This window comes from Schistocerca cancellata, chromosome 3, assembly GCF_023864275.1.
Source record: "Schistocerca cancellata isolate TAMUIC-IGC-003103 chromosome 3, iqSchCanc2.1, whole genome shotgun sequence".
NCBI lineage: Eukaryota > Metazoa > Arthropoda > Insecta > Orthoptera > Acrididae > Schistocerca > Schistocerca cancellata.
In genome coordinates this window covers 180,445,249-180,517,337 of record NC_064628.1, presented here as the reverse complement: position 1 = coordinate 180,517,337, position 72,089 = coordinate 180,445,249, and positions in this window count along the sequence as shown.

Genomic DNA, 72,089 nt, shown 5'->3' with positions numbered 1-72,089 from the left:
AGTTACTAGCGAAGAAGTAATAAATGTAAGTCTTGCGGGATGTCGCAGGTTTTCACGCATCTCAGTGTTCATGGCGTCTTAACTCCTTTCACTGGTCTATGTGAATACTTTCTGTGTTGCATATGCAGCTAGTAGTAGATATTTTATAAATCAAAACGTCATGACTCATCTGTCAGATTTACTGCAGGGTCGAAAATATAGTAAACTCTAAACTTTTTCTTTTATCGCGTTCGTGGGGCTTGGCAGAGAGAAAAACTTTCGTGAAGGTCTTAAATTTTGTGTAAAGTTTGTTGCATGTTCCTAAGTCCTCTCACTCCTCATTGCTGGGTGAATAAATCTGGCTATTCGAGCGTCATAGGCCATACTAATATTTTCACTCGCAACCTCTCCTCCTTGACAGTTATCTGGTACTTACTCACACAACGATTGTTTCCAGACAGTAAGTGATAAGCGTATAAAGTTTGGTTGAAATCGGTCCAGTGGTTTAAGAGAAGATGTGGAACATACATACATACGCGTATAATTACATCTATTTTTCTAATTTCCGTCGATTCAGTCAATCGTCATGTTTCAGCCAGTCGAAATACTAATTTGATACTAATTACAGTAATGGTATTAGTAATTGTAAGGATCAAGCTATTTTGTTGTATTTATTAACCATATTTATTTTCATTGGGAATATGTGCGTGTGTAATATTAGATTTTGTTTGATAGGTGATGTTTGGAAAGCCAGATTCCCGCGATGAGACACGGGCAGGCTTGTGAGCCCCCATAAACAAGGGGAGGCGTAACAGTTCTGGCCATCCAGCCCAGTTTATTGTTCTGTCCAGCACCCGTCTGGCTGCCACTTCAAACTTTTTGTATGAGCTGTAGAAATGCAATGCACAATGCACGAGACCATTTAAAACGAAATGGCTAACTGTGGAGACGTGCCCGTAGCAAATAAACGGCCACTTTCAACTGGGGCCAGGAAAGCCAAAGTAGTTTCTAGTTCTTATTATGCCGAGTCCGGTGACTTCTGGAAGGCAGGTTGGTTGGGAGAACTATTTGAACAGACTCTTATCTCTCTGCGAGATGTACAAAGAGCCCAGCCATTCAGCCTATGAAAGCAAGTTGTGTCCACCTGACGACAAGCCCTTGGATTTCCCCCATTCACCCTCCCGCCAGTGCAGACTGCTAGAAAGGAGCTTTACGGACACGCATAAAAATTTCTGTTGAGAGTGGAAGTTTTGGAGTCTCATTTCAAATGCTGAAAATATGAAGACAGCATATTCGTGGTTTTTAGTCTAAAACCAATATAAGTGACGTAGATCACGGACCAGAATGTTCTCGAAACAGCATAGGCGAGAAACGGCTGGTATGAGAACGATTTTTACACAGTTCTTTGGTGGTGAATCAAAAGCAACTTCAGAATTATACCACTGGACAGCACTGTGCGGAAAATATTTTTCATTAATGAATGATATTCTTTGTCGCAGATTGGACGAAGAGCAGGGAGAGTCTAGTTGTTTCTCAGGTTTGGAGCAGTACACTTCGACCCCAAACTTAGAGCAGACTTTCTGTTGGCGACACAGAAGAACGCAATGCAGCAGCAAGCAGAACTCCATCTTCTTAAGGCGGACTGAGAATTGTCTGATGAGCTACACTGACAGTCATTTGTCCCCCACCGCTCTTTTCCAGTACCTGGCCAAATCAGTTAATGCTATTACATCTAAATAACCTTTTACTGTGGGCTCAGTTTAATCTTTTGATATGATACTCATTGGCTTAAGCACACTGAATATGATGTCGGTTAGACTAACAGTGAGAGAGCACCTCAAGGTCCTGCTGCTAATAAAGCGAGTACACTGTTGCGAGCTGAGTGGATGATCTGAATCAGAGGTCAGGCGGATCTGTGATAGTGTAGGCTGCAGATTCCTTGACTCCCGCCATCGGGTGGTGAGTTTCCGGGTCTGGCTTAATAGGTCAGGAACCCACTACGCACAGGAAGTGGCTACATGGATAGCGGAGTCTGTGTGGAAGCGACTGGGCGGTTTTTCAGGTTAGAGGGTCTCAGAAAACCACAGAAAGTGCGTCCGTCTAAAAGGGAACAGCTAAAACACAGTAAAGTAATTGTAGCAACAATCGGTACTGTAGTTGTAAATTCTCGTAACTGTGCTGCGAAATAAACAGAGCTCCAAGCCCTAATAGAAAACACTGAAGCTCAAATATTTACAGGTACGGAAGGCTGGCTAAAGCCGGAAAGAAGTTCACCGACATTTTTCAAACGACGTATCAGTGTTCAGAAATGATTGCTTAAATACAGTTGGTGGTGGGGTATTTATCGCTGTCAGAAGTAGTTTCTCTTGTAGTGAAATTGAAGTAGATAGTTCCTGCGAAATAGTATGGGCAGAGGTTATACTTGACAGTCGGACTAAACTATTAATTGGAGCGTTTTACAGACCTCCCTACTCAAAGGATTACTTAGTGAACAGTTCAAAGAAAACTTGGCTCACATTTAAAATATGTACCACACTCATACAATTTAAGTCGATGGTGACTTCAATCTAACCCCGATATTCTGGAAAAATTATACGTTTAAAGACGGCGGCAGGCATAGAATGTCATCCGAAATTGTATTGAATGCTTTCTCAGAAAATTATTTTCAACATTTAGTTCATGAGCCCACTCGAAGGGTAAATGTTTCCGAAAGCATACTTGACCTCTTAGCAGCAAATAATCCTGGCCAAATACGGAGTATCATGACTGATACAGGGATTAGCGACCACAAGGCAGTATCTACTAGGCTGAATACCGTAACAACCACAACCATCAAAAAGAAACACAAAGTACATCTATTTGAAAAAGCTGGTAAAAATTCTCTTAACACATTTTTAAGAGACAGTCTGGACTCCTTCCGATCTGATCATGTAAGCGTAGAAAAGATGTGGAATGATTTCAAAGAGATAGTATTGACGTGAATTGAAAGATATATACGACATAAAATAAAAAGTGATGGCACTGATAACCCATGTTACACGAAACGGGTCAGATCGCTGTTCCAGAAGCAAGGAGAAAAGCACGCCTAATTTAAAAGAACGCAAAATTCCCCAGATTGGCAAAGTTTTGGATAAGTTCAAACATAGGACGTGCTTCAGTGCGAGATGCTTTAATAATTTCCACAATAAAACTCTGTCTCAGAATCTGGCAGAAAACCAAAAGAGATTCTGGTCATGCATAGGGCACACCAGTGGCAAAACGCAATCATTACCTTCACTGCACGATAACAACGGTGAAGTCGCTGATGACAGTGCCACTAAGGCAAAGTTATTAAACACGGTTTTCCGAAACTTCTTCACCAAAGAAGACGAAGTAAAAATTCCTGAATTCCAATCAAGAACAACTGCCAAATGAGAAACATAGAAGTAGATATCCTCGGTGCAGCAAAGCAGCTTAAATCACTTAATAAAGGCAAGGTCTTCGGTCAAGATTGTATACCAGTCACGTTCCTCTCAGAGTATAGTGATATATTAGCTCCGTATTTATCAATTATATACCGCTCGCTCATAGAAAGATCTGTACTTCAGGACTGGAAAATTGCTCAAGTCACACCTATATCCAAAAATTTAAATAGGAGTAATCCACTGACTTTCAGGCCCATATCACTAACGTCGATCTGCAATAGAGTTTTGGAACATATACTGTGTTCGAACATCATTAATTACCTCCAGAAAAACGATTTATTGACACATAGTCAGCAAGTATTAAGAAAATATCGTTCTTGTGAAACACAACTAGCTCTTTATATTCATGAAGTAATGTGTCATATGGACATTTTTAGATTTCCAGAAACTTTCGACACCGTTCCTCACAAGCGTGCCTATGGAGTATCGCCTCAGTTATGCGACTGGATTCTTGATTTCCTGTCAGAAAGATCACAGTTCATAGTAATAGACGGAAATTCATCTAGTAAAAGAGAAGTAATATACGGCGTTCCCCAAGGTACTGCTACAGGCCCTATATTGTTCCTGATCTATATTAACGACATGGGAGACAATCTGAGTAGCCCTCATGGATTTTTTGCAGATGGTGCTGACGTTAAAGGTCTTCTAAAGTCATCGGATGACCAAGGCGAACTGCAAAATGATTTATGTAAGATATGTGTGTGTCGCAAAAAGCGGTAATTGACCCTGAATAAAGAAAAGTAAGAAGTTGTTCACATGAGTACTAAAATAAATACGCTAAATTTCGATTACGCGATAAGTCATACAAAACACAAAGCTGTAAATTCAACTAAATACTGAAAGGCGTCTACTGGGGCACTCTTGTATGTGGCACTAGAATAAGACAAGAATATTAATAAATTAAAATGAAACTATTATACTACAAACGATTAATGTCTCTGACAGGCTCGATAACGCAGATCGCTGACTGTGCGCGACCGCAGAGCCAAATATACTGCTTTGTTGGAGTAAGAGGGCGCTGGGAGCACAGTTGTAAGTAGCTGACTGCGAGGGAAGACAATGGAGTAGGCAGTTTCTGTGGTGTGCTGTGTGAAGCCTCCAAGAGTTAGATTAATGTAGGTATGTCAGTATTGTTCAACATGGAAACAGAAGTCTTCAGGCAAATAAGGTAAACATTTAAATAATTATGAATTCTGTTTTTGCCAGCGTGTTAGTGTAGATGAGTTGGCTGGTAATTTGTAATTGTTGAGTAACCCCAGAATGTAGGTAAACTGTTTTGAGAAAATGACCAGTTAAATATTTCATTTTTGTAGTGCTTTTAAGATTTGTTAACAGACTTATGTGTAATTTGATGATTCGCATTTATGTTGGATTAATGAAGTTAGATAATACTTGCTGTTTACATCTCATTTTTTGCTCTTTCAATACGCAACACGACAATTCGATCTATGTAGCCATCCCACAGATCAGACCTTCATTCAACGTAATCGTAAAGTTCAATATTACATTTTTTTTAAAGAACGTAGGGAGAATATTGCAGGTCGGTTCTCTTCCCGTAAGCTAAAGCCTTGCACAATTTTCCGTTTTCATACGGGTGTACCGGAAAATAACAGCTGAAAGAGACAACACTTATTTTCACATGTGTCCAGCGGATCACACCCCTTGGGTGGTCTGACTGCTGCAAACTGTGACTCAAACCTTTTTTTATATATAATAAGAATTTTTATCCTTTGGTACACAGACTCTATACATCTTGTGTTTATTTATTTCTGATGCTATTTTGCTTTTACTTATACCATGACCGAGCGAGGTGGCGCAGTGGTTAGCACACTGGACTCGCATTCGGGAGGACGACGGTTCAATCCCGCGTCCGGCCATCCTGGTGTAGGTTTTCCGTGATTTCCCTAAATCGCTCCAGGCAAATGCCGGGATGGTTCCTTTCAAAGGGCACGGCCGACTTCCTTCCCCGTCCTTCCCTAATCCGATGAGACCGATGACCTCGCTGTCTGGTCTCCTTCGCCAAACCAACCAACCAACTTATACCATGAAATGTGCCACTTTTTAAACTATGCTACTCCACTTTGCCATTATTGCACACCCTAGGCAAGACAATATTACTACTGACATTTATGCTATTGTCTGATGAATTACTATAACATTTTTTTAGGTTAGTCACTCTTTGTATTTTATAATGCTGACATGTTTCATTTATGCACAGCCTTGTGCACTAATTTTGCTATAAATCTCTTCCAATTGATGACGACAGTAGTTGACTTACTTTCACCTATGTATATTTAAGAAATCAATGAACCTTGCAACTCATGTCCATTACAAGTACTCACCCGTTATGTATATTTTTCAGAACCAATGTACCAAAACCTAATTGTATTCAAACGAGTCATTATGGTCATAAACAGAAGCACATGGAAGTGCAGGAAATGCGGTACATAGAAAGCATGACATAAGCAACTTATACGGAACTAAACACCGCTGACACTTCTCACATTGTTTCCTGGCAGGCCTTTATAAACATTTTTCTCTTAGTATACTAGGTAAATTAGGAAGATTGCTTGTAAAGATTTAGGATTAAGGATATTTCTTCTCTGCATTTCAGGTTAGATATAAGAGCACTACTGGGATATTTAATGAGTGTTTATGCCCTGAACTGCACCAAAATCTGGAATAATGACGGAATGTTGATATTTAATGAGTGTTCACGCCATGAGCTGCAATCCAGTAATGTGGATTATACTGAGATTTTGTTGATTTTTCTATAATGGTAATCTATGATGTTAATACTTATTTTGTGTATTTTGTGTCCTTTCTAGGAAAATCTGTCTAGCCTTGTGCCACATAAATGGAGGTGTTTGTGGGAGACTGTCAAAGAAGCTTTACACCTAAAAACATTTTTTTCGCTATTTTTTAAGATTGTTTATGATGCTGCCTTCTTATGTTAGCATACATGATTGCCCTTTTTTTCCAGGTTAATAATCACATTTAAAGATTCCACTATTTCTGCTGTTCACCCTCATCTTTGTATATTTATCTCTTGATTTCCTGTGTTATGTTACGTTTATCTGGTCACTAAGGTATATTCGTCTTAGTATTCCGTCTTTATGCTTGCATATAGGGATACTAACTATAGCTTCCCAATATATTTATTCTTTAATGAAATTTGTCATTAAAAATATATCACTTTTTCAAACCAACAGCTCAATTCATGGAATCAATACTAGAAATAAGAATAATCTTCACAAGGATTTAAAGTCACTTAGTCTTGTACAAAAAGGTGTGCATTATTCAGGAACACACATTTTCAATAACTTGCCAGCAGCCATAAAAAGCTTAACAACCAATGTAATTCAGTTTAAGAGAAGCCTAAAGGATTTATTGGTGGCCAACTCCTTCTACTCCATTGATGAATTTCTTAGTAAAACCAACTGATTTGTATATAAGTACAACATAATTTCTGCACAATTTCAGTGCAGTAATGTGTTCACTGAAAATTTGTGTGTCTGTGTGTGTGTGTGGGGTTGTGTGTAAGTATAATCTAACTTCTGCACCATTTCAGTGCAGTAATGTGTTCATTGTAAATAAGTATTTCAGTAGTTGTATTACATGTTTATTACCTTATAAATAAATAAAAAACTTTTTTATTTTAAATTCAGTGCATTAGTATTTGTAAAATGACTCTTAGTGTTCATTAAAATATGACGATCATTCCACTTGGGACCTGTGGAATGGTACATTAGCTTATTTGTTTTAGTTGTAAATATTTGTCATGTATTGTTGTTTTTCTGACATGTTCCACATCCTGGAGGACCTCCTCACTACGGATCAATTGGAATGAAAGTAAATCTAATCTAATCTAATATACTATAATAAAATTCTTTCTTTGCTTTGGGCATAGCAGTTCCTGACTCAAGACGAATGACGATTGACTGTTAATCATTTTCTTTACAGATAAAGTGCACTGCCCTTATCAAGCATTCCCATATCCTTCCCTGTAGATATGCACATTGTTAGAGAGACAAGTCATTTAATAGACAGTTTTATGAAGCCCCGAGGGTGCTTCACAACATATAACTATTTTGTCTTTACTTTATGATTCAATTTGTCCAACATGTACTCGTAGAGGCGATACAGTGCAATAGTTTTAAATAACATTGCTACTTAACAATTTCGTTCTTGTAGAAAGCCATTCTGAGTTAGCTTTGATATTCATGTTATGTAAAACTTGGCCACCTTGACAAAGAAAGATGTTTTCTGTCACTTAAGCAACTAAAATCAGCATTTATTTCTTATAAGAAGAGGGCTACTGTGAGCCTCAAAGAACATTTTTGTCATCTTTTAGATATTAAAGACACCAATTATTTCTTTGTAAAACATGTCCACTTTGAGCCACAAATGTGATGTCTGTAACATTTTATAGCTACTAAGGTCGGCATTTATGTATGTAGAAAGGCCTCTTGGCGCCTCTGAGTGAATTCTTCTACTCAGTTGTTTCAGTTATTAAGATTTGCATGTATTCTAAGTACAAGGCAACCTGGAGCCGTCAATGCTTGAGTGTCCTGTTAAGTTTTCTTACGTAATTATAGCACAACATTGCATATACAAGGCCACTGAGAGCCACAGTATAACATTACGAACCAGTGACATTGTCTGTCATATTAGGTTATTCTGTGTGTAATTGGCAGCCTGATGCCACACTTACTGCTGTTGTCTTATTCAGAGCTCACATTCAGTTCTGCCTATTCACTCTGATACAAAGCATTGTTGCTTCATACAGTCAGTAATTTCACTAGCGTACTGTACTTTTTCTAATCATATAGATTTCCCCATGTTGACATAGGTAGAAATGGTAATATTCCACTACCTTACCTTTGCTGCTTCTTTGTACGTTCCATTTTCCAATCTCCTACCTCTGTTCATGATGTTGGAGCAATTTACTACTGGTATTCATGTATCAGTATATACGTTGTTTAGACCTCAGAAGAATCTCTACTGTGAAGAGCAGTGATGATGATGATCATCACGTTACTGATATTATGGTAATCTCCAACTATAGTTATTGGAAATCTGTTGACGAGTACCTCTTGTATCTCTGCACATGACTGAGGAAAATACTACGGAGTACAAATGTATTGGTACACTGAATGTAATCCACATTAGTCACTACTAAGTTGTTGAACCTGCACAAAACATAAAGAAATAGACTTTATGATGCAGTCACTTCAATGTTCTCATAGGCTTCAGCCATGACTCTTCCATTACCTTGTCCAATCCTATAGTAATATCTTGACGATTAGGATTGTATACTGATTCTGCTTTACATGATTTATTTGTCAGCAACCTTGTTTACAAGACAATTACCTCACATTGTAACCAGTGCATCCGAGCACTATCAATTCTTTCAAGTTTAATGACGTTGTAGAGTTAGATAAAATTACTACACATTTGTTGTACAAGGTACTTCCAAAGATGTGCCAAATTTGTTAAAACTTTCTGGAGAGTTGTGGGCGTCTACTGGGGCACTCTTGTAAGTGTCACAGGAATAAGATAAGAATATTAATAAATTAAAATGAAACTATTATACTACAAACGATTAATGTCTCTGATAGGCTCGGTAACGCAGATCGCTGACAGTGCGCGACCGCAGAGCCAAAGATACTGCTTTGTTGGAGTAAGAGAGCGCTGGGAGCACAGTTGTAAGTAGCTGACTGCGAGGGAAGACAATGGAGTAGGCAGTTTCTGTGGTGTGCTGTGTGAAGCTTCCAAGAGTTAGATTAATGTAGGTATGTCAGTATTGTTCAACATGGAAACAGAAGTCTTCAGGCAAATAAGGTAAACATTTTAATAATTATGAATTCTGTTTTTGCCAGCGCGTTAGTGTAGATGAGTTGGCTGGTAATTTGTAATTGTTGAGTAACCCCAGAATGTAGGTAAACTGTTTTGAGAAAAAGACCAGTTAAATATTTCATTTTTGTAATGCTTTTAAGATTTGTTAACAGATTTATGTGTAATTTGATGATTCGCATTTATGTTGGATTAATGAAGTTAGATAATACTTGCTGTTTAAATCTAATTTTTTGTGAATCCATTGTGAGTAATGTAGCTTCAGTTGTCAGATGTTTTTGAAAAGACAAACTTGACTTGCAAAATAATTATGCTGAAAAATATGAGTGTTAGTAATTTGCCATAATCAGTACCGCCTTCCAGTCCAGGTCATATATTTTTTAAAGAAGTTGAATTTTCTAAAATTTTCTCGTTTGTCAGCCAAACGAATTTCACGTGCATTTCAAATTGCACACTTCTGAGCTTGCGGTTACCTTATTCATATGTTTTTATAAGCGACGAGAACATATCGCGTTACTCCGCTGCTACTTTACGGGTACTACAATTTAATTTATTTGTTGTGTGGACAAGGCCTTAGGATTCAAAGCTTAAGTGGCTGGATGTATTTTGCAGTGACTGTATTTATATGTTGTAGTGGGAGTTGCATTACCCAATCAATTCGTGTAAAGTTTTGCATACCATCTGCACTTACTACACCCAGCTCTACAATTCGAGGTCTGTATCCATTCCACCGATGAGACATTCATTTAACGTAGACGTACAGTTTATTATTTCATTCACATTAATAAAGAATGTTACAATACTTAGGGATTATAATTAAAAAAATCATCTAAATTGGAACGATAACATAGATAATGTTGTTGATAAAGCAAACCGAAGACTGCGATTCATTGGCAGATCACTGAGAAGGTGCAACTGGTCTACTAAAGAGACTGCTTACTCCACTCCTGTCCGCCCTTTTCTGAAGTATTGCTGTGCTGTGTGGGATCCGCATCAGGTGGGGCTGACGGCTGACGGATGACATCGAAAAGTTTCAAAGAAAGGAAACTCGTTTTGTACTATCGTGAAATAGGGAAGATGCAATCATTAAAACAAAGGCATTTTTTGTTGCGACTGGATCTGCTCATGCAATTTCAGTCACCAGTTTTCTCCTTCGATTGCGAAAACTTTCTATTGGCAGCCACCTACATAGGGAGAAATGATCTTCACGATGAAATAAGAGAAATCAGGACTCGCCAAGAATAATTTAAGTGCTCGTTTTTCCCGAGCGCCGTTCGAGAGTGTAACCGAAGAGAGACAGCTTGAAGGAGGTTCGTTGAACCCTTTGCCAGGCACTTTATTATGAATAGGAGTGTAATCACGGTGATGCAGACGCAGATGATTAGAGTAAACGTTGGATTCACTTTGGCCTGGATTTTAATTTAGTAGTCAAATAATTTTATTTTATTATAATATTTTATTCATTTTAATCATTTGGACTTACTGCTCTTGTATTTGCAGCCTTTGTAGGTAAAATTATTTAATATCAGTTCCACCAGTTGTCCAAAACACTGTTTATTCATGAGACCCACATGTTTCAGCACTTCTGTACTGTCATCAGTGAGTTTTTATTAAATAAATCTGTGAAATATGAACATATGTTAAGTGATAATGAAACTATGTTATAAGTAAATTTTATTGTGCCACGATATTTCGCACATATATTTCCAGTTGTGTAGGGTTTGCTTTTGTAGATTCTCTTTCTTTTGTGTTGTCATCATTAAGAAGCGAGCACAAATACATTGTTTCTAAGGAACACTGTTGATTCGCCAAAATTCCGTGTAAACTATGATACTGTGTGTCCTACCCGAGTTGGCATTCACTTGTTCTCAAGTGAGTTGGTCTCGGAATTTGAATCTTGTTCTCTCTCGCGTCCCTCCCCCCACCCCCCTCTCTCTCCCCCTTTCTGGGTGTGCGAGTGTGTGTGTGTGTATGTGTGTGTGTGTGTGTGTGTGTGTGTGTGTGTGTTATTGTGTCAAATAATGTGCATTAGCGTAGGGTAGTCAATTCATTTATAGCTTGTTTTACTTCTTCTATTGCGTTATGTATGGGGAAGATTTCCTCTGTTGTTAGTTTACGGTATAAGCTATGGATGAATTTTAGTACGTTAAAGTCCATTTCTATTGTAGTTGGATAACGGTTGTCGGCTATTATGTGGTGAGCATATGTGCTATTGGAGCCATTCCTTGGAAGCTCTGAGGTGTTCTGAATACTTTTTTTTTTCAGTTACTTCAAGTTTTTCCTATGAATTCTGACTAGCACGTTTTTTTTTTTTCCTTTATTGTAATTTAAACACCTATACAGGTGGGCTGGCAGCAGCATGGTTCGCTGCTCTTCAGCCTTTAGTTGAACAATAAACATGATAGAGAGGTGACATACAAAAAAGACGGCGGGCAAAAACATGGAGATACAAAAAAACAAGAGACAAGAAGCCGTTCACGTTGGACGAAAAAACACTGACACTTGGAAACATGGCGCACAAAACACGGAGAACGGCGACGGCACATGTGAACAGTTGAGTCGGGACTGTACGAAACACAGAACGATGCACACACACTAAACACTGGTGGCGATGGCCTCCGGCGCGCGAATGTTCACTGAGCGTGTACGAGTCCGGGGACCTGCCAAGAGGGGGGGTGGAGGAGGAGGAGGGGGAGATGGGAGAGGGGAGAGCAGAGATGCCACGGGCAAAGGAGAGAGGGGGAGGGAGGAAGGGGGAGGGGAAGGGGGAGGGGAAGCCCGGAGGAGAGGGTAGGAGGGAGGGGGAAAGGAAAGAGAAGGGAAGGGAAAGGGGGGGAGGGAGGGTGCCGAAAGGAAAGGACACAGGAGGGGGGGAAGGATCAAAGTTGATAGGAGGGGTAGATGCAGGGGAGGAGGACATCATCAGGGAGGGGGAGCTGGCGGAAGCCACCTTGGGAGAGGGTATGGAGGGTGGAGAGATGGAGACCAGGTGGGACATGGGAGTACAGGCGCGGCAGCGGGCGGGGGTGGGAGAGGAGACTAGCACGTGTTGCTTGTGAATTCATATATGACTGATTAGTTGAATTAATCTGTGGGTGTGTATTCCGTTGTCTGCCCTGTATCCCATGTGAAGTCATTGTTTCTTTAGAATCTTGCCTATTCTGTAAACTATTTTATTATTCTAGGTGAGGGACCGTGGTAAAATTTTTCTATTTTGAAAAACGTTTCGCAGCGCGTGGTGTAAAGCAGTCGCCCTCCGTTTCTGGCGGTGGCGCCGCTGTGCTCAATCGCAGTTGTGGTGTCTCCCCCTGGTGGGAAAGGGGAATAGTTGCCTATTCACGCGCATTTAAGGGGCGCTATGAGCTCGGCAGGAGGTAAGTCTGTCAGTCTGGGCGAGTCTGGTCAGTTGGTCAGCCAAGTTAGTCTGGGTCTGTCTTTCGTCCGCATTGTTGAGGCGGTTAATGTCTGTCTGTCGTCAGTAGTGCTAGTATGTGTTAGGTCGCCAGTCTGCTCGAGTTTGTTCAGCCAATGGTCATTGGCGGTTGGACCGATCGGTTGGTCGGTCGCGCACTGGGACACAAGATGACTTGTCCACCTGGAGCGTCAGCGTATGTGAGGTCACCACGTGAGTCCAGTGGCCGCGCCGTATAGCGAGGCGTAGTTGCTTCGCGGCCGACATGAGAGCGACAGGAGTCAACCCACGACATCGGTCTGGCCGGCGCGAGCTGCGACGCAGTGAGACGGGAGATCGGCGCTTCTACCTGAGTCCGTTGAAGCGGCTGGCAGCGGTCGGTTCGGGAGAGCGTTTTGGGGATGCTGCGCCAGGTCTTCGCCAGACATTGCAGTTTATTAGAAGTTAAGTGACTGGAGATATGTTGTTTCATTTACTTGTTAAATTCTACTTGTTCTTGGTCAGTCTCTCGCCCCCAGCTTGCTCGTCTGTCTCCGTCCGCATTTGTTAGGCAGTTAGTGTCTGTCTGTCTGTCAGAATGGCTCTGAGCACTATAGGACTTAACTTCTGAGGTCATCAGTCCACTAGAACTTAGAACTATTTGAACCTAACGAACCTAAGGAAATCACACACATCCATGCCCGAGGCAGGATTCGAACCTGCGACCGTAGCGTCTGTCTGTCGGTCTGCCATACGTTAACAGCTGTCTCTGTTATGTTTGTCGGATTCGGTGTTAACGAATTTATAGAATTAAGGTGTAAAGGCCGAATTCCTGAAATATGTATTTATCTTTGCTATCATCTTGCGAGGCGGTGTATGTGTAATGCAAATTGCAGATTTTATGTAAGTCAGTATTTCATGGCTTTTATCTAAATAGTCATTTTGATAAAGTTGCCACCCTTCCACGGTAAGAGCCCTTTTAAAAACAAATTGCACTTTCAGTGGCAAATAAAATTTTTGTGTGTTTGTACCATTTCCATCTCTCTTAAGGGGTGCATAGTTAACGTGTTTGTGTGAGTTGTTAAAATTTTTAGATTAAAGTAATCTGGTGGGTTGCAGATTTGCACCAGTGTAGTCTTTCAGAGGTTGTTGTGAGAGGTCGTGACTACGGCCGTGTTGAAAGGGAGCGGCAAGCTTCTCAGCCTGAAAGCCCATACTGTCAATATTGTTCCTTCTGCTTCCAAATAAAATTGTAACATGATATTTCGAGGGTGCTTTTCTGCTTATCAATTTTAAATCTGTTTTGAAAAAGCTTTTATGAATAAAAATTCCCATTTGTTAAAGGTAATTTCATTTTCATCAGTTACTCCGTGGCAACTAGTTCCACGCTTACCTAGTGTGTTTAAATGTGTTAATGTTCTTGATGAATCACTACAAAATAACGTAAATTCTTTAAGAAAAGATTTTGAAAGTAAATTCACGGTTCAGCGAGCTTTGTGCATGAGTTGTTCCTGTGATGTAAAAAAATGGTTCGAATGGCTCTGAGCACTATGGGACTTAATATCTATGGTCATCAGTCTCCTAGAACTTAGAACTACTTAAACCTAACTAACCTAAGGACATCACACACATCCATGCCCGAGGCAGGATTCGAACCTGCGACCGTAGCAGTCGCGCGGCTCCGGACTGAGCGCCTAGAACCGCTAGACCACCGCGGCCGGCCTCCTGTGATGTATCTGGCAGGTGTTCATTGTCTGTGTGCGTTTCTAAATTGGTAAAGGCTAATACCCATCACTCAGTTATCAGGTCCACTGTGCGACAGTCATTATTTAATAGCTGAGAGGCGATCTTGACACAAAAGCTCTCAAAGAGGTATGCAAGCAGGCTCAGTTAGCTTTTAGCAAACCGTATACTAAAAGTGTCTTGGAGTGGGCCAGTGGCGTATTATCAAATCACAATTAGGATAATATTTCCCTTTTTCAGTGTAAGAAAGTAGTTTGAACCTACAGTTCTATAGGGTATACACAGCCTTGTGCTATTCATTTATAATTATGAAGAGTGAAGTGGTGCCGATTTCTGAGAGAGCAGTTTGGCTGGGAATTGTGAAAACGTAACCTTGTAATCAACTGTAATTATATTTTATTAACGGTATGAAGCATACAATTACCAGAGAGCATTTATAAGACTAAATAAACCAGGAGTCTGAGCTGAATTTCCAATCCATTTATCACAAATATCCAGGAAAACAATCTGACGCACCATAAAAGTATACGATCGTGGAATCTTAACGTAATATAGACATATCATCGTACATGAATGTTTAGCCAAACTGAGATTAACTCGGTCTAAACTTCATAAACAGCTACTAGGCATTAGGTAAATCAAGAACGACACACTGTGATCTGCAAACGTACATAGAGTATCAAGGTACACTCTTTGACATAAAACTCGACCGGCGGCCAGCCGCTTCAGAGGCTAAGTCCGCGCCGATCGCGACATGGGACAAAAGAACTGGCCAACTCGCTAATTCTCTAAGTCCGGTTATCTGCACAATCTGGCAACACTGTAGACTGCGGCACTTCCTGGAGGAAAACTTGTCCCAAGATAGAGAGACTCTAGGCTAATTACGCCTGTGGTCTAGCGGTAGCGTGCGTTGTTTCTGTTCATAATGTCAGTGGATCGATAGCAGCTGGCATAAAATATTTTTACAGCCTCTTCTGTCTGAATGCTGAAGACGTGAATAATGGTAGCGCAGATTCAATCTATTTCGCTTTGTGACACACCGATATCAAAATTTTATCTAGTAACGATTTTGCGGCAGATTTCCTGCAGACTGTCCTCTGGACGCCGTATGCGGCAAAGCTCCGGGATCCATTTGCTGGCTACTGGCAGCGGCCGTGGCGACAGCAGCGGCGCTGCACTCCCCCGTTCTTTATCGAAAGCGCCTGCTACCGCTCATCGCTTTTGATGATTTAAAACGCTTTATTATTAAATGTTGCTCCACAGAAAATTTCTACAATTTCCATTCACGCTCAAAAGCAAAGGTGACAGACGCCCTGATTAGTAGGCGGGTAATCGGCAAGAGCTGAGTATGGCCCGAAATTAATTTTATAGACTGGGACGAAATTAAACCACCTCACTACATTCGATGAATTTATAAATGCTTCATACCTCGTTTCTTTTCCTTTCAAACTTAATTATTTGTGCAACTTTTGGTCAATGTTTGGATGTTTTCGTCAAGCCAGAGTGAGCGTCTGTGGTGTAAAGTGTATTACAGTTCTTGTTTCATTCCTTATGGTAAGTCTATGCGATAAACTGTGTGACTACCTTGCAATGCATGCTCTGTAGCAGTGCAGGCACACTGCACATTTGGAGTTCCATGTATGGGTTCATGAAGTATTTATTGTTGATCGGAAGTGATAGTTAAGGTCATCAGATTTAAACCAGAAAAATTTGTCGTTTTGAAGGTTTCAGAGAACGGAAAGGAATTGCTAACGCCGGTGTTAGAAAACGTCTACAGTTAAATGCTATTGCAAAAATTTAGATGGGAACTATATTAATGAACATGTGCACTTCATAAACAACCTTCCGACATGTTAGACCTATATGACGAACAAAGCTCAAATTTATATCGTTGACAGTCGGTTTGAATCTTTTCAGGACCTATTTTACAGTGAAGCACCTTGGAATTTGCAAAGCAGAAATCCATGATATTAACTTAATTTACTAAGTCGAAATCGGACGAAGATTGATGTTTAAAGGCATTCTTCAGATTTCGCATAAGAAATTTTTACTAGCAGTTTGCAACTCCATTAATTAAAATGGAAAATAAAAGGTTGTAGTCAGCGGCTTCTACCGTGATTCGAACTTATAGTACAAGCACTGCAACGCACAAGGGAACCTCTGAGCTAACGACACACTGGCGGCCAGAGGCGGACTATAGTCACTGCGATGTTGCCTGAGCCTCAAAACGCAACCTTAAACACACAAACAGAGGAGGTGGAGATTACTGTTTTAACGTCCCGTCGACAACGATGTCATTAGAGACGGAGCACAAGCTCGGATTAGGGAAGGATGGGGGAGGAAATCGGCCGTGCCCTTCCTAAGGAACCATCCCGGCATTTTCCTGAAGCGATTTAGGGAAATCATTGAAAACCTAAATCAGGATGGCCGGGCGCGGGATTGCACCGTCGTCCTCCCGAATGCACACACAAACAGGTGTTACTTATGTGAAGAACGCCGTTCTTGGAGTCCAGAAATTAAATATACTTTCTAATTGTGTCATCTTGCAGTGGATTATATCGTACGAGTCTTCGATGTGGAAAACGAATGTCAAGTGAATTTAGCGAGGTAACGCCGACCTACACCCGGAAGTAAATGCACTATCAGAGTGTTGACAAATACTTGCTACGACGCTGCCATTTCTCGGCTCTCTGACGAGGCAGCTCTTCAGCGAAATGCTTGCCGTGATTCTCCGATACGGTTCTTCAGAGTGGAGACGCGCACGCACGTTTGGTTTTTATGCGGCGTTCTCCCCTGATGGTTTCTGACGTCGCCTTGTGGGCTATGTATACATATGAGACATTCAATTATCATTAATCCAGAATGATACAAGTTTCAGCTTCCGGCGTGGAAGAAGGCTGTTGACGCCGACATTATATCATTTCAACGTAGGGAAAGCAAAACGGATCATTCAATGTTTCTCATTCAACATAAAGCATGTGAGATAAATTTCCGTAACGTTCATAATCATCTAAAAATACAAACGAAGTAAAAATACACCGAAAGCTTATTCGAATTGAATATAATGTAAGATACCAAACGCTTTGCACCTCGATGTCGAATTTGTCCACTTGCAATCGTTTGCAGCATGCACATAGAATGTCATGATTACCACGAGAATGAAGAAATATGTTGGTAAGGATGGAAGCAAGAAGAGACGCAGTCAACAAATATTCTATTCCTCATGGCATTCATTTCATTTGACACGTAAGAAGAGGTAAAGCGGGAATTTACTTTCGTTAACACGAAAGATATGCCGCACATATTGATAACGAGGAAGTCTGCGTCTTCATACGTTTCCTCCTTGAAATCTGTATGCTCTATTATATACTAAGTAGCCCGATCATTGTTTCAGTAATGTTACCCTCTTGTTTGACCCCGTAACGATGAACAGATTCCAAATGCATGTCTCTGCGTGAAAGTAGCTGTTCGAACCCTTCCTGGGTTGTTTTTTGTGTTTTATTGCTTGGAATTCCTGAAGCAGACCACTGTGCCTTCCCCCCTCGTGGGTTAGGTCTCAAAACTAAACCGCTTTGTATCCAATGGCATAATTTATTCATACAGCATCAGCATAAGACTCTTGCGAGTGAGAGAATGACAATAACAATCGTAACAAGAACAAGCAAATAATGAATGATGTTTATTCCAACGCAGAACGAGAACGGCTTTAAATATAAAAATCTATATCTATATCCATATCTATTGATCTTTGAGTTGGCACAATGCAAATATATTCTTAGCATTTAGTTACTGAATTTAGTTCTGGATGTTTGCAGAGAAAAGGAAAAGTCGGTACTTCTCGCTAGTATAATATAATGTGAACCAGCAACTACCCTTTCCTTAGAACACGACTCAAGCAGGTCCTCAAGTAGGCACTGCTGCATTCTGTTCCCTGACATTGCTCTGATGACGGTTAATGCAGATAGTTCCGATTATGAAATACAAAACGTATTGCAGGTTAGTTCCTAGGATAGTAACATTAAATTTGCGTTGTAGACGGCACATGAACGTGACGACTATCCATATTACTCATCAATATAAAAAGACAATATTTTGGGAATTTAGCAGGATTACTCAAAATGAATTCTGAAATTGGGTGACTGACGGCACAGGTGCTAAACGTCGTCAAGAGTATGCGATGTCCTAATCGCATTACGAATATGAAGATCGTCTTCGACAGCTTGCAACTTTCACATTGCTATCTCCACCCTACTCCAGACAGCTCTCGGTGGAGTTGCACTACGTTGCCGATGTTATGGAAGGCCTTTAAACCGACAACAGACCACATATTGAAAAATACAAGCGAATTCTCTTGCAGCGTAAGCTTATTGTAACTAATCTAAAAATTATTGGAGAGGAACATTGTCCTATTCAAAAAAAGTAAAATGTTAAACACTGTTGACGTCAAACGGACATTATCTATGTCCTGTCTTGTGTCCTACTCATCTATAATATCAAGTGTACTATGAAAATGATTATATATAATGGATTATAAGGTAATGCATTGATACCAGATGGTGGGGGCCGGCCGATGTGGCCGTGCGGTTCTAGGCGCTTCAGTCTGGAACCGCGTGACCGCTACGGTCGCAGGTTCGAATCCTGCCTCGGGCATGGATGTGTGTGATGTCCTTAGGTTAGTTAGGTTTAAGTAGTTCTAAGTACTAGGGGACTGATGACCTTAGAAGTTAAGTCCCATAGTGCTCAGAGCCATTTGAACCATTTGAACTATTTAACACAAAATGACATTAAAAATTTAAGTTATTCACGAGCAGCTAGTTGAGAATATGTATGAACATTAAATGACACGACGAACCGTCTTGTTCTGCATATGGATTCAAACCCAGCTCATGCAGACTAAGCAAAGATTTCGTGACTGACGGAAACTAACAGTCATTCCTGATTAGGCATACAGAGAGTGATATACCTCGATTTTAGACAGTATCAGTTAGCAAATATCAACTTTAAATTGCATAACGCAAACATTTTTAACAGACGCGAATTCCTACCCAGCATCTATTGTCCCTGTTAACGAACTACGAGAGATGTTAAATATTGCTTCTTCACAAGTAACTTACTTGAAATGCCGTGAGGTAAAGCTGTGTGTTGGACACGGATTCGAACCCGGAACCTAATCGGATTGCTATCGAAGCACAGTAAAATGTGACATATCGGAATTTCGCGGCAGTAACTAGATGTTTTAACTGAAATGACGAGACGAAACATTAATTTTTTCTTTCCCAGGACTCCAACCCGGCACCTATCGATGTTATATTCTAGAGAAAACTAACGTTAAATATGGGTTTGTTGCACCAACAGTGACATGTGAGCATGTTTGAACTGAAATAATATGACGAAGAGTTCAGCGCTCACTGGGAATAGAGCCCCACACATATCGTTGTTGACTACACACAAAGAGACGTCAGCTACCGAATTTTTCTCCACCAGCTGCTCAGAATAGCATCTTGAACTTACAGTCATCTCGCAAATAGTTCTGTGTCTCACTGGGAGTTAAAAACGTCGGATATCGTTAGTGTTGACAGCGAATGAAAATACATTAAAAATCAAAATTATTATCCACCAGCAGATAGGTGTTCTCATGCTAGAGCTTGATAATACATAATTAAATCTTTAGTGCCGGGCCAGGATTCGATCCCATTCACGCATAATATGTGAAGGTGTTGAGGAATCTGCAGTTTTGAACAAACAACAAATTGTAGCCGAGCTGTATTGCCACGAAGGGATCAAATTCCGCGTTAAGGGCGGTCTGAGTTGCATTCCCAGTTCAGAACCAATTTTATCGACATACAGAAGCTCAAATAAAAGATGGAATAAGTGTCCTGTGACCATACATAGCGTTTGTGTCGTCACTTGAAATAAATAACTAGTATAAGAAAGGTTACTGGTGAGAGTTTCTACATGTCGCCACTCCAGACTTTATTGTGGTTCAACCTACCGTCTACTTGGTAAAGAAGGAATATCATCTTTAATGTGAATTTTCAGACCACGCAGCCATTATATCTCCTTCACTTGGTGTAGCCAGGAGAGAATGGAATCTGTCTCTCCCTATCTAAAATCATTGACAGAAGTGGGAATCGAACCCAGACCATAGGTATAACAACCTACCATCCGTCCAACAGACCACGAAATCCTCTTCTCTGCGAGTCATTTTTCTATCGTAACGCAGTTGCGCCACACTGGCTGAGAATTCTGACACACAGGCTCCCTGTAGTAATTTGCAGCATGTTCAGTAAATTCATTTACTTGGTTGACCGAATCACCATGAACTAGCTGCCTTGGCTACCCAGTGCATACATTCGACTATTTTGTAATCACAGAAATAAAATCACGTTACTGCCACCTACACACAACTGCCAACATTGTAGGATGCAGAAGTTTAAATAGGAAGTGTTCCTTTCCACTTGAGCTATTCTATTGCGCTATCTGTTACTAGAAAACGTCGTTCAGTCCAAAAGAAAAGCTGTAACTGTTTGTCTCTCAGAAGTCAAGACCTGGCCATATGCATAATCTCACAGTGCTGTCGAATCCAAAAGTTCTGCAGGAATAGTTGCCGAGCTCTGGAGCTGTTGTAGCTACGTGTCAGCTTGTAGCATAGATAAGATGTCGCGAGTTCGAATACATTCAGTGCTACGTTTTTTAAAACGCAATTCTGCTCTCTGCTGAAGTTATCAATCTAATGGAACTTTGAACATAATTCCCTTCACTTCTCAACCCAAAGTAGTCGCATGTGGAAAAAGGACTAACTACTGTGACATTTTGTTCTATTCAGGTTTAATAGACAGCAGGCAGCAGATGCATCTCGAAGATGTGCAGGGAGAGCGCATCGTGCCATAATATGTCAGAAAAGTATTTTCTACATTAGCCGTCGTGTGGTAGTGATATTTTATTCTTCTTCAAACTTAGATTGACAGCTTTAACTCAGAACAAATTTTCTACATGCATGTAATCAATAAACTGCATGTGCATTGTGAGACTGTCATAGGTAACAGCAGAGAATTCGCATATATCGTTGATGATTAATTTCTCTCTCATGTTTACTATTGTTTTAACAACACTAAAGGAAACCTTACGAAAATTGTGCACTGTATTATAAGAAATGAAATAAAACTAATCATGATAACCTTACGACGAAAGAATCTGTACACAAGCATGCCTCTATCGACACGAATTAGTAAAATACTACTCACTTAGATTTTGATTGCGTCTGTGTTTAATTGGTATGCTGTGTCATACTCAAGAGGTATGCAAATGTGGCATTTCATAAATATAGTTACGTATTCCTAGAAACCCAAAATTCGCTTGTCAGCAGCGGAAAGAGGCGTTACCTGTTGTGCAGCATTGTAAGTTTTTCAACATTGCACTATGAGCTGAAAGCATTTTCTTGCGATTTCCTTATTGATGTTTGATCTGACTGCTTGTAGCTCTTTCACAGAAGGGATAAAAACGTTTCAGTCAGTGAGACTGGAACTGTAACAGACGCTGTTTCACAGGTCAGCACGTTACCACAGAGCTGGCGAGGAGGTATGGGTCTCAGCTTCCTATTACGACGGCAATAGTAACTAGAACTCCTAAACCGCTATTTAAAGGTCGAGATTAGTTGCGATTTCCACCTGCAACGACTTTCCTGGGCTGAAAACCGTAAATTTTCAATCTTTTGTAACCCTTCAAGCTATAATAACTCAGATTATTCAATGGAAATGACAGGTAAAATCAAGTGAACTTTGAGGCTTAATTCCGTGCACACCAGGAAGAAATCTTTCATTAAAATGACACGTTCCACATCATTACGAAATGTCGTATTCATGATCTATGGAACAAGAGTTAATCTAATGTAATCTAATCTAATCACATCATATTGATGATTAGCTATGAAGAGTCATGAATTACCGAAAGTTTTGCCAATACCAGTCACCAAATCTAAACTTGAAAATAAAAGACGACAATTTTTTGTAATAAACCGTGACTCCTATAAAGACCCTTTCATCCCTGTTATCTAACCACGAAAGATGTCTGATATACCTCCATTCTGAAGTAACAAAGTGTGCATGCATTTAAAGATGAAGTGCATGATGTGAAGTTCTGTGACGGAGATACGAACCCAACACGTAATCCGATTGTTAACTAAGAAAAATCAAATGTTACGTATCGGTTTTTCTTACGAGCCGCTAGGTGTCTGAATCTAAAATGAGGATACAAACCTTTGTGCCTAAGCGACAATCGAACTGCACACCTACCGTGCATCCACGAATATAGCTTAAGTACCAGTTGCTTACTCGTGAACAGTAAGATGTGTGCGTGTTTGACCAGAAATAACGACACCTGTTGCGATTGTTGGCAACACATGAACAGACATTGAAATTGCGCGTTAATTTTCACTAGCAGGTGGGTGTGCACTTGATAAAGCTAGAAATGAAATTATGAATATTTTTGTACTGGATCAGGTTTCAGACCCACATACTTACCTTTGGAGGAGACCTAGAGAAGATTGCAGTCTTGGGAAAAGGAGCGAAATGACTGAACTATACTGTTCCGAGACATTCAGATCCTCGAAAGAGGAGATACGAATTCGAATCACAGTCCAGCACCAAATTTTTAAACGTCTCTAGTTCAATCAAGTACAAGTAAAATAAGAGCCCTGTCCCTTTAAATGGCTATCGGTTCATCAAATAAAATAAAATTTTCTAATGTAAGTAAGCTTACTGGCGACTGTATTTCTTTTTACCATGACTTCCGCTGTGTCATTTCCCAACGTAAACCGGCTCTGCCCAGTTGGTAATGAAGGAACGTGATGTTTAATGCGGATTCTGGATTATAACGTCTTTCTCTTGAGGTTACCAGAGGTAAAATAAATCTGTTTGTGTCTCTTAAAAGTAAATGCCTGAACCCACGCATTGCACCTGTGATAGCTCGTTCCACCAGACCATTGTGGCCACATTACCCAGCCCCAGGAGTGTGCTGTAACGGATGATGTGCTTAGCTTACAAAATTAATCACGGTGGAAAAAATGCGAGTCTATTAAGGCATCATAGGCTGGATGTGTAGCCATTTTGATTTTTCACAAATTCAGCAAATTTCTTAGTTCGAGAAAATCCACTGAAGTGTGAAGTTGCCGGATAATTCCATTATTACTGTTATTATCATTTTATTCATACCGCTGATGGAACACGACCGTTGTCTTGAGGTAAAACGCGAGACCAGCTAATATGACGTCTGGCGACCGAAAGCACATATCGACGACATTTTTATCGCCCCTTTGCTCTCGGTGCTGCAGCTATGAGTGTAATTCAAGCGAATCTACAATATCATATTAGCTGGTCTCGCGTTTATCCTCAAGACTACGGTCGTAGTCAAGAGTAATGTACTAAGACTGGAGTCAAGACTTCCTCTGGGAAGTGCCGCAGTCTACATGTTGCTAGATCGAGCATATTGCCAGACATAGAATTCTGAGAGGAGCATGACTGTATTGTCCACCGTACGTGAACGACTCGGCGGTCAATTTTTTGGTCTGAGACTGTATCTACAACACATATTGCACGCTTAAGACCCAGAAGAATTAAAAAAAAAGTAGTTTATGAGAGCAACGTTAACCATAGCGTTCGAAGTATTCATAGTATTGTCTACGTGTGTGTAAACGCCTTCCAATGACCACTCAAGAAAGACAAGGATACACAGTCTAGCTTCAGTATTATAAGTACGCCTCAGTTTGTGGATGAACTCAGACTTAGGTTGATAATAATTTTGAAAATATAGCAGCACTGTACCCATTGGTTTTAAACTCGTTTTCAACCAATGATTCCCACAGCTACAGGGATACTACTTGTGATACCTCTTAGACAAAATACTTAAGCAGTGTTATCAGACGAAAAGATCAACCTGACACAAACTGTGGGAAGTTTGTTTTACAACCTTCGTACCTGGATATTCAGCTTTTTCCTATTTGAGATATCTGTGAACGTTGCTGCTTAAGACGATTTAAGCAGAAACTAAATTCCCTCAGCTTCGACAATGTTTATAGAAATCGTCTTATCGGCACTAAATCGTGGTTTTTGAATTGTTTACCGGCCGTACTCTTCCGTATTTTGCCGGTTGGAAGGCGAAAGCTTACTGACAAATTTCACACAGAAATAACTGTTACAGTGTACTTATGGAGCCAAATGAGTCAATTGCGTATTTTCTGGTGAGAAAGAGCACTGGCAAACAGTCTTCGCTACATTAGGTTATTTAAACTGCTGTCACTCTGAGCTAGAATTTATGGTCAGCGACTAAGTGTAAGGTCAACGTTTCGGATGCGAGTTTTACGACTGTGAAATACTTTTATACATTATAGAAGCGAATATTAAATTGCACTAATACTGCGAAAATTTTGTACTTGGACAGCTTAGAATGAAAATACTTCTGTTTATTGCAAAGGGAAACAATAGATTTTCTAAAACACTGTCTGTCATACAATACTTGAAACAGGTCATGTCGACCAAATCATGTGGAAGAACTAACAGCAACGTATATCGGAAGGCAGTAAGATCTCTTGCCTTTTGGTTTGTCAGTACTCGATAGCCATTTCTAGGCGAAAGTAAATGAAGAAAGGCAGTACGTTTTTGTTACCAAGAAACGTCTTCAATTACTTTACTTTTAATGTAATCTACGAGTAATTGTTGGTGTTTGATATTAACATGAAAAGGATTCCGTAGACAGGGAAAGAACATGTTCTTGGGAAACTACTTCTATAGTGACCAAAAGGCACTAAATGATGTTCAAGCACTTGTGTTACAGCAGCAGTATGAATAAAATATTAATAATAACAGTAATAATCGAATTATCCGGCAACTTCACACTTCACAGTGGATTTTCTCGAACTAAGAAATTTGCTGAATTTGTGAAAAATCAAAATGGCTTCACATCCAGCCTATGATGCCTAGAAGAGTCCTTACATCCTGCTGACATGAGAATAGCATAATCTCTGCGTCAGAAGCTTGCTTCTACTTGACCATTTAATAGACTCGCATTTTTTCCACCGTGACTAATTTTGTAAGCTAAGCACATCATCCGTTACGGCACACTCCTGGGGCTGGGTAATGTGGCCACAATGGTCTGGTGGAACGAGCTATCACAGGTGCAATGCGTGGGTTCAGGCATTTACTTTTAAGAGGCACAAACAGATTTATTTTACCTCTGGTAACCTCAAGAGAAGACGTTATAATCCAGAATCCGCATTAAACATCACGTTCCTTCATTACCAACTGGGCAGAGCCGGTTTACGTTGGGAAATGACACAGCGGAAGTCATGGTAAAAAGAAATACAGTCGCCAGTAAGCTTACTTACATTAGAAAATTTTATTTTATTTGATGAACCGATAGCCATTTAAAGGGACAGGGCTCTTATTTTACTTGTACTTGATTGAACTAGAGACGTTTAAAAATTTGGTGCTGGACTGTGATTCGAATTCGTATCTCCTCTTTCGAGGATCTGAATGTCTCGGAACAGTATAGTACAGTCATTTCCCTCCTTTTCCCAAGACTGCAATCTTCTCTAGGTCTCCTCCAAAGGTAAGTATGTGGGTCTGAAACCTGATCCAGTACAAAAATATTCATAATTTCATTTCTAGCTTTATCAAGTGCACACCCACCTGCTAGTGAAAATTAACGCGCAATTTCAATGTCTGTTCATGTGTTGCCAACAATCGCAACAGGTGTCGTTATTTCTGGTCAAACACGCACACATCTTACTGTTCACGAGTAAGCAACTGGTACTTAAGCTATATTCGTGGATGCACGGTAGGTGTGCAGTTCGATTGTCGCTTAGGCACAAAGGTTTGTATCCTCATTTTAGATTCAGACACCTAGCGGCTCGTAAGAAAAACCGATACGTAACATTTGATTTTTCTTAGTTAACAATCGGATTACGTGTTGGGTTCGTATCTCCGTCACAGAACTTCACATCATGCACTTCATCTTTAAATGCATGCACACTTTGTTACTTCAGAATGGAGGTATATCAGACATCTTTCGTGGTTAGATAACAGGGATGAAAGGGTCTTTATAGGAGTCACGGTTTATTACAAAAAATTGTCGTCTTTTATTTTCAAGTTTAGATTTGGTGACTGGTATTGGCAAAACTTTCGGTAATTCATGACTCTTCATGGCTAATCATCAATATGATGTGATTAGATTAGATTACATTAGATTAACTCTTGTTCCATAGATCATGAATACGACATTTCGTAATGATGTGGAACGTGTCATTTTAATGAAAGATTTCTTTAAATACCATGATTCAATTTCTTTACAACAATTTTTTACACTCTCTCTCATTGCTTTTTATTTCTCTCTCTCTCTCTCTCTCTCTCTCTCTCTCTCTCTCTCTCTCTCACACACACAGACACACACACACACAGACACACAGACATACACACACACAGACACATTCTTTTTTATTTTTATTTGTATGTTGTGCTCGACTATCGGCGAGGCACGAAAACGCCTGTGAATGACTTTCTTAGTTTTGAGTGCACTTACGAAAGAAATATAAAAACAACAATGAGAGTTACTGATTTATGATGCTCAGTTTGCAGTCAGTTCTGAGTATTATTAGTAACTACTCTCCAGTCCCTAAACCTAGTTACAGAAAGCGAATCAGACGCATTACGTATTCCAGGCCGTAGCAGCCGCGACTTGGAGACACCAGCTATAGTCACTTCCCAGACCGCTGTAGGATCACATCGGTTCGTCTTCTTCCTGCTGGTACTGTAACTGAGATTTGGCAACAAGGCAACGTATGTTTGGCAACTCTGTGATCGACGAGTTACTTCCTGGTGTGCACGGAATTAAGCCTCAAAGTTCACTTGATTTTACCTGTCATTTCCATTGAATAATCTGAGTTATTATAGCTTGAAGGGTTACAAAAGATTGAAAATTTACGGTTTTCAGCCCAGGAAAGTCGTTGCAGGTGGAAATCGCAACTAATCTCGACCTTTAAATAGCGGTTTAGGAGTTCTAGTTACTATTGCCGTCGTAATAGGAAGCTGAGACCCATACCTCCTCGCCAGCTCTGTGGTAACGTGCTGACCTGTGAAACAGCGTCTGTTACAGTTCCAGTCTCACTGACTGAAACGTTTTTATCCCTTCTGTGAAAGAGCTACAAGCAGTCAGATCAAACATCAATAAGGAAATCGCAAGAAAATGCTTTCAGCTCATAGTGCAATGTTGAAAAACTTACAATGCTGCACAACAGGTAACGCCTCTTTCCGCTGCTGACAAGCGAATTTTGGGTTTCTAGGAATACGTAACTATATTTATGAAATGCCACATTTGCATACCTCTTGAGTATGACACAGCATACCAATTAAACACAGACGCAATCAAAATCTAAGTGAGTAGTATTTTACTAATTCGTGTCGATAGAGGCATGCTTGTGTACAGATTCTTTCGTCGTAAGGTTATCATGATTAGTTTTATTTCATTTCTTATAATACAGTGCACAATTTTCGTAAGGTTTCCTTTAGTGTTGTTAAAACAATAGTAAACATGAGAGAGAAATTAATCATCAACGATATATGCGAATTCTCTGCTGTTACCTATGACAGTCTCACAATGCACATGCAGTTTATTGATTACATGCATGTAGAAAATTTGTTCTGAGTTAAAGCTGTCAATCTAAGTTTGAAGAAGAATAAAATATCACTACCACACGACGGCTAATGTAGAAAATACTTTTCTGACATATTATGGCACGATGCGCTCTCCCTGCACATCTTCGAGATGCATCTGCTGCCTGCTGTCTATTAAACCTGAATAGAACAAAATGTCACAGTAGTTAGTCCTTTTTCCACATGCGACTACTTTGGGTTGAGAAGTGAAGGGAATTATGTTCAAAGTTCCATTAGATTGATAACTTCAGCAGAGAGCAGAATTGCGTTTTAAAAAACGTAGCACTGAATGTATTCGAACTCGCGACATCTTATCTATGCTACAAGCTGACACGTAGCTACAACAGCTCCAGAGCTCGGCAACTATTCCTGCAGAACTTTTGGATTCGACAGCACTGTGAGATTATGCATATGGCCAGGTCTTGACTTCTGAGAGACAAACAGTTACAGCTTTTCTTTTGGACTGAACGACGTTTTCTAGTAACAGATAGCGCAATAGAATAGCTCAAGTGGAAAGGAACACTTCCTATTTAAACTTCTGCATCCTACAATGTTGGCAGTTGTGTGTAGGTGGCAGTAACGTGATTTTATTTCTGTGATTACAAAATAGTCGAATGTATGCACTGGGTAGCCAAGGCAGCTAGTTCATGGTGATTCGGTCAACCAAGTAAATGAATTTACTGAACATGCTGCAAATTACTACAGGGAGCCTGTGTGTCAGAATTCTCAGCCAGTGTGGCGCAACTGCGTTACGATAGAAAAATGACTCGCAGAGAAGAGGATTTCGTGGTCTGTTGGACGGATGGTAGGTTGTTATACCTATGGTCTGGGTTCGATTCCCACTTCTGTCAATGATTTTAGATAGGGAGAGACAGATTCCATTCTCTCCTGGCTACACCAAGTGAAGGAGATATAATGGCTGCGTGGTCTGAAAATTCACATTAAAGATGATATTCCTTCTTTACCAAGTAGACGGTAGGTTGAACCACAATAAAGTCTGGAGTGGCGACATGTAGAAACTCTCACCAATAACCTTTCTTATACTAGTTATTTATTTCAAGTGACGACACAAACGCTATGTATGGTCACAGGACACTTATTCCATCTTTTATTTGAGCTTCTGTATGTCGATAAAATTGGTTCTGAACTGGGAATGCAACTCAGACCGCCCTTAACGCGGAATTTGATCCCTTCGTGGCAATACAGCTCGGCTACAATTTGTTGTTTGTTCAAAACTGCAGATTCCTCAACACCTTCACATATTATGCGTGAATGGGATCGAATCCTGGCCCGGCACTAAAGATTTAATTATGTATTATCAAGCTCTAGCATGAGAACACCTATCTGCTGGTGGATAATAATTTTGATTTTTAATGTATTTTCATTCGCTGTCAACACTAACGATATCCGACGTTTTTAACTCCCAGTGAGACACAGAACTATTTGCGAGATGACTGTAAGTTCAAGATGCTATTCTGAGCAGCTGGTGGAGAAAAATTCGGTAGCTGACGTCTCTTTGTGTGTAGTCAACAACGATATGTGTGGGGCTCTATTCCCAGTGAGCGCTGAACTCTTCGTCATATTATTTCAGTTCAAACATGCTCACATGTCACTGTTGGTGCAACAAACCCATATTTAACGTTAGTTTTCTCTAGAATATAACATCGATAGGTGCCGGGTTGGAGTCCTGGGAAAGAAAAAATTAATGTTTCGTCTCGTCATTTCAGTTAAAACATCTAGTTACTGCCGCGAAATTCCGATATGTCACATTTTACTGTGCTTCGATAGCAATCCGATTAGGTTCCGGGTTCGAATCCGTGTCCAACACACAGCTTTACCTCACGGCATTTCAAGTAAGTTACTTGTGAAGAAGCAATATTTAACATCTCTCGTAGTTCGTTAACAGGGACAATAGATGCTGGGTAGGAATTCGCGTCTGTTAAAAATGTTTGCGTTATGCAATTTAAAGTTGATATTTGCTAACTGATACTGTCTAAAATCGAGGTATATCACTCTCTGTATGCCTAATCAGGAATGACTGTTAGTTTCCGTCAGTCACGAAATCTTTGCTTAGTCTGCATGAGCTGGGTTTGAATCCATATGCAGAACAAGACGGTTCGTCGTGTCATTTAATGTTCATACATATTCTCAACTAGCTGCTCGTGAATAACTTAAATTTTTAATGTCATTTTGTGTTAAATAGTTCAAATGGTTCAAATGGCTCTGAGCACTATGGGACTTAACTTCTAAGGTCATCAGTCCCCTAGTACTTAGAACTACTTAAACCTAACTAACCTAAGGACATCACACACATCCATGCCCGAGGCAGGATTCGAACCTGCGACCGTAGCGGTCACGCGGTTCCAGACTGAAGCGCCTAGAACCGCACGGCCACATCGGCCGGCCCCCACCATCTGGTATCAATGCATTACCTTATAATCCATTATATATAATCATTTTCATAGTACACTTGATATTATAGATGAGTAGGACACAAGACAGGACATAGATAATGTCCGTTTGACGTCAACAGTGTTTAACATTTTACTTTTTTTGAATAGGACAATGTTCCTCTCCAATAATTTTTAGATTAGTTACAATAAGCTTACGCTGCAAGAGAATTCGCTTGTATTTTTCAATATGTGGTCTGTTGTCGGTTTAAAGGCCTTCCATAACATCGGCAACGTAGTGCAACTCCACCGAGAGCTGTCTGGAGTAGGGTGGAGATAGCAATGTGAAAGTTGCAAGCTGTCGAAGACGATCTTCATATTCGTAATGCGATTAGGACATCGCATACTCTTGACGACGTTTAGCACCTGTGCCGTCAGTCACCCAATTTCAGAATTCATTTTGAGTAATCCTGCTAAATTCCCAAAATATTGTCTTTTTATATTGATGAGTAATATGGATAGTCGTCACGTTCATGTGCCGTCTACAACGCAAATTTAATGTTACTATCCTAGGAACTAACCTGCAATACGTTTTGTATTTCATAATCGGAACTATCTGCATTAACCGTCATCAGAGCAATGTCAGGGAACAGAATGCAGCAGTGCCTACTTGAGGACCTGCTTGAGTCGTGTTCTAAGGAAAGGGTAGTTGCTGGTTCACATTATATTATACTAGCGAGAAGTACCGACTTTTCCTTTTCTCTGCAAACATCCAGAACTAAATTCAGTAACTAAATGCTAAGAATATATTTGCATTGTGCCAACTCAAAGATCAATAGATATGGATATAGATATAGATTTTTATATTTAAAGCCGTTCTCGTTCTGCGTTGGAATAAACATCATTCATTATTTGCTTGTTCTTGTTACGATTGTTATTGTCATTCTCTCACTCGCAAGAGTCTTATGCTGATGCTGTATGAATAAATTATGCCATTGGATACAAAGCGGTTTAGTTTTTAGACCTAACCCACGAGGGGGGAAGGCACAGTGGTCTGCTTCAGGAATTCCAAGCAATAAAACACAAAAAACAACCCAGGAAGGGTTCGAACAGCTACTTTCACGCAGAGACATGCATTTGGAATCTGTTCATCGTTACGGGGTCAAACAAGAGGGTAACATTACTGAAACAATGATCGGGCTACTTAGTATATAATAGAGCATACAGATTTCAAGGAGGAAACGTATGAAGACGCAGACTTCCTCGTTATCAATATGTGCGGCATATCTTTCGTGTTAACGAAAGTAAATTCCCGCTTTACCTCTTCTTACGTGTCAAATGAAATGAATGCCATGAGGAATAGAATATTTGTTGACTGCGTCTCTTCTTGCTTCCATCCTTACCAACATATTTCTTCATTCTCGTGGTAATCATGACATTCTATGTGCATGCTGCAAACGATTGCAAGTGGACAAATTCGACATCGAGGTGCAAAGCGTTTGGTATCTTACATTATATTCAATTCGAATAAGCTTTCGGTGTATTTTTACTTCGTTTGTATTTTTAGATGATTATGAACGTTACGGAAATTTATCTCACATGCTTTATGTTGAATGAGAAACATTGAATGATCCGTTTTGCTTTCCCTACGTTGAAATGATATAATGTCGGCGTCAACAGCCTTCTTCCACGCCGGAAGCTGAAACTTGTATCATTCTGGATTAATGATAATTGAATGTCTCATATGTATACATAGCCCACAAGGCGACGTCAGAAACCATCAGGGGAGAACGCCGCATAAAAACCAAACGTGCGTGCGCGTCTCCACTCTGAAGAACCGTATCGGAGAATCACGGCAAGCATTTCGCTGAAGAGCTGCCTCGTCAGAGAGCCGAGAAATGGCAGCGTCGTAGCAAGTATTTGTCAACACTCTGATAGTGCATTTACTTCCGGGTGTAGGTCGGCGTTACCTCGCTAAATTCACTTGACATTCGTTTTCCACATCGAAGACTCGTACGATATAATCCACTGCAAGATGACACAATTAGAAAGTATATTTAATTTCTGGACTCCAAGAACGGCGTTCTTCACATAAGTAACACCTGTTTGTGTGTGCATTCGGGAGGACGACGGTGCAATCCCGCGCCCGGCCATCCTGATTTAGGTTTTCAATGATTTCCCTAAATCGCTTCAGGAAAATGCCGGGATGGTTCCTTAGGAAGGGCACGGCCGATTTCCTCCCCCATCCTTCCCTAATCCGAGCTTGTGCTCCGTCTCTAATGACATCGTTGTCGACGGGACGTTAAAACAGTAATCTCCACCTCCTCTGTTTGTGTGTTTAAGGTTGCGTTTTGAGGCTCAGGCAACATCGCAGTGACTATAGTCCGCCTCTGGCCGCCAGTGTGTCGTTAGCTCAGAGGTTCCCTTGTGCGTTGCAGTGCTTGTACTATAAGTTCGAATCACGGTAGAAGCCGCTGACTACAACCTTTTATTTTCCATTTTAATTAATGGAGTTGCAAACTGCTAGTAAAAATTTCTTATGCGAAATCTGAAGAATGCCTTTAAACATCAATCTTCGTCCGATTTCGACTTAGTAAATTAAGTTAATATCATGGATTTCTGCTTTGCAAATTCCAAGGTGCTTCACTGTAAAATAGGTCCTGAAAAGATTCAAACCGACTGTCAACGATATAAATTTGAGCTTTGTTCGTCATATAGGTCTAACATGTCGGAAGGTTGTTTATGAAGTGCACATGTTCATTAATATAGTTCCCATCTAAATTTTTGCAATAGCATTTAACTGTAGACGTTTTCTAACACCGGCGTTAGCAATTCCTTTCCGTTCTCTGAAACCTTCAAAACGACAAATTTTTCTGGTTTAAATCTGATGACCTTAACTATCACTTCCGATCAACAATAAATACTTCATGAACCCATACATGGAACTCCAAATGTGCAGTGTGCCTGCACTGCTACAGAGCATGCATTGCAAGGTAGTCACACAGTTTATCGCATAGACTTACCATAAGGAATGAAACAAGAACTGTAATACACTTTACACCACAGACGCTCACTCTGGCTTGACGAAAACATCCAAACATTGACCAAAAGTTGCACAAATAATTAAGTTTGAAAGGAAAAGAAACGAGGTATGAAGCATTTATAAATTCATCGAATGTAGTGAGGTGGTTTAATTTCGTCCCAGTCTATAAAATTAATTTCGGGCCATACTCAGCTCTTGCCGATTACCCGCCTACTAATCAGGGCGTCTGTCACCTTTGCTTTTGAGCGTGAATGGAAATTGTAGAAATTTTCTGTGGAGCAACATTTAATAATAAAGCGTTTTAAATCATCAAAAGCGATGAGCGGTAGCAGGCGCTTTCGATAAAGAACGGGGGAGTGCAGCGCCGCTGCTGTCGCCACGGCCGCTGCCAGTAGCCAGCAAATGGATCCCGGAGCTTTGCCGCATACGGCGTCCAGAGGACAGTCTGCAGGAAATCTGCCGCAAAATCGTTACTAGATAAAATTTTGATATCGGTGTGTCACAAAGCGAAATAGATTGAATCTGCGCTACCATTATTCACGTCTTCAGCATTCAGACAGAAGAGGCTGTAAAAATATTTTATGCCAGCTGCTATCGATCCACTGACATTATGAACAGAAACAACGCACGCTACCGCTAGACCACAGGCGTAATTAGCCTAGAGTCTCTCTATCTTGGGACAAGTTTTCCTCCAGGAAGTGCCGCAGTCTACAGTGTTGCCAGATTGTGCAGATAACCGGACTTAGAGAATTAGCGAGTTGGCCAGTTCTTTTGTCCCATGTCGCGATCGGCGCGGACTGAGCCTCTGAAGCGGCCGGCCGCCGGTCGAGTTTTATGTCAAAGAGTGTACATGCAAAGGCAACCAGAATCGCTGATAACTTATCACCAATATACCATTCCTCAGATTATATACGGCTTTAAAATATTCCGGCCGGACACGGCCTTACAGTTATTTCATTAAAGTGCACTACATTTGTACAAGACTCTGTTAACCGAATTACAGACCCTGCCGTTTTTCATCAATCCAGAAATTTAGAAGTACACAAGTAGCACCTCAGATTCAAAGGCAGCACAAAAAAATAGCATAAGCCACTCTTGTGCACAGCCTTCCGATCGTCATAATGGAAATCTTTCTTCTGCAAACTTTATATGGCTCCAAGCTGACATATTCTCTAGGAAATCGGAAATTTGTAGTAAGGTGTTGTGGGAACAAACTGCTGAGGTCATCGGTCCCTAAGCTTACGCACTACTTAAGCTAACTTAAACTAACTTGCGCTAGGGACAACACACACACCAAGCCCGAGGGTGGACTCGAACCTCCGACGGGGGGAACCGCGCGGACCGTGACAAGGCGCCTAGACCGCGAGGCTACCCCACGCGGCTATTCTCTATATTTACGGAGGCAAACAACATCTATTGCTCCCATAAAACGATGCATTCCATTAATAGCTGGTCACACCTAGTGCTGACCGTTCGCAACCTCACTGCTACCTTACCACCATACTATCCGCTCCAACTCCAGGACGGACTGTTGAGCTTCATCCAGGACGCGTTCGCTTTTGCTGGCGGATTCCAACTCTGTCCGACAGAGCAGTGTTCACCACGGTAATTCTATGGGCCAGCCATGACAATGCACTGCAAGATCGGCCGGCGTGCCAAATATAGACCCAGACACCGCAACGCAGCCTTGTCGACCGCTGCCCATGGACCAATGCTGGTTCCCAGCTAAAGTTGCCATTCCAGTTTAGTACATTAGACACTTGCGTCGTCTGGGGTCCGCGTGCACCTCCTTCTCCACTGTAGGTCTCCACGACTGTCCCATACTGAATACACCGTGAGCAGCTTCTACCGACTGCCCACAGCCTACAGCCAGCAGTGTGGCCAGCGGCCGCTGTTCGGCGCCCAACTCCCAGGGCTAGCGACTCCGGAAGGAAAACAAGCCCAGGCGGCATGCGTGCCACGGTGCAGCACATAGTCTTACCAACGAAACGTGAAAAATGCTGAAGAATGAAAGGCTGCTGCACTCTCGGTTCAAAAGAAAACGCGCAAATGGCGACAGGAAAAAGTTAATAGAAATTGAAGCGTCTGTGAAATGATAAACGAAAGAAGCTTACGACTACCACCAATATACCTCACCAATAAACCTTGCCGAGAAACGGAGTAAAATCTGATCCTTAGTGAAATAGTTAAGTGCGTCTAAAGCTTCTATCGAATTACTAGTTCACCAGTCCGCTGTGGTAGTAGAGGATAGTAAAAGTAAAGCCGAAGTTTTAAATTTCACATGTAAGAAACCGTTAACACCCGAGAATCGTGCAAATATATACCGTCGTTTGACCATCGCACAGATTCCCTTATGGAAGGCATCGTAATAAGCATAGCTGGTGTACAGAAATAACTGAAGGAGTTGAAAGCAAATAATTCGCCAGGTCCTGATGGAATCCCGGTTCGGTTTTACAAAGAGCACTCTACAGCATTGGTCCCTTATTCAGCTCTCATTAATCACGAATAACACGCCCAGCGCAAAGTCCCAAGCGATTGGAAAGAGCGCAGGTGACCCCTGTTACCCGGTATATAAGGAAGGTAAATGAACAGACCCGCAAAATTACAGACTACAATATCTTTAACAACGGTTTGTAGCAGAATCGTAGAACATATTATATAAATATAATAAATTTCTTGAGAGGGAGAAGAGTGGCCGTGCGGTTCTAGGCGCTACAGTCTGGAACCGAGCGACCGCTATGCCTCGGATATGGATGTGTGTGATGTCCTTAGGTTAGTTAGGTTTAATTATTTCTAAGTTCTGGGCGACTGATGATCTCAGAAGTTAAGTCGCATAGTGCTCAGAGCCATTTCTACAGATCAGCATTGTTTTAGAAAGCATCGCTCGTGTGAAGTGCACCTTAGCTCTTTTCCACATGAGATCCCGCTACCTATGGCTGAAGGTCAACAGGCGGACTCAATATTCTTAGATTTCCAAAATGCTTTTGATGCTGTGCCTCACGGCCAACTGTTAAAAAGGTACGAGCATACGGAACAGGTTCCCACGTATGTGATTGGCTCCAATACTTCTTATGTAGCAAACCACAATATATTGTCCTCGACAGCGAGTTTTCATCAGAGACAATGGTATCGTCAGGAGTGTCCCGGGATCCCGGGATTTGTGATAGGGACCGCTGTTCTCTTCTGTATACATAAATGATCTGGCGGATGGGATAGGCAGCAGTCTGCGGCTGTTTGCCGACGACTTATACAAAATTTCTAGTTGGTGCAATGAATGGCAGCTAACACTAAATTTGGAACAATGTAAGATGATGCAAATGCTTTGAAAAAAAAAAAATCCAAAATCTTCGAGTACAGCATTAGTCATGTGCTTCTTGACACAATCACAACTTTCAAATATCTAGGCTTAACTTTGCAAAGCAGTATGAAATGGAATGAGCACATAAGGACTGTGGTAGGGAAGGCGAATGGTCGACTTCGATTTATAGGGAGAAATTTAGGAAACTGTGCTTCTTCTGTAAAGGAGACCGCATATAGGTCACCAGTGCGACCCAGTGTTGAGTACACTTCCAGTGATTGAGGTCCGCACCAGGTCGGATTACAGGAAGACATCAAATCAATTCGGAGGCGGACTGCTAGATTTGTTACCGATAGGTTCGAGCAACACGCAAGCAGTATGGTGATGCTTCAGGACCTCAAATGGGAATTAATTTTAATTTTAATTATTGACAGCCTCAGCTGCACCGTTTGCCTAGAATTTACTTGGGTTTCAGTCGGGATAACCCAAGCTTCTTCAGAATGAAAGTAACTAACGTCTTTCCATAGTGGACATCGTCAACGGTGCAAATGAGGCTGTTAATTATTAAAATTTAAATTAATATTTACACAGTTGCTGACAGGGCCTCGAAATGTTGAAGATGTTCAAATGGGAACCCCTGGGAGGAACGCAACGTTCTTTTTGAGAAAAATTGAGAGAAATGGAATTTGAAGTCGGCTGCAGAACGATTCTATTGCCGCCAATGTACATTTCGCGTAAGGTCCATGAAGATAATCTTGAAGAGATTAGGGTCCGTACGGAGGCACTTACAATGTCGTTTTGCCCAGGGTCTTTTTGTGAGTGGAACAGAAAAGGAAATGACTATTAGTGGTGCAGAGTACCCTCTGCCACGCACCATGTGGTGACTTGCGGATTATGTATGTAGATGTGTATGTAGACGTTCGCCAGTACTGCCGACGACGCCGGCGCTGGCTACAAAAGTTATTGCTGCTTTCATCTCGCTAAATGTTTGTAAGGAGGGCACGTCATTTTGATTTTTGTAAGTGATCAATGTGCACCTCAGAGAGAGAGAGAGAGAGAGAGAGAGAGAGAGAGAGATAGAGACAGGCTGAACAATCTTTGGTCTTGTGCTACAGACTTTGCCTATGGGCACTCAGATACATTCTTAGCTGAAGTTTGGTGGGTGATGGACGTATTCAGTAGTGCTGTGTGGACTTGTCATTGTATCTTTTAGATGAAGAAAGATTTATTGTAAAGGACAGCAAGGACGAATATCTTGTAAGTATTGGAAGGCGAAATGAATATAAATTCTGAGTGATGTTAGTATGTGTGAAGACAAGAAGTTTCCTCTAAGACTGCAGCACTGCGTCGCTAGTTTATCGGAATAACTATCACTGAGTTACCCTTCTCAGGGCAGAGAGAAAGACCACTCCTCTTCCCTGAATCATGCATTAAGATATCAACTGATTAAGCTGTTTGGTTTTTATAGAAATTCTCTTTTAACATTGTACCCTTTTACAATCATTGTTCTCTTTGTTAAGCATAGTATTGTACAGACTAATATTTTGTGTGAAGAAAACGCGAAATTTTACCCTATCTTTCTGAATGCATACTTCTTTCTAAAATCGTTGTTTTGGAATATCATTTCGTAGGAATAGTTACTCTTTCCGTCCCACTGTTTAAAGAAGGTTTATAATTACGCATTACCAAGTTGCACCATATCGTATGCAATAGTCTGAATACTGTTTGAAAATTCTATTTAGCAGTAGAAATCTAGCCCAGCCACTGCCTGCTTATTGTTTCCTGTTGTGCTTTCTAGAAATTTACAACAATTTTGTCAAGAAGGGAGGTAGGTTGAAATTTTATTAGGGCTAGATAATTGTTTTACTTCATTTGCGCAATTAATATAAAGAAAAGTTTTATTCAGATCAGTTAGGGTTCAATTCAAATTACGTTCTGTTTAGTCAAAGGATATCATACTAGTTTAAGATGGATAAAAGTTCGTGGGTACATCGTTTTGGTAATCGTAGATTTTTTATGCAGTGGGAGGTAAATTTGTGCTAATTTTCTTACTGAAACATGTAGTGGAGGGGAGACGTACTCCTATGCTCACTCTCCGGTACCCACGTCCTCTGGCGCGAATGGAGCGCCTGACCCGTGCTGGCGCTAACTGCTGGAACACAAGCATGCTGTGAATTACCTCATTCGTGGCACACATAAGAAACGAAACAATTATTATTAAAATAAAGGCAATCCTCAGAATTGTATTTATTTGTACATCTTTGAAATAAAAACTAATAGGGAGTAAAAGCATCGCGATCCTCCATCCCGTGCACTGTGACATGCTTGGATGCTCCTTAGCTTTCTGTCCACAACTTAACCGTTACTGCCGAAGCACGTTTCTCAATTCATAGGCGGCATAACAGCCCTTCTGAGGCGAAACAGTGAGTGAGGAGGGTCCCTGTAATTATGGACTACAAGGGTCAAATGGTTCAAATGGCTCTGAGCACTATGGGACTTAACATCTGAGGTCATCAGTCCCCTAGAACTTAGAAATACTTAAACCTAACTAACTAGACATGGCCTGCACCTCAACAGGTATGGGAAGGGGAGGTTGGCAAAGCTTATAGGTGACAGCATAGGTGGGGTTGGTGGGATCACTCATGGGAAAATTCCTGCAGTAGTGGGTGTTAGAGCTGCACCTTTTTTAGATTGAAGTCAGCTGATAGGTATTCCTGCTTAAGGGAAGTCTCTCTAACAAAGGAATCACTTTTGACAAAGCTTAGGTATCAGAGTAATGAGGCAATTAGTATATTTCATCAAAATATACAAGGTATTAGAGATAAAGTTAGTGAACTGCTTATAGATGTTGACTCTGATATTATTGGTATATCTGAACACTTCTTAAATAAGGAGATAATTCAGAGGCTTCCTTTACCAGGATACAGGTTGGCTGGCAGCTTTCCGAGGAGCTCTTTGCGGTGTGGGGGAGTAGCCATGTATGAGAAAAACGGCATCGGATTTGAGTCAATTGATGTTTCAAAGTACTGGACTGAAAATGTGTTTGAATGTTGTGCAGGTGTGGTTAAATTTACCGGAGCTAAACTTCTAACTGTTGTTATTGATAGATCCCCAGACTCCGATTTCACAACATTTTTGCTAAAGCTAGAGGTGGTTCTTGGTTCACTTTATACGAAATACAAAAAGTTAGTTATATGTGGTGACTTCAATATTAATTGTATAAGTGATTGCGCAAGGAAGAGGATGTTGGTAGACCTCCTTAATTCATATAGTCTTATGCAAACCGCATTCTTTCCAACGAGCGTGCAAGGGAACAGTAGAACAACCATAGACAACATTTTTGTTCATTCCTCATTACTAGAAGGGCATTCTGTTAGCAAAATGGTGAATGGCCTTTTAGAGCATGATGCACAAAATTTAACTCTAAAAGATTTTTGTGCAGCAACACGTCTTATATATGGTCATCAGCTGTTTAGGAAAGCTGATCCAGTTGCTGTAGAGACCTTTGTAAACCTTATCAAGGAACAAGAGTGGCAAGATGTTCATAGCGCTGATACAGTAGACGATAAATATAATGCTTTTCTCGGGACTTTTCTCGTGCTCTTTGAAAGTTGCTTTCCGTGAGAACGTTCAAAACAGGGTACTAGCACAAACAGGCAGTCTGGGTGGCTGACTAGAGGGATAAGAATATCTTGTAGAACAAAGTGGCAGTTATATCAAAACGTTAGAAACAGTCAAAATCTAAATGCAGCAGCCCATTACAGACAGTATTATAAGGTGCTTATAAATGTTATTAGGAAGGCAAAAAGTATGTGGTATGCAGATAGAATAGCTAAGTCTCAGGATAAAATTAAAACCATATGGTCAGTCGTAAAAGAAGTGGCTGGTCTGCAGAGACAGGTCGAGGATATAGAATCAGTGCGTAGTGGGAATGTCCGTGTTACTGATAAGTCGCATATATGTACAGTATTTAATAATCACTTTCTGAATATAGCAGGTGAACTAAATAGAAACCTAGTCCCAACAGGGAATAATATAGCGCTCTTAGAAAAAAGTGTTCCGAGACTGTTACCTGAAATTCTCCTCCATGATACTGACAAGAGGGAGATTGAGTTAATAATTAAATCACTAAAGACCAAGAACTCTCATGGATATGACGGGGTATCTAGCAGAATACTGAAGTATTGTTCTATGTATGTTAGCCCAGTACTTAGCCATATCTGTAACTTTTCCTTTAGGAGTGGTCGGTTTCCTGACCGATTAAATTACTCGGTAGTGAAGCCACTTTATAAAAAGGGAGACAGGGATAATGTTGACAATTATAGACCTATTTATATGCCATCGGTGTTTGCTAAAGTTATCGAGAAAGTTGTATATACAAGGTTACTGGAGCATTTAAATTCACATAATTTGCTGTCAAACGTTCAGTTTGGTTTTAGAAATGGTTTAACAACTGAATATGCTATATTCTCTTTTCTCTGTGAGGTTTTTGACGGATTAAATAAAAGGCTGCGAACGCTAGGTGTTTTCTTTGATTTAACGAAGGCTTTTGACTGTGTTGACCGCAAAATATTACTGCAGAAGTTAGACCATTATGGAGTAGGGGGAGTAGCTTACAACTGGTTCGCCTCTTACTTTAAGAACAGAAAGCAGAAGGTAATTCTCCGCAATACTGAGAGTGATAGTGATGTTCAGTCCCAATGGGGCACTGTTAAGTGGGGCGTTCCCCAAGGGTTGGTGCTGGGTCCACTGCTGTTTCTTATTTATATAAATGATATGCCTTCTAGTATTACACGTGATTCAAAAATATTTCTGTTTGCTGATGACACCAGCTTGGTAGCGAAGGATCTTGTGTGTAATATTGAAACAGTATCAAATAACGTAGTTCATGAAATAAGTTCGTGGCTTGTGGAAAATAATTTGATGCTAAATCACAGTAAGACTCAATTTTTATAGTTTCTAACTCACAATTCAACAAGAACCGATATTTTGATCAGACAGAATGGGTGTATTAGAAGCGAGACGGAACAGTTCAAGTTCCTAGGCGTTCGGATAGATAGTAAGCTGTTGTGGAAAGCCCATATTCAGGATCTTGTGCAGAAACTAAATGCTGCTTTATTTTCCATTAGAACAGTATCCGAAATAAGTGACACTTCAACACGAAAAATAGTCTACTTCGCATATTTTCATACGCTTACGTCGTATGGTATTATTTTTTGGGGTAATTCTTCTGATTCAAAAAGGGTATTTTTGGCTCAAAAACGGGCTGTTTGAGCTATATGTGGTGTAAGTTCGAAAACCTCTTGTCGACCCCTATTCAATAGTCTGGGAATTCTGACATTGCCTTCACAGTATACATTTTCGTTAATGTCGTTTGTTGTTAGCAATATTAGCCTATTCCCAAGAGTTAGCAGCTTTCACTCAGTTAATACTAGGCAGAAATCCAATCTGCATGTGGAATGCATTTCGTTGACTCTTGTGCAGAAAGGAGTGCAGTATTCTGCTGCATCCATTTTCAATAAGCTACCACAAGAACTCAAAAGTCTTAACAGTAGCCCAAACTCTTTTAACTCTAAACTGAAGAGTTTCCTCATGGCTCACTCCTTCTATTCTGTCGAGGAGCTCCTGGAAGAGCTGAAAAATTAATCAAATTCCTGTGTTCCATTGTTGATTGTCTTTATTTAAATTTAATACTTGTCACCTGAATATGTATTTTATATTTCATTTTATCTGTTTCTAATATCGTGTTATAATTTCATGTATTGACTCGTTCCATTATCATGGAGACTTCTCCTTAATCTGGTCTCACGGAACAATAAATAAATAAATAAATAAATAACCTAAGGACATAACACACATGCATTCCCGAGGCAGGATTCGAACCTGCAACCGAAGCGCTCACGCGGTTCCAGACTGAAGCGCCTAGAACCGCCCGTCCATAGCGGCCGGCTACAACGGTCAGATGGTCCCAAAACAGCTCATTCTAGTTCAGTAAATACTACCTCAGGCTGTTCTGTTCCGTTGAGTTCTGAAGATGTTAAAGAGGTAGGGACGTTCGCACATTATCATCTTTATGGATGAACCCCTCACGATATTCTGACAGTAGGACTGTAAAAGATGGGGGAGGGTTCTGTCACGATGCTGCACAGATCTCAAATAACAGCCGACAGTGACGAGACGTATACGACACTTGTACAAAATATAGGCCAAAAACATGTCGTTCATCACCCTGCCGAACCCCTGTCACCGCCATGGCTTCGGCGGTTATTGATACATGCCTGCGTACACAGTCTTCTACAACGATCATGAGGCGTCAGAAAAATACTGAAATCATCGGTTTAGAGAACACGACGCCATTGATTCAAATTCCTTTCCAGAAGCGTCCTCACACACCATAGCAACATAGTGCTGAAGCTTTGTACCACGGTTCGTAGTTGACGCGTAAGAGACGAACTGATTGAATGGAGACGGTTCCGTACTTTCTGTGTTGACAATTACTTCAAAGTTATCTCCTAGAACGCGTACCGTTCTGTTGCTTTCAGCTTGTGGGTTATATGTAGCGAACTTAGACTGATTTCTTCATGCGACCACTACTCGGCACAGTTTCAATATTTCTTCGTCCCACAATTGCGATTAAATGTACATTTGTGGTCGGTGCGTTGTTGTAAAAGTTAGGTGCAGCAGTTCCAATTCTGGCATTTGTTCCTACCGTAAAATGACGAAACGTGCGTGCATAGTCTAAGTTTGAAATGAATCTTCGAGCAATTTTGTCAGACCAAACAGTACAGAAGCGGCATTTCCACAATCAAGACTGAGTAGAGATGATATGCTTCCAAACTTCATTTAGGATGCAGGTGTACTGTGGCTGTAGCTAAGAACTGCATGTGATAAGAGAAAGAGTATGAGAAATATATTGGTCATCAAACACATGCAAACTTTGAAAGTCATAAGAACGGAGCTGTAGTCACCTGGTCAAACAGTGGCGCCAGCGACCAGTAATCAATTGTCCTTTGTCCATCCTTCGATCCCAGCCATTGCTTAAAATTTGAACACCAATCATCAGCACTGGTAGCCGAAGACTTCCGGTACAAGCAGTCACGCTCGCTGTGCAGTGACCTTCCCAATAGAGCGGAGAACCGGACAGTCTGTGGACACACTGTTTCTACATCTACATGGATACTCTGCAAATCATATTTAAGTGCCTGGCAGAAGATTCATCGAACCACCTTCACAATTCTCTTTTATTCCAATTTCGCACAGCGCGTAGAAGGAACGAACACCTCTATCATTCTGTATGATCTCTGATTTCCCTTATTTTATCATGCTGATCGTTCCTCCCTAAATAGGTTGGTGTCAATAAAATATTTTCGCGTTCGGAGGAGGAAGTTGGTCATTGGAATTTCGTGAGAAGATTCCATCACAACGGAAAACGCCTTTATTTTAATGATGTCCATCCCAAATCCTGTATCATTTCAGTGACACTCTCTCCCATATTTCGAGATAATACAAAACATGCTGCCATTCTTTGTACTTTTTTTATGTACTCCGACAGTCCTATCTGGTCAAGGATCCCACACCGCGCAGCATTATTCTTAAAGAGGAAGGACAATCGTAGTGTAGGCAGTCTCCTTACTAGGTCTGTTATATTTTCTAAGAGTCCTGCCAATAAAACGCAGTCTTTGGTTAGCCTTCCCCACAACATTTTCCGTGTGTTACTTCCAATTTAAGTTGTTCGTTATTTCCGTTCCTAAGTATTTAGTTGAATTTACGACCTTTAGATTTGACTGATTTATCGTGAAACCGAAGTTTAACGGATTCCTTTTATCACTCATGTGGATGACCTCACACTTTTCGTTATTTAGGGTCAATTGCCAATTTTCGTACCATTCAAATATTTTTTCTAAATCGTTTTGCAGTTTGTTTTCATCTTCTGATGACTTTATTAGTACACAGACGAAAGCGCCATCTGCGAACCACCGCAGACAGCTGCTCACATTGTCTGCCAAATCGTTTGTATTGATAAGGAACAGCAAATTGAGTGGTTTTTGGAAGTACTTATTCAACGTCAAAAAAGCTGAAACAACCTTCAGTGACATTAAAAGGAAAGGCGTCGACATTAAGTGTACGTTTACACTGCCTCTGATGCGATGCGACGCGACGCGACTGAGCAGTCTCGGCACGATGTCGTTTTTCCTCGACCCAGTAAATTCTTTTTTATTAGAAAACAGTGTTCTGAGAATTCAACGCAGTCGTGAATGGGTGCATGAAATCAACAAGGAGAGGAGGGATTTAGGAGAATTACATCATTTGTACAGTGACTTGAGAAAAGATGAGGATAAATTTTGGAATTATTTCAGAATGACTATAGAGACTTTTGGTTATATACTGTCGTCTGTTTCAAATAGATTACAGAAGCAAAACACAAATTTCAGAATGGCTATTACCCCTGAAGAGAAAGTTATGATCACAATCAGGTACGTACACAATATTAAGTTTACTGCAATCATTTTATTATGAAAAATTTACAGATTGTGATAGATTCAAACTTTCTTTTAATAAATTTTGACGTAATTGACAATGAGAAGTAAAATACATCGCAGTTCACTCACTTAAGTATCAAAGTTTTCAGAATCTTGGTGGCTTGAAATAACAGTCATCAGGTTGAATTTCAGAAATGACTATTTCATTTTGCGGATTTCCAGCAATTACGATTTCAACTGGATTTTAAGGTGCATAGGGTGACATCAACGAATGTGCAGTGGAAGTGGTTGATTGATCCAATTCTTCCAAAAGAACCTGCTGAATTTTTATCCTGGCTCTCAACTGAGCTGCTGGTGATAGTTTTCGCATTGCTGGCAGCAAACTCACTACAAAATGATAGCTGTCATCTTACGTTTCTAATTTCGACATTTGTTGCTCAATTAGCTTCAACTTTTGCTTCTCTATATTTAGCAACTCAGTTTGTCGATTTCTTGGATCTCTTGTTTTGGTTTGTGTAGGGTGGGTGAGGGAGGAGGCATCGAAACGCTACCCTCTGAACTTACAGACAGTCTTGAAGAGCTGGCTTGGTTGGTTTCATCAGGTGAAATACTCTCTCTCTCTCTGTAAGAGCTGGTGAAAATGGTACGTCGTCGTGTGCGTCGTCGTGTTGCGATGCTGTTCTTTTACTGTGATGAACATTAGTCTTCGTCTTCCGTAGCGTCATTATGTCAGTCAGGAAGGTCATTAGCTCGTACCACGGCCAATTGGAATGGAAAGGCGGCATGCCACCTTCGTCTCCTGAACGTTCAGCACGAGTTTTTTTGAGTTCAGAGCGGAAAGTGTCACGTAGGTTCTTCCATTTATGCTTCAGTACCTCGCCTGAAAATATAGACGTGAAAATATGCGTAAATAATTAAGTACACTGTATACTTAATACACTTTTTGTCCTTAGAACATTACCTGCAAATCCTACGGAGATCCTACACATCCTTCAATTATGCTCATTTCATTCTTTTTCAGATATTTGTCGGTTGGGATGTCTTTCCATGCACTTTCACAGTTGTTTCGGATGGGTCTAACTACAGTCGCACAATGTGTGCATGAAACGTGCGCCGCAATATGTGAAATTCTAAGCCCTGTACACCTGCCTTCTCCTACTATACTACTGCTTCAAACCGCTGCAAAACACATGTATGCCAACTGGAATTTTCCGAATTGTGTGGGGGCCATTGATGGTAAGCATGTTCGGGTTAAATGTCCCCTCATTCTGGGACAATGTATTACAATTACAAAAAATATTTTTCGCTTGCTTTACTAGCTGTAGCCAATGCAAACTGCAGATTAATAGCAGTTGACATTGGAAGCTATGGCAAGCAATCAGATGGTGGCACATTTAGAGCAAGTAACTCGTACAATAATATTTTGAACGAAACTGAAAACTGGCCTCCACAGAAAGAACTACCAGGTACTTCAGTAAAAGCCCCACTAGTGTTGGTAGGAGATGAAGCCTTTCCACTACTGGAAAACTTAATGCGCCCTTTCGCTGGACTTTCACTGACTGAGGAAGAGAGGTTATTTAACAGGAGGCTATCGAGGACTAGAACGGTGGTGGAACGCACTTTCGGAATTATGGCCAGCAAATGGCGTCTTCTCCGAAAGGAAATTGAAACTTCTGTAGAACATGCAGACATTATTATTCAGTTCATCTGCGTCTTGCACAATATAATAATCGATAAAGATAGGCCTGACATTTTCCTTCAATTGTCTATTGACCCGGACATAACAGAACACAGTGCTTTAGAAGCATGCTTCCAAAATGACTGAGCAAAGAGTAGTGCTTCAAGAAGAGCGAGGAGTGTCAGAGAGGCCTTCAAAAACTATGTCAACAGTCATTAATGCAAATATATTTCATGTCGAAATTATCAAATACCGTAATTATTGTGAACGTCATTTCATTATCAAAATACTGTAATAGTATCTATACACAATTAAAATTACAAAATAAACGAAGTTGTTTGTGTTACTTGTATCTTGGAGTCTTGTAGCTATTTATTTTACTTTTTTGTATTTACTGTCTGTTCCACAATCTTCAGCTATTTCATTCCATGCTTGACGAACAAAATCTCTATTGTGGTAATATTTGTTTATCTGGTCCCACAACACGGGGCGTTCACGCACATTGTTAATTAGTCTTTCGACGTCCATCGCAAGCAAGCAATTACTCCAGACGCAAGCACAAACAAGCAATCGCTTCAAACACTCGTGCGAAACGCAAACTCAGTTGCGACTGTAGCGGAGTCATCGCATCGCACCGCATCACATCGCTCGGCCCAGCCTGCAGTCTAAATGGTCACCGCTCTGTTGCCACTGTTAAACCAAGCCTGCCCATTGTCACGCGATTTCAGCGCTTCATCTCTCCAAAAATAGTTCAAATGGCTCTGAGCACTATGGGACTTAACATCTATGGTAATCAGTCCCCTAGAACTTAGAACTACTTAAACCTAACTAACCTAAGGACAACACACAACACCCAGTCATCACGAGGCAGAGAAAATCCCTGACCCCGCCGGGAATCTAACCCGGGAACCCGGGCGTGGGAAGCGAGAACGCTACCGCACGACCACGAGATGCGGGCTTTATCTCTCCGCTCGGCTCGGCATCGCATCGCATCGCATCGCGGGCAGTGTAAATTTAGCCTAAGACTGCCAGAGGAGGTTGGGTTGATTTCGGGGGAAGAGACCAAACTGCGAGGTCATCGGTCTCATCAGATTAGGGAAGGATGGGGAAGGAAGTAGGCCGTGCCGCTTCAAGGGAACCATCTCGGCATTTGCCTGAAGCGATTTAAGGATATCACAGAAAACCTAAATCAGGATGGCCGGACGCCTGCCAGAGGAATTCCACTATTAAACGCAGACGAGAGTGTGAATATGTGGATAAAGTGCATTGAACGATTCTACGAGCGGGAGACTCTTACTGATGACGTGATAGAAACAAAAATGGGAGTCAATAGGAAAGAATAGGGCGTGCAGTATTGGAATCATAGTGTAACGAACTCTTGGAAGTAAGGAATACAAATTTTCGGAGTTCCTAAAATGTTATGGTGGTGAAGTGACAACCAAGCAACTGTTAAAGGTGATTCGAAGAATCCAGGTGTCTGGAGACATGTCATCACACTTCAGAAATAATATCATCCACACAATCCCAAAGACAGCAAGAGCCAATGAGTACGAGAACTATCGCACAATCAGTTCAACAGGTCATGCATCGAAGAATAGTAACAAAAAATGGAACAGAAAACTGAGAATATGTTAGATGACGATCATTTGGTCTCTAGAAATGACTGAAGCACCGGAGAGGCAGTTCTGTTGTTGCGCTTAAGAATGCGAATAAGACTCAAGAAAAATGAAGATACATTCATTGGTTTCATCGACGTATATTAATCAGTCCAAAATTTTAAAATGCGGCGAAACGTTGGAAACTCTCAGTAGAAAAAGTATAAACTACAGAAAATCAGCCGGCCGGTGTGGCCGAGCGGTTCTAGGCGCTACAGTCTGGAACCGCGCGACCGCTACGTCGCAGGTTCGAATCCTGCCTCGGGCATGGATGTGTGTGATGTCCTTATGTTAGTTAGGTTTAAGTAGTTCTAAGTTCTAGGGGACTGATGACCTCAGAAGTTAAGTCCCCTAGTGCTCAGAGCCATTTGAACCATTTTACAGAAAATCCGTGTACTATACAATATGTACTAGAACCAAGAGCGAAAAATAGGAATGCAAGTCTATGAAGGTAATATTTTCATTAGAAAGCGTATACGACATTGTTGTGCTCTTTCGCCCCTATTATTCAATATATAGAATTTCCGTGTGGCTAGGTCCTCCCGTCGGATAGGCCGTTGGCCTGGTACAAGTCTTTTGAGTGGACGCCACTTGGGCGACTTGCGTGTCGATGGGGATGATGATTAGGACAACACAACACCCAGACCCTGAGCGGAGAAAATTCCCGACCCAGCCGGGAATCGAACGTGGGCAGTTAGATATGATATTCCGTCGCGCTGACCACTCAGCTACCAGGGGCGGACACTATTCAATATATACATCGAAGAACCTTGTGTGAATAAAAGAAACGTTCAGGAGTGAGATTAAAATCAGGGTAACACAACATTAGTTAGAAAATCAGCTGATGACAGTGCTGTTCTCTGTGAAAGTGATGAGAAATTGAAGGACGTTTTGAACAGAATGGACACGCTAACGTGCAGACACTATGGAAGAAAAAGCAATCAGAAGATGCAGAAAAGAGATTGGCAATAAACCTGATATCAAAATTGTACTACGACGTAGATGAAGTGAACAAACTCTGCTATCTTGGAATAAAGGCGATACATGACGGTCGGAGCAAGGAAGACATAAAAAGTAGATCAGCAAGATCAGAAGAGGCTTTCCTGACCAAATGAGGTCTACCAGTAACAAGCATCGGTCATAATTTGTGACAGAAATTCTTGAGGATGTACATTAGGAGCATAGCTGTATGTGGAAGCGAGATCAGAACAGGCATTCCTGACCAAATGAGGTCTACTAGTAACAAGCATCGGTCATAATTTGTGGCAGAAATTCTTGAGGATGTACATTAGGAGCACAGCTGTATGTGGAAGCGAATTATAGACTCTGGGAAATTCGGAAAAGTGGAAAATCGAAATGTTTAAAATTGGATGTTATGAATGAGTGCTGAAAATTATGCTGGCTGCATGACTACTCACTCTTAAATATACTACTACATCGTCGTGTTTGCACTTCTAGTGCGTATCACTAATATTGCATTTACTGTTTAATGTTCCAAGACAAAAACACACACACACACACACACACACACACACACACACACACACACACATGGCTGCAGTACCTACGGATGATTACAACGAACAGTCTTAGTTATAATAAGGTTCTTCTGGGCTTGTAAATATAACAGACCAAAGAATTTGGCTGAATCCTAAATATGGTATTTTTATTTCAATGATTTCCATCACACGTATGGATTGCACAAGCTTGGTTCACAAAAACAATATACATTTTTTACTCACAAAAAGGACATTTGCGGGCAATTTTTGTAACTCATGCTATGCGCGCAGTAGTATAACTAACCAACAGACGGACGACGCAATGCAGGCTGATTGCAGACTAAACGCAGACTGACATATTGCACGCATTCAGTTGTATCTACTAAATTACGTTTTTCCAGAATGTTCTGGAAACTGTTTGTTCAAATTGAAGATTATAGTGATCTTTGATTTTTGTGTTATTGACATTTTTATATATTTATATTACTTTAAGCTAAATCTGAAATCAGTAGACATAGAAATTGTGTGATATGGTTGTAAAATAAAAATACAATATTTCGCGATATGCCATGTTACTTGATTTGTTTACATATGCTTTATTTTTACGTGAGATAAATCGTTTTTAAAGAATTTAAGTCTGGTTCTGGAACATAAAAATGAGTTTTTTCTGGTGAGCAGTAAATATCTGTTTAAGATTACGTAAATTAAAATTGGGAAATAATCATGCCCACATGACATTAATTACGAATGCTATGAAAAACTTAAATTCAGAGTCAGTTTTTCATACGTACACAATCTATTTTGAGTCTAGGTTATTTTAAAGTGAAATCTGCAGGGTAACTAATTTTTGTAGCGCTACGTTATCACACGAAACCATGGGAAATTGTTACTTCCTTACGGACAAATTTGGAAACAAAGAAAATTTCGTAACTGTAGGCTTGTATTGCGTAATTACATGAGAAATACGAATCTCATCTCATACTTTATAGCCGAATATTGGAATGAACCTTGCCGAAAAGAAGGTGAAATACTAACCTTCGGTTGACCTAGGGCTTTGCCGTTAAATTTGGTTTGTCATAACTCATAAGATAAGAAATGAAAATGTATCTGCAGAATCGGCAAAAAGACAAGAACAGGGAAAGCACTGAGACGAAAAAGGAACAGTATAATAGTAAATGTGAAAATTATCAGGGAATAACTTCTATGGTTGTTGAGGGAGCCATAGAACGTAAAAACTGCATAGGTCATTAAAAGCGTTGAGTTGAACTACTCTGAGTCCATGAGGTAGGCACTAGAGAGAATTTAATGACAGGCAGCATCAAACCAGGCAGGAGAATGATAACGGAAAAATGAATCGACGAATAAGTTTATTGTGACACTTATGTTACATAATTCCTCTATCGCCGTCTATGGGTCGCATATAATTTTACGCACACTACGAGTACTGAACCACGACATTTTGTCCACTGCCCACCGCGAGACTGAGTACCTACTGGTATCGTTGCTAAAAGGTTCAGGGTATCCATAGATATTATAAAAATGGATGTACATAAGTATGTACAGGGTGTTTCAAAAATGACCGGTATATTTGAAACGGTAATAAAAACTAAACGAGCAGCGATAGAAATACACCGTTTGTTGCAATATGCTTGGGACATCAGTGCATTTTCAGGCAGACAAACTTTCGAAATTACAGTAGTTACAATTGTCAACAATGGCGCTGCGGTCTGGGAAACTCTATAGTACGATGTTTTCCACATATCCACCATGCGTAGCAATAATATGGCGTACTCTCTGAATGAAATTACCCGAAACCTTTGACAACGTGTCTGGCGGAATGGCTTCACATGCAGATGAGATGTACTGCTTCAGCTGTTCAATTGTTTCTGGATTCTGGCGGTACACCTGGTCTTTCAAGTGTCCCCACAGAAAGAAGTCACAGGGGTTCATGTCTGGCGAATAGGGAGGCCAATCCACGCCGCCTCCGGTGTGTTTCGGATAGCCCAAAGCAATCACACGATCATCGAAATATTCATTCAGGAAATTAAAGACGTCGGCCGTGCGATTTGGCCGGGCACCATCTTGCATAAACCACGAGGTGTTCGCAGTGTCGTCTAAGGCAGTTTGTACCGCCACAAATTCACGAAGAATGTCCAGATAGCGTGATGCAGTAATCGTTTCGGATCTGAAAAATGGGCCAATGATTCCTTTGGAAGAAATGGCGGCCCAGACCAGTACTTTTTGAGGATGCAGGGACGATGGGACTGCAACATGGGGCTTTTCGGTTCCCCATATGCGCCAATTCTGTTTATTGACGAAGCTGTCCAGGTAAAAATAAGCTTCGTCAGTAAACCAAATGCTGCCCACATGCATATCGCCGTCATCAATCCTGTGCACTATATCGTTAGCGAATGTCTCTCGTGCAGCAATGGTAGCGGCGCTGAGGGGTTGCCGCGTTTGAATTTTGTATGGATAGAGGTGTAAACTCTGGCGCATGAGACGATACGTGGACGTTGGCGTCATTTAGACCGCAGCTGCAACACGGCGAACGGAAACCCGACGCCGCTGTTGGATCACCTGCTGCACTAGCTGCGCGTTGCCCTCTGTGGTTGCCGTACGCGGTCACCCTACCTTTCCAGCACGTTCATCCGTCACGTTCCCAGTCCGTTGAAATTTTTCAAACAGATCCTTTATTGTATCGCTTTTCGGTCCTTTGGTTACATTAAACCTCCGTTGAAAACTTCGCCTTGTTGCAACAATACTGTGTTCTAGGCGGTGGAATTCCAACACCAGAAAAATCCTCTGTTCTAAGGAATAAACCATGTTGTCCACAGCACACTTGCACGTTGTGAACAGCACACGCTTACAGCAGAAAGACAACGTGCAGAATGGCGCACCCACAGACTGCGTTGTCTTCTATATCTTTCACATCACTTGCAGCGCCATCTGTTGTTGAAAATTGTAACTACTGTAATTTCGAAAGTTTGTCCGCCTGAAAATGTACTGTTGTCCCAAGCATATTGCAACAAACGGTGTATTGCTATCGCTGCTCGTTTAGTTTTTATTGCCGTTTCAAATATACCGGTCATTTTTGAAACACCCTGTATATACAGAATGATTCAGCTGTCCGCAATGCCTTCAAAATCAAGTGGCGACATTTTCAGATTCTCTCAATCGCTCCACACAAACTATTAGTCTTACAGAGAAATTGAATACTACCTCCATGCCCGAGACAAGATTCGAACCTGCGACCCTAGCGGTCGCGCGGTTCCAGACAGAAGCGCCTAGAACCGCTCAGCAACACCGGCCCTCCTTACAATCAACCACCACAAAATGATGAAAGGAAAAAGTCTATAGCTCATTAGATTTTAACTTAAAAAATTAAACTCCTCCCGCAGATGCCATGAAGGCCCATAGGTACTGACCGGCCGCCGTGACATCCTCAGCTCATAGGCGCCACTGGATGCGGATATGGATGGCCATGTGGTCAGCACACTGCTCTCCCGTCCCTATCTCAGATTCCGACACCGGAGCCGCTACGTCTCAAACAAGCAGCTCCTCATTTGCCTCACAAGGGTTGAGTTCACCCCGCTCGCCAACAGCGCTCGGCAGACCGGATGTTCACCCATCCCAGTGCTAGCCCCGCCCGACAGCCCTTAACTTCTGTGATCTGACGGGAACCGGTATTACTACTGTGGCAAGGTTGTTGGCTATGTTTTCACCTCCAAGCACTAGAACTGCCGTATGAAACATGACTTTTTAATACATACTTCTTTACTACGAACTCTATCTCAAACGCTTTTCGCTAAAATCAGATACACACACCACTAGACGTACATTCAAATTCGTGTTGTTGTACGATACATATTTCAGGAAACTTGTCATCCACATAATTCCGAAGACTACAAGAGCTGACAAGTGCGAGAACTGTAGCACAAGCAACTTAACAACTCATACGTCCAAATTGCTGACAAGAATAATACACAAAAGAATCGAAAACAAAATTTAGGATGTGTTAGATGAAGATCATTTATGCTTTAGGAAAAGTAAAGGCACCGAGAGGCATTTCTGACGTTGCGCGTGATAATGGAGTAAAGACTAAAGAAATATCTACACACGTTCATAGGATTTGTCGACCAGGAAAAAGCGTTCGACTTTGTAAAATGGTGCAGCAACACTTTCGAAGTCCAGAGAAAAATTGGAGTAAACTATAGGGAGAGACGGGTAACATACAATATGTACAAGAGCCAAGAGGGAATAAGAAGAGTGGATGCCCAAGAACGAAGTGCTCGGATTAAAAATGATGTAAGACAGGGATGTAGTCTTTCGCCGCTACTGTTCACTCTGTACATCGAAGAAGCAATGGTGGAAATTCAAGAAAGGTTCAGGAGTGGCATTGAAAATCAAGGTGAAGAGATGACTTGCTGATGACATTACTATCTTTAGTGAAAGAGAAGAAGAATTACATAATCTGTTGAATGGAATGAACAGCGAAATGAGTACAGAATGTGTATTGAGTGTATATCGAAGAAAAACGAAAGTTACGAGAAGTAGCAGCGAGAAACTTTAGGATCGATGGCCACTAAGTAGACGAAGTTAAGGAATTCTACTATCTAAGCAGCAAAATAACCAATGACGGACGGAGCTAGAAGGACATGAAAAGCAAAAAGGGCATTCCTGCCGTTGGGAAATCTACTGTCATCACACATAGGCTTTAATTTAGGGAAGAAATTTCTGAGACCACAGCATTGTATGGTAGTGAAACGTGGACTGTGGGGAAATCGGAGCAGAAGATAATCGCAGCATGTGAGATGTGGTGCTACAGGCGAATGTTGAAAATTAGGTGGACAGATAAGGTAAGGAATGAGGTGGTTCTGCGCAAAATCGGAGGCGAAAGAATATGTGGAAAACACTGACAAGGATGTTAGAACCTCTGCTAAGACATCATGGAATGACTTCCACGGTTCTAGACGGCAAAAACTGTAGAGGAAGACAGAGATCGGAATACATCCAGCAAATAATTGAGGACGTAGGTTGCAAGAGCTACTCTGAGATGAAGAGGTTAGCACTGAAGAGGAATTCGTGGAGGGCCGCAACAGACTGCTCAGAAGACTGAAAAGAAGAATGGCATCATATATACTGAGCTGAGTGGAAATGATACTGATAGAGACACAGGAGGAATATGTGTACAGATACGTGTGAAACATTTTAAATGCGTGGAAAATACATTTTACGTGTATGTACACAGACAAAGACACTGCTATAATGCTCATCCAAAGCACCTCGAATGATTTCATTCAAATGTGGTACACATATTAGCTACGACTTGGAAAAAAATACTGGGGGTAGGAAGTGGGGGTAAGAACTACCAGTCTACCGTTGCGGGGGGGGGGGGGGATGGCGTGGAGAGAGAAAGGAGGAGGAAGAGATGGACACAGTTGGGAAGGAGAGGAGAGGTGACAGAAATAATGGAAATGGTAAATAGAGAGATGGCAGAGGAGGAGATAGAGAAAAGAAAGAGGATATAGACAAAGGAGGTAGGAGGAGATGAAAAGCGCAAGGAAGCAGAAGGAGGTCGACGGGGAGAGTGGCAGGAGAAGATGGACAGAGAGGGAAGGATGCAGGATAGGTACAGAGACAAGGAGAAGGAGGACATGGACATTTAGAAGTCTGGAATAAATACATTCCCGGTTGACACGGGGTTGTCATCTCGTAAGTATATAAGTGGAGCGCAGACGTATCGGGAACCATAATAGCGACGATTCAGGCATCTCGGAAACAGGGAAGCTGTTCGTGTGTTCCCTTGTCACTCTCTGGAGTATGTGCAGATGGTGGCTGAAGCTAGTTGGAATCACGAATAGGCTCAACGTGTTGGACGTCCACGCTTCATCACGCAACTTGGATGTCTCACCTTTGTGTGATCTGAAAAGCAGAGCAGACGATGAAATGTATCAGATCTTGTAGCAGAATAGAGTGCCGATGCAGGCACAGTTGTATAAGATCACACTGTTAAGTGCATCTCGTTGAATATGGGACTCCACGGTAGACAACTCTTACGTTTCTCCTTGTTGACGCAATGGGATCGTCGTTTGCGTTCTCAATGGGGACGAGATCAGCGGGATTAGACCGTCGATCAATGGAAACGTGTCGCATGGTCGCACAAATCATATTTCATATTACACCTGATTAATGGTCGTGTCCGGATGCACCATCATCCAAGTGAACGGCACCCTGCCACGGGTACATGTATTTGATGTATTGATTTGATGTGGCATGCCACGAATTTCTCTCTAGAGGCAACCTCTTCGATTCAGAGTAGCAGTATATGTGGTCAGTTATTTGTTTGACGTATTCTAGTTTCTTTCTTCACTTGCAGTTTTTACGCGTTATAGCTCACTCTAGTATCATTGAAGCTCTTCCCTGATGCCTTAACACTCGTCGTATAACCCTGTTCCTTCATCTGGTCTAGTGTTTTTCGCTTTTTGCTCTCCTTGCCTAAACCGCAGAGAACCTCCTCATTTCTTACCTTACTAGTCCTTTTCATTTTCAACATTCGTCTGTAACCACATCTCAAACCCTTCTACACTCCTGGAAATGGAAAAAAGAACACATTGACACCGGTGTGTCAGACCCACCATACTTGCTCCGGACACTGCGAGAGGGCTGTACAAGCAATGATCACACGCACGGCACAGCGGACACACCAGGAACCGCGGTGTTGGCCGTCGAATGGCGCTAGCTGCGCAGCATTTGTGCACCGCCGCCGTCAGTGTCAGCCAGTTTGCCGTGGCATACGGAGCTCCATCGCAGTCTTTAACACTGGTAGCATGCCGCGACAGCGTGGACGTGAACCGTATGTGCAGTTGACGGACTTTGAGCGAGGGCGTATAGTGGGCATGCGGGAGGCCGGGTGGACGTACCGCCGAATTGCTCAACACATGGGGCGTGAGGTCTCCACAGTACATCGATGTTGTCGCCAGTGGTCGGCGGAAGGTGCACGTGCCTGTCGACCTGGGACCGGACAGCGGCGACGCACGGATGCACGCCAAGACCGTAGGATCCTACGCAGTGCCGTAGGGGACTGCACCGCCACTTCCCAGCAAATTAGGGACACTGTTGCTCCTGGGGTATCGGCGAGGACCATTCGCAACCGTCTCCATGAAGCTGGGCTACGGTCCCGCACACCGTTAGGCCGTCTTCCGCTCACGCCCCAACATCGTGCAGCCCGCCTCAAGTGTCGCGACAGGCGTGAATGGGGGGACGAATGGAGACGTGTCGTCTTCAGCGATGAGAGTCGCTTCTGCCTTGGTGCCAATGATGGTCGTATGCGTGTTTGGCGCCGTGCAGGTGAGCGCCACAATCAGGACTGCATACGACCGAGGCACACAGGGCCAACACCCGGCATCATGGTGTGGGGAGCGATCTCCTACACTGGCCGTACACCACTGGTGATCGTCGAGGGGACACTGAATAGTGCACGGTACATCCAAACCGTCATCGAACCCATCGTTCGACCATTCCTAGACCGGCAAGGGAACTTGCTGTTCCAACAGGACAATGCACGTCCGCATGTATCCCGTGCCACCCAACGTGCTCTAGAAGGTGTAAGTCAACTACCCTGGCCAGCAAGATCTCCGGATCTGTCCCCCATTGAGCATGTTTGGGACTCGATGAAGCGTCGTCTCACGCGGTCTGCACGTCCAGCACGAACGCTGGTCCAACTGAGGCGCCAGGTGGAAATGGCATGGCAAGCCGTTCCACAGGACTACATCCAGCATCTCTACGATCGTCTCCATGGGAGAATAGCAGCCTGCATTGCTGCGAAAGGTGGATATACACTGTACTAGTGCCGACATTGTGCATGCTCTGTTGCCTGTGTCTATGTGCCTGTGGTTCTGTCAGTGTGATCATGTGATGTATCTGACCCCAGGAATGTGTCAATAAAGTTTCCCCTTCCTGGGACAATGAATTCACGGTGTTCTTATTTCAATTTCCAGGAGTGTATTTTGGTCTTTTCAGATTTTTCCACGGGCCATGTACACTGCCATATTATTTTTCCTTAAAATAAATCGGACGGCAGTAGTAGTAGATTGCCTTTGGCCAGGAATGCCCTGTCTGTATGTGCTATTTTGCTTTGAATGTCAGCCTTCCTTCGTCCTTCATACAATATTTTGCTCCAATTGTACCAGAACTCACTCCTCTCATGCCCTTTGTAGTCTTTAGATTTTGGGTGTTAAGTTCTCGTTAATCAAGTGTCTTCAATACTTTCTTCCGCCTATCTTCTTTCTACTTTCAAGCCATAATGAGACCGTTAATTCCACCCCACAACTCCTGTTATTTCTTCCAACTTTCTCTACGGATAGCAATGTCACCAGTGAATCTTATTGTTTCACTTCGAATTTTAATGGTCATGTTGACCCATACTTCTTCGATATATTTATTGAACTGCATGGATGAAAGACTGCATTCCTAAACTGCCCCTACTATTCGTTTTGTTAATCAGTCTTCTGGCCGGTATTTATGCGGCCGGCCATGGATTCCTCTCCCATGCTAACCTCTTTATCTCTGAATAGTACTTGAGCCCTACGTCCTCAATTATTTGACGGATGTATTCCAATTACTGTCTTCCCCTACAGTTTTTACGCTCTATATCTCCCTCAAGTCGCCGATGCCTTAAAACACTTCCTAACATCCTGTCCCTTCTTCTTGTCAGTGTTTTCAATATCTTCCTTTCCTCGCCGATACTGCTGAGAACTTCTCATTCCTTATCAGTCCACCTACTTCTCAACATTCTTCTGGAGCACGACATGTCAAACGGTTCGATTCTCTTCTATTCCGGTTTTACTGCTGCCTGTGATTCACTGCCATACAACATCGTGCTCCAAACGTATGTTCTCAGAAACTTGTTCCTCAGATTAAAGCCTGTGTTCGATACCAGTAATTTTCTCTGGGTCTGGAATGCTCTCTTTACTTGTGCAAGTTTGCTTTTTATGTCCTCTGTGTTTCGTATGTCATGGGTTGCTCTGCTTCCAAGGTATTTGAGTTCCTTAACTTCGTCTGCTTCGTGATCGCCAGTTTTGATGTTAAGGTTCTCGCTATTCTCATTTCTACTACTTCTCATTACTTTTGTCTTTTTCCTGTTTGTAATGATTCCACATTCTGCGCTCATCAAGCTGTTCATTCCATCCGTCAGATCCTCTAATTCTTTTTGACTTTCAGTAGAGATAGCAATAGCATCACCGAATCTTAGCATATGTATGCTTTCGCACTGAATTTTAATTCCACTCTTGAACCTTTCTTTTATTTCCGTCGTTGCTTCTTCGGTGTATATATTGAATATATGGCTGAAAGAGCGCATCCCCGCATTACAGCCGTTCTAATGTGAGTCAGATCACTTAATCGGGCAGGTAGGTTAGAAAATTTAAAAAGGGAGATGGATAGGTTAAAGTTAGATATGGTGGGAATTAGTGAAGTTCGGTGGCAGGAGGAACAAGACTTTTGGTCAGGTGATTACAGGGTTATAAATACAAAATCAAATAGGGGTAATGCAGGAGTAGGTTTAATAATGAATAAAAAAATAGGAGTGCGGGTTAGCTACTACAAACAGCATAGTGAACGCATTATTGTGGCCAAGATAGACACAAAGCCCATGCCTACTACAGTAGTACAAGTTTATATGCCAACTAGCTCTGCAGATGATGAAGAAATAGATGAAATGTATGACGAGATAAAAGAAATTATTCAGGTAGTGAAGGGAGACGAAAATTTAATAGTCATGGGTGACTGGAATTCGTCAGTAGGAAAAGGGAGAGAAGGAAACATAGTAGGTGAATATGGATTGGGGGGAAGGAATGAAAGAGGAAGCCGCCTTGTAGAATTTTGCACAGAGCATAACTTAATCATAGCTAACACTTGGTTCAAGAATCATGAAAGGAGGCTGTATACATGGAAGAAGCCTGGAGATACTGACAGGTTTCAGATAGATTATATAATGGTAAGACAGAGATTTAGGAACCAGGTTTTAAATTGTAAGACATTTCCTGGGGCAGATGTAGATTCTGACCACAATCTATTGGTTATGAACTGCAGATTGAAACTGAAGAAACTGCAAAAAGGTGGGAATTTAAGGAGAAGGGACCTGGATAAACTGAAAGACCCAGAGGTTGTAGAGAGTTTCAGGGAGAGCATTAGGGAACAATTGACTGGAATGGGGGAAAGAAATACAGTAGAAGAAGAATGGGTAGCTCTGAGGGATGAAGTGGTGAAGGCAGCAGAGGATCAAGTAGGTAAAAAGACGAGGGCTAATAGAAAACCTTGGGTAACAGAAGAAATATTGAATTTAATTGATGAAAGGAGAAAATATAAAAATGCAGTAAATGAAGCAGGCAAAAAGGAATACAAACGTCTCAAAAATGAAATCGACAGGAAGTGCAAAATGGCTAAGCAGGGATGGCTAGAGGACAAATGTAAGGATGTAGAGGCTTGTCTCACTAGGGGTAAGATAGATACTGCCTACAGGAAAATTAAAGAGACCTTTGGAGAGAAGAGAACCACTTGTATGAATATCAAGAGCTCAGATGGCAACCCAGTTCTAAGCAAAGAAGGGAAAGCAGAAAGGTGGAAGGAGTATATAGAGGGTTTATACAAGGGCGATGTACTTGAGGACAATATTATGGAAATGGAAGAGGATGTAGATGAAGATGAAATGGGAGATAAGATATTGCGTGAAGAGTTTGACAGAGCACTGAAAGACCTGAGTCAAAACAAGGCCCCGGGAGTAGACAACATTCCATTAGAACTACTGATGGCCTCGGGAGAGCCAGTCATGACAAAATTCTACCATCTGGTGAGCACGATGTATGAGACAGGCGAAATACCCTCAGACTTTAAGAAGAATATAATAATTCCAATCCCAAAGAAAGCAGGTGTTGACAGATGTGAAAGTTACCGAACTATCAGTTTAATAAGTCACAGCTGCAAAATACTAACGCGAATTCTTTACAGACGAATGGAAAAACTGGTAGAAGCCGACCTCGGGGAAGATCAGTTTGGATTCCGTAGAAATGTTGGAACACGTGAGGCAATACTGACCTTACGACTTATCTTGGAAGAAAGATTAAGAAAAGGCAAACCTACATTTCTAGCATTTGTGGACTTAGAGAAAGCTTTTGACAATGTTGACTGGAATACTCTCTTTCAAATTCTGAAGGTGGCAGGGGTAAAATACAGGGAGCGAAAGGCTATTTACAATTTGTACAGAAACCAGATGGCAGTTATAAGAGTCGAGGGGCATGAAAGGGAAGCAGTGGTTGGGAAAGGAGTGAGACAGGGTTGTAGCCTCTCCCCGATGTTATTCAATCTGTATATTGAGAAAGCAATAAAGGAAACAAAAGAAAAATTCGGAGTAGGTATTAAAATTCATGGAGAAGAAGTAAAAACTTTGAGGTTCGCCGATGACATTGTAATTCTGTCAGAGACAGCAAAGGACTTGGAAGAGCAGTTGAACGGAATGGACAATGTCTTGAAAGGAGGATATAAGATGAACATCAACAAAAGCAAAACGAGGATAATGGAATGTAGTCAAATTAAGTCGGGTGATGCGGAGGGAATTAGATTAGGAAATGAGACACTTAAAGTAGTAAAGGAGTTTTGCTATTTAGGGAGTAAAATAACCGATGATGGTCGAAGTAGAGAGGATATAAAATGTAGACTGGCAATTGCAAGGAAAGCGTTTCTCAAGAAGAGAAATTTGTTAACATCGAATATAGATTTAGGTGTCAGGAAGTCGTTTCTGAAAGTATTTGTATGGAGTGTAGCCATGTATGGAAGTGAGACATGGACGATAACTAGTTTGGACAAGAAGAGAATAGAAGCTTTCGAAATGTGGTGCTACAGAAGAATGCTGAAGATAAGGTGGGTAGATCACGAAACTAATGAGGAGGTATTGAATAGGATTGGGGAGAAGAGAAGTTTGTGGCACAACTTGACTAGAAGAAGGGATCGGTTGGTAGGACATGTTCTGAGGCATCGAGGGATCACAAATTTAGCATTGGAGGGCAGCGTGGAGGGTAAAAATCGTAGAGGGAGACCAAGAGATCAATACATTAAGCAGATTCAGAAGGATGTAGGTTGCAGTAGGTACTGGGAGATGAAGAAGCTTGCACAGGATAGAGTAGCATGGAGAGCTGCATCAAACCAGTCTCAGGACTGAAGACCACAACAACAACAACAACAACAATGTGAGTACTTCGTCGTTGGTCCTCTTCCATTCTATTTGTTACCTCTTTGTTCTAGTAGGTATTGTAAATTAGCGATCTTTCTCTATCGCTTACTGCCATTTTCAGAATTTCAATCAACTTGCACCATTTTACACTGTCTAACGCTTTTTCTATGCCTACAAATGCTTGAAACGTGTCTTCAGTTTTTTTAAAGTCTTACTTTCATTTTCAAGTGCAACAAAAGAATAACAACTCTGTTGTTTCTACTCGTGTGAAATCCAAACCGATTCTTATGAAATCTATCTCACCTTCCCTTGCTATCATTGGGATTATGTGGACTACGTGAACATTGCTGATGATCAACTGCATCCCTTCATACACTTCTACATCTACGTTAATTACTCTACAGTTATCATTTAAGAACCTTCAACATCGCAGCGCATCAACAATCGTTATCAGTTAAGTGCCTGGTAGAGGGCTCATCCAACAACTATCTTTATTTTTCTAGTGTTCCACTCTCGAACAGCTCGCGGGAGAAAGGATCAATTAAATATTTCCGCGAAATCTGACTTCTTGTTTATTGAGATTCTCATTTCTCCCAACATAGGTGAGCGTCAAGAAAACATTTTACCATTCGCAGGAGAAAATCTAAGATCGATATTTCGCGAAAAGTTCTCGCTGCAGCGAAAGCCGCCTAATTTAATGTCTGCCACTCCAACTCGTGTATCATATCCGTGACACTTTCTTCCCCGTTTCATGATAAAATGAAACGGCTATTGTTCTGTCCTCTTCATACTTGGTGTCTTCTCTGACGGCCATGGCATTTTCCAGCAGGATAACTGTCACAAAGCCAGAATCGTGGCAAAGTCATATGAGATGTCCTGATGTCTTGGCAGTAAGATGCAACTGATTCTGATTTGAACTCTATGGAAAACATATGGGACGCCCGTGGGTAATCATTTGTAGGTGGATACGTGCAAACATATAATAAGCGGTTGTTGCATGCATGACACGCAGAACCGCTGCCGCATTGGATTGCAAAGGCATACCAGCCGGTCTGTGGTACAGTTAGTCATAATTTTTCGGTTCATCACCGTAATAGTTTTACGTCGTTTCAAATCTGTAATTTAAGTACGAGATTACTAATCGTCAATCTAGAACGTTTTATAGATTATCAGATCATAGTTAACTTATGCTAAGAACGGTCAAGCTTCCACGTTTGTAAGCCATGCAACAAAATATGCTTTCCTGAAGTGAAAGCAGTGATTTCTAAATTCTATGCGGAACTTTTTGTTCCCATTTTCTTGGTGACTTTATTTTCCTTTTGACGCACACTTTAAACCAAATAGCTTGTCTCCTTCTTAAGAATTAATTTCAGACTTTTTTAGAATAATCTCTCGATGTGAGTTGGTGTAGGGAAATGGCTGTAATCTAACTTAGGACGATTTTTCCAGATAATGATTTAAACGAAAAGAGGAGTAAGTGTTTACTGTTTTTCCATGAGACCACTGCACCCGCAGTCAGTTATCGTCTCAGGAGAAACTTAAAAAGCCGTGAAACGCGTACGGGTTGGGCTGGGTTGTTTGGAGGAAGAGACCAAACATCGAGGTCATCGGTCTCATCGGATTAGAGAAGGAAGTCGGCCGTGCCCCTTCAGAGGAACCATCCCGGCATTTGCCGGCAGCGACTTAGAGAAATTACGGAAAACCTAAATCAGGATGGCTGGACGCGGGATTGAACCGTCGTCCTCCCGAATGCGAGTCCAGTGTGCTAACCACTGCGCCACCCCGCTCGGTGAAACGCATACAGTGACATTCTCAGTCGCTCGCTGGGACGCTAGGTTAACAGTCGCGCTTGTCGTTTCACAGCCAACTCTAGCCCTGGAACAGTGTCTGTCGCAGATTAACTGTTTATTTATTCTCCTTTTATTCTGTTCCAGCTGAAAACATTTCTTAGTCTTTATGTATTAACTTGCTTTCAGTTCATGCAACCGATAAGGCTAAGTTGCTGTTTACAGTCACAAGCACTTTTCTGCGTCACCGTACCGCAGATCTTGTGGCAGGTGGTATTATTGTATTATTGACTGACTGCATGCGTCAAGAGTTTGCTGCGAGATTGCAACGAGAAAACCACAATCTGCAGTAAATACATCTTGAGAGGTGCATCACCCTAAGTGCCTGATGTTTTTCGCAATAGCCGCTCACAAACCTCTAATAGTTATGTGCTTACAAATGAGGTTTCACCGAGAAGATGTGAGCATACCATCACCCAACCGTAGTATCCGAAGTATGTTCCGACACTAGTAATTTGAATTAAGACTTTGTAGTCGGAGTTTATACTTTGTCTCCACCACTGACAGATTCAAGCAGTTTTTACGTACACGCGATCAATAATTTTGTCCAGATATTTGTGATTATGTCTCCGAGAAACTCCAAGAACATTATTAGACTGAACGGTGCCTCTTCTGCAGAAAAGTGTTAACTTACTATACGATGCTACCATTTATAAGCTTCATTTTGGTGATAGTTCCAGAAAATATTCTGAACTTTCTCCTTCAATAAGGAACGATGATGAGTTATTCCTTGCCAGACGCCAGTGATTAACCGTTGTCAAATGTACAACGCAAATGTATTTCAATGGAGGGTTTTCAGAACCTACGCAAGTGTATTTCTTTACTTCTGGGACGTTATTTGAAAGTCACCTTGTTATCTACGTAGATAGCCGAGCGGTCCAGGGCGCTGCAGTCATGGACTGTGCGGCTGGTCCCGGCGGAGGTTCGAGTCCTCCCTAGAGGATGGGTGTGTGTGTTTCTCCTTAGGATAATTTATGTTAAGTAGTGTGTAAGCTTAGGTTCTGATGGCCTTAGCAGTTAAGTCCCATAAGATTTCACACACACGTCTACGTAGATACCGCTTTCAGGAACGCCGCTTTGCAGTACGGAGAGTGAGATTGAAGCCTACGCACCATGGAAAGATGAAAGACTAATATAAAACTGTGTCGAATTGTGGTAAACGCAATGCTGTCTACTATTCTAAAAAATAACATCGATACACATTGAAAGATGTTTGCAAAGAAGCATGAGTGAGCACCATGCGGTGCAGCGGTGGGACTTTGTGTGTTACGTGGAACGGGGATAGCACCAAGCTCATTGCAAGGACCTCTCAGCCCAAAGAGTGCTACTTGCCAATGCGGTGGAAGGCAGTTGAGGCGGAACAGCAGGCAACCCATGACTCAGAAAAAGTGGTTCAAATGGCTCTGAGCACTATGGGACTTAAAATCTGATGTCATCAATCCCCTACAACTAAGAACGACTTAAACCTAACTAACCTAAGGACATCACACACATCCATGCCCGAGACAGGATTCTAACCTACGACCGCAGCAGTCGCGCGGTTCCGTACTGAAGCGCCTAGAACCGCTCGGCCACCGCGGCCGGCCATGACTCAGACTTTAATCTTTTAAAAAGAACTGAGAGGTTCCGCAGTACGGCCGACCGTTGTGGCCGTGCGGTTCTAGGCGCTTCAGTCTGGAACCGCGTGACCGCTAATGTCGCAGGTTCGACTCCTGCCTCGGGCATGGTTGTGTGTGATGTCCTTAGTTAGGTTTAATTAGTTCTAAGTTCTAGGCTACACATCAGAAGTTAAGTCGCATAGTGCTCAGAGCCATTTGAACCATTTTAACCCGCAGTACGGGCGGCGTACTAGCTACTGTGGCGTGGAGGCAGAGTTTACCGTATACACGTACACTCTGAATCCGTTCATGTGACAGTATCACCTGCAGATGACATACACAATAAGAAATGTCATAGATCCTAGACAGAACACTGCAAAGTCTGTGAAAAACAACCGACTCGAGAATATTAAAGAACCTGTGAGGCATCGTATGCGAAAACGTCTCGGTGCTTTTCTTGTCGCCCAAATTCCACAGCACGTGGTACATACTAATGGAAAACTGGGAAGCATGCATTTGATGTTGGCATACGCCTGCGATTTGTGCAACGAACTAGACACCCTTGAGCACAGAGCTTCGATTCAAGTCGACATAGTAATTTGGCATACTGGCAAAGAAATGGAAATATCAACCGAACTGTACCGAACCATTTTCACACAATAATCGAAGCACCAGACCTTAAGCCATTTCCTGCCTGTAAGAGATCATAGATAGCGCCCGTACAATACATGCTATCTGTGGAACAACAGCCCCACCCCATACACACACGCACACACACACACACACACACACACACACACAGGGAGAAACCAAAGTGTAAAGAAACCTTCATGAGCGTCCTAATCATATGGAATGCGTCAGTCCATTACTGAATTGGCGCGTCTCATATTTCAATTATTATTGATTCAAATTCACTATAGACTGAGCTCTATCACTGTCTAGTAAAAATATTCAATGCTGGTAGTAAGCAATCTCAGTGAGTGCAAGGATTAAGCCATCTACTTCTACAAAAATGTCATCTTTCTGGTGATAGTTTCAAAAGTGCTATAATCAGTAGTTTATTTGAGGCCAAGATAAGCGCGGGAAAAAAGTCATAGGGCAGTGACTTAGTCCAGTCTAGCCTCCACGGGTGTCTCAGCTCGACTTTTAGACGTGAAAGCGAGGAGATGGGGACACGTGTCGACTCGCGGTAGGTACAATTCTACGTGCCGCCTTCCACCGGTTGTCCTCATAACGTGGTCTGTGCTATATGGGGTCCCAACCTCTATCCAAAGAAGTATTACAGCGAGCCATGAGAAGCACCTGGACATTCCAGAAGCACTTTCTTTTTTGCCAACAAGTCACCTTCCAAGAACACAGTAGATTGAGAAGTCAATCTCAGACACAGATCTCTGTGTCCTGTGACATTGGAAGCTTCTGCATTTTGCTCTGGAATATATTTCTGTCGTTATAAAAGCAGTTGTCTGTCGTTCTAACGCCACTCCATGTGGAGGGAACACCACCCTGTTAAAATGTTGTTAGGTAACTCTTTGATTAAGCCTGAAAGTAGCGGAAAAAAGGAGGCTAGGACGCCACTTTATGAGAAATTTAGACGTGGAAACAAGCGTACTAGCTCAACTGAAAAGCTTAACCGAAAAGTGGTAGTGTAAACGGAGTGCTTTAATAACAGCACACGAGGGCGTTAGACAATTGGTTGACATTGTAAAACTTTTGCCAAAACCAACTTGTTTTTAAACAAAAATCTCATTGGGCATCGTTTTGCAGTGCCTTCTCATTGGCGAACGAGAACTGTGCAGGTATAGTAGAGAGGAGAGGGGATAATATATTGGTGTAAACATTTCATGTACGGATCCAGAGTTAAATTCTTCGTCTGGAGGTCTTGAGAGGGGAACTTGGTTCTCAGACGGAAGGGACGTTGCCGCTATCAGCAGCTGATGTGTTGCAGAGAGCAACGGATCATAGCAGTCGCAACTATCTGCTCTAAAGCACGCAGCGATTGGTGAGAAATTACAGCTTGGACGTGCAGGATATTAGACTTACCGATCGTTAGCAGGCAAAGATATAGTTCGGTGGATCTTATGTTTTTATCTTGCGTGCCTATGGGCTAACTGATGTCTCAGCCACTGATTTAGTTTGCTTCAAGTAGTTTTCCGCTGTCTGGCACAATCACGCAATCACTGGGTGCCCACCGTGAATTTGTCTTTCCATAACTGATTTGAAAGATACTGGTTTTCCCCATTGACATTAACTACCCCGTCTCCTCAGGCCATTTAAGGGTCAGAATAAAGTATTTCATGTTAATCAATTGTCAGTTTTTGTGATAACTGTATTCTTCTATCTGAAGCAGATCATGTGTTCAATTCTTGCTCTTGTATGACCTAGAGGGAACTCTATAATAAATTGGGAGTTTATTGGGACAACTATTTCATTTCATAGCTACATGATCCTTTTTTTATTATGTATTGTGGTGTGTAACATTTATGTCTCATGTTCGCTTGGACCTTTCTTTTCCTATAAGTAACCAGTTTTTATTAAAGCATAAGAGCCCATTGGGTGTGATCTGACTATCTGAATCTTGATATAGTAGGGGACAGTGAAGTGAAATGGAAAGGAAACAAGGACTTCCGGCCAAATGAGTATAGGGTAATATCAATAGCAGAGGAAATGGTATAACGGGAGTAGAATTCATTATCAATAGAACAGGCCAGAGAGTGATTAACTGTGAACAGTTTGGTGATAGGGTTTATGTTATCAGAATAGACAGCAAATCAACACTGAGTTCCGTAATACATTTCAGCTTGTAATAGCGAATACCCTGTTCAGAAATCGCTAGAGGAGGAGGTATATTGTGAAAAGGCAGGGTGATATGGGAAGATTTCAGTTAGATTGCACCACGGTCAAACAGAATTTTCGGAATCAGGTACTTGACTGTAAGGCGTACCCTTGTTCAGATATAGTCTCTGACCAGAATGTAGTAGTGATGAAGAGTAGGCCGAAGTTTACTCATTAGTCAAGATGTATCAATATATATATAGTGATAGTGAGAAAACTGTAGTCTTCATAGTTGGGTAAAGTAATTAGCTGGTCTTTTATGCCTCGCTGATCCGGTTCCAACCAATACGCAGGTATGTGGAGTGACATTGTCTTCCTACGGGTCTTATACGCATCGAAGTTTCTCCTTCTAAAACGCTACAAATAAATTGGAGCTTATGTGTCACTGACCAGTTTGGTGGGAGCGAAAAGGAAAATTGCTGCACCCAATCAAAGGGATGCCGGACAGTGCGGTTATTTCTGAACTCCTTGAACTTCTTTGCAGACAAAAAATGTTTATAGTCGAACTCTTCGTGTTGTAGATTTTGAGAAGACTAGGTGGCGTAAAAAAAACTTATTGTGTGACGCCTTGTTTCCATTAATGTCAAGTGCTCTTTGTAAGCTGCTCATATTATTGTGAGGCTGAAAAGTGGGTGACTGTTGGTGTTGAATTTTAGGGATGTGAGTTAGAAACTGATTACATGGAGAAAGATTTCTGATATTGGCTGCTTCCTGATGTAAACTTTCCTTTGTAGCGAACTGTTACGTGCACCAAGCTGGTTTAATGTTTTCAGAATGGACAGATATTCCTGAGATTTAGTTAACTGACTGGGAGCTGTGTCGTCTGATTTATTTTCAGTCTGGTTTTCAAGTGTTTCTAATCTTGCCGATAGCTCATCACCTCTTTCCATGAGCGTAAGATTGTGTGTGGAATTGCTTGAATCTAAAGCTTCGACTTGCTTCTGTATCGTGCGTGCAGTTTTGTTCATCTTTTTAAAACCTTCTTTAATTGTGTCAGGGTCCTGCACCAGCTCTATTTCTTCAAGACTGGAATTTAACGACTCATTGTCATCCGAGCACGTTTCTTCAACTTTTTGGATTCGTGTGTCAACAGTGGACTCTAAATCAGTTACATATGTCTGTATTTGATTCTGTGATTCTGTTGAACTCGTCTGTAACGGAATTTATACTAACGTCGACATGGACTAGAAGAGTAACTCCTGTTCTCTTCCTGTCTTTGTTCTACGAATGACTGTAAAACCTGACTGCTTTTTTCTGTATTTTTGCGGAGAAAGTTTTTTAATCGCTTTTCTGATGTCTTTGTATGAAAGTCAAGACGTCCATCTAACCGAGTGTCTTGTTTATCTAGACTCACATTAACTGATTCGTTTCATCTGTAATCTTTTTGTAGGTTTCACTACAATGATGTCTTAAAGCATTAATGTCATCTCTCTCAAGGATTTGGCACTGTCCGCGCTTTGCTTGGTCGTATCTCCAATTTTATCACAAAGATTGTTCACTGGCCTTAATTGCTGAAACAACTTGTTTAAAACGGTTATCAATCGTTTCTGTGTACGATTTAAGCTCGTCACGTGTGCTGGAAAACTGTTCATTGAACTGAGTGGTGGTGTCAATTTGTTTTCCTCGTATTTCCCGTTACTAAGTGGTGGTGTCAACTCGTAGTTTTCGTAACTGAGTATTCTGATTAATCTTCATTTGCATACGGTTTTGAAGCATCGCTTCCGTATTCTTTTCAAGTGATACCTCTGGTGTCACTTGCGTTTTGTCGTGTGGAGACATCATCTACAACCATGGGTGTATCGTTTGTTACATTATCTACATAATTACCGTTAATGAAATGTGATGGATTTTTCAAATCATATTGAGTGCTTTGCACTACTGTGTTCTCTGACCCATTTGTTGCAGTCTCATAAACTGTGTGAAAAGTAGGTAAATCACTGACCTCATTCGGTAAACAATCAAGCTTTGAATTGTGCACGTCATCCATGTGTAGATCAGCGGCGTCCGCAATACCGGAATCTACCGTCTGATTTGTAGTAAAATTAATGGGTGAATTTATAGTGTCAGGAATCTGTACATTATTTTGGGAAACGGAACTAACGTTTGTTCTGCAACTGTTCCCTAGCAGGGCAGTCCAGTTCGGTATCTCTAATTGTTAGACTATACGCCAGAACCTTGACATTTTTGCGCTGCATCTTAAATCACATACAAAGTAGAAATGCAAAGACAAAAATTATTGAAGAAACAAATCAATAACAATGACGATGAACTGTGAAAAAAAATGTTTAAGTTAGTAAATTGCGTTGAGCCAAAAAAATGTAACTACTATTACCACTACTCAGTGGTTGCGAGAACAGATATATAACTATTTTAATATCAAATTTTTAATATCAAAGATTTCAAAACTCAAGGGTTGGCATAGCTGTCGCCAAGTGTAACGTTCTTTTATATATAAATAAAATCTTTTGGATGTTGTTGTTGAGGTCTTCAGTCCTGAGACTCGTTTCATGCAGCTCTCCATGGTACTCTATCATGTGCAAGCATCTTCATCTCCCAGTACCTACTGCAGCCTACATCCTCCTGAATCTGCTTAGTGTATTCATCTATTGGTCTCCCTCTATGATTTTTACCCTCCACGCTGCCCTCCAATACTAAATTGGTGATACCTCGATGTCTCAGAACATGTTCTACCAACCGATCGCTTCTTCTACTCAAGTTGTGCCACAAGCTCCTCTTCTCCCCAATTCTATTCAATACCTCCTCATTAGTTATGTGATCTACTCATCTAATCTTCAGCATTCTTCTGTACCACCACATTTCGAAAGCTTCTATTCCCTTCTTGTCCAAACTATTTATCGTCCATGTTTCACTTCCATACATGGCTGCACTCCATACAAATACTTTCAGAAACGTCTTCCTGACATTTAGATCTATACACGATGTTAACAATTTTTTCTTCTTCAGAAACGCTTTCCTTGCCATTGCCAGTCTACATTTTATATCCTCTCTACTTCGACCATCATCAGATATTTTCCTCTCCAAATAGCAAAACTCCTTTACCACTTTAAGTGTCTCATTTCCTAATCTAATTCCCTCAGCATCACCCGACTTAATTCGACTACATTCCATTATCCTCGTTTTGTTTTTGTTGATGTTCATCTTATCCCCTCCTTTCAAGACACCGTCCATTCCGTTCAAATGCACTTCCTAGTCCTTTGCTGTCCCTGACAGAATTACAATGTCATCGGAGAACCTCATAGTTTTTATTTCTTCTCCATGGATTTTAATACCTACTCCGAACATTTCCTTTGTTTCCTTTATTGCTTTCTCAATATACAGATCGAATAACTTCTGGGGTAGGCTACAACCTGTCTCACTCCTTTCCCAACCACTGCTTTCCTTTCATACCCCTC